General features: G+C 41.9%; 2 protein-coding genes and 2 pseudogenes across 2 annotated transcripts; 3 read left to right on the forward strand and 1 right to left on the reverse strand.

Annotated features, from left to right (window-relative positions):
* The first annotated feature begins 16,895 nt into the window (after positions 1-16,895).
* On the forward strand, positions 16,896-17,903 carry LOC147004480 (melanoma-associated antigen 10-like). The gene has a single exon (XM_085837543.1). It carries the CDS (start codon positions 16,941-16,943, stop codon positions 17,901-17,903), a length of 963 nt encoding a protein of 320 aa, XP_085693669.1. The 5' UTR covers positions 16,896-16,940.
* A 20,344-nt stretch (positions 17,904-38,247) lies between these two features.
* Positions 38,248-39,217, forward strand: LOC147004481 (melanoma-associated antigen 10-like; annotated as a pseudogene).
* A 5,565-nt stretch (positions 39,218-44,782) lies between these two features.
* LOC147004482 (high mobility group protein HMGI-C pseudogene) lies at positions 44,783-45,108 on the reverse strand (annotated as a pseudogene).
* Positions 45,109-70,434: 25,326 nt separating this feature from the next.
* Positions 70,435-71,450, forward strand: LOC147004483 (melanoma-associated antigen 10-like). Its single transcript, XM_085837544.1, has one exon. It carries the CDS (start codon positions 70,480-70,482, stop codon positions 71,440-71,442), a length of 963 nt encoding a protein of 320 aa, XP_085693670.1. The 5' UTR covers positions 70,435-70,479; the 3' UTR covers positions 71,443-71,450.
* Positions 71,451-72,089: the final 639 nt, after the last annotated feature.

Consider the following 72,089-nt stretch of genomic DNA (forward strand, 5'->3'; position numbering starts at 1 on the left):
ATTGTTCCTATGGCAAGGGCATAAAGCCCTTTTCCCTGTCTTCTAAAAATAAGCTGTCCTTAGGTGGGTCTGCTTTATATCCCAGTTGTCAACACTGATTTTTATCCCAGTTGAAATCCATGGCTGGATCCTGTCAGCTTTTATGTATGCATTTCTCTGTTTTGTGTAAAGGGTCATTTTGCATCGGGTAACATCAATGTACCTTGGATAACCTTAATGTATCACTTAACTTCCTTGTTTTCTTCTGTAATATAAGTCTGATGCTTGCTTTGAGAAATTACATTCTGACCCAACACTCTCTCTGGTGTTTGTGTCTGTTTGTGAAGTTTTTGCTGACTCCTTGCCCACCTGAGTACCTGAACCTTGATTCTCTAGTGTGTTGAGGGACCAAATCATTCCAGTCCACTGCACTATCCTATCTCTCACTCAGTCTTTCCAATGTTTTTATGATTTGTTATTTTTTCTGCCCTCAAGTCAACTTTACTTTCATAGTTGGCTACTTCCTTCTACAAATAACTTTACCTTCATTGTGTGAGATTAAAGGTGTGTAATAATTGGGTCTGCATTATATCTAGTGGGAATAAATGTATGTAATTCCAGCCAGAACACAGTGCCCTCGAAGTACTTTGGGTATGATCTCTTGGGAGAACAGCCATGTTGCTTGATTCAAATTCTCTACACGTTATGGATGTTGGCTTGGTGGTTTTGTTGGACTCCTTACAACGGGAGAGGATGTGAGATGCCATTTTTCTAATTCATTGGATCTTTTCTTATTTTATATTACAAATGTTATCCCCTTTCCAGGTCTCCCGTCTGGAAAGCCCTATCCCCTCTTCGGTCTAACTGCCTCAATGAGGGTGCTCCTCCTCTCATCTACCCACTTGTACCTACCATCTCTGAGATTCTCATAAACTGGGGCATCAACCCCCCACAGGCCCAATGGCCTATCCTCCCACTGATGTCCATCAAGGCCATCCTTTACCTCATATGCCATTAGTCCCTTCATATATACTATTTGCTTGGGAGTCCAGTCTCCAGGAACTCTTGGGGATCTGGAATTTGATACTGTGGCTCCAATCATAGGGCTGCAAACTGCTCCATCTGCCCATTTCTTACTATTTCATCTGGGACCTTACACTTAGTCCAATGGTTTGCTGTGAGAATCCTTCTCTATATTTGTCAAGCTCTGCCAGAGCCTCTCAGTAGACAGTCATATCAGGCTCCTGTCAATAAGCACTTCCCAGCAAACACAATAGATTCTGGGTTTGGGGACTGTATATGGAATGGATTCTAAGTCTCCTTCATGATAAAAGTTTTAGAAAGATTAGAAATTCCATGCCCATACCTAGACATAGCAAAAGCAACATACTGTAAGGCAGTAGCCTACATCAAGCTAAAGAGAGTGGAACTTGAAGCAATCCCACTAGAATCAAGGAATAGACAAGGCTGTTGACTCTCTCCCTACCTGTTTTAATATAGCACTGGAAGAGTTTGATTGGAACAAACCAAAACAAAACGAGATAAAAAATCATGTGACAGCAGATGCTTGATAGGATGTGGAGAAAGAGGAACACTCCTCCATTGCTGGTGGGATTGCAAACTGATAGAACCCCTCTGGAAATCAGTTTGGTTTTTCTTCAGAAGTGTGTCTCTGAATCTTTGTCCTGTGCTTGTTACTCCTCTCATCCTATTGGTTTGTCTTGTAGAGCCTTGACATTTGAGAAGTTTGCCTTGTCATACTGACATGCCTTTTGTAGTGTTTGGTTGCTGTTGTCCTTGGAGATTTCCACTTTTTGAAAGAAGAATCATATGGGGAGTGGAGCATAGAGAGGGGAGGTGTGAGTAGAGCTGTATGGGGTATATGGAGTAGAAAGTGTAGTCAGGATGTTTTGTCTAAGAAAATAACCTATTTTGTATTAAAATATTAGTCCATATAAATTGCAAATAATATTTAGAGTAAGAATAAAACCTCAAAGAGATTTTCCAAGGTTAAACAACTTTATAAATCTATGATTTATATACTGAGTAATTGATAAGACAGCAATCTTGATCTTATAGAAACTAAACTTATTATTATTTAACATTTTTCTCAAAATATGTTATTTAAACTAACAATAATTTTTTAAAAGCTTACTGCATTAGTCCAAAATAATTTAGGGATTCTGTGGCTGTGTCCTGGAAAGCTGAGAACATAGATGTCAATCGAGGCTTTTGTCCAAGTCCCAGTCGTTTTCCTCATAAAGGCCCCTGTTCACAAACATGTCTTTTGTACCCACCCACCTGTCTGTCCCTGCTGCATTTTCTTTTCTGACCTTCCTTCTGCCTCTGGAAACCAGAAAGGTTTCACTGCTGTCCTTGTAACAGGGTCCATTGCAGAAGTCTTGTCCCTACCAAACAGCACAGCCTTGTCCCCTGAAGGCAGTGCACATTGGTCGGAGAGGCTCAAACTGGGCTGGGATTTAGGTACTTAGAAAGCTACACATTTTACCTTTCCAGTGTGCTAGGCATTCACTCTGTCTTTTTGGATAATTTGTTGTGCTTGGGTCTATTACCCTGAAATATGGAAACTGATTTTGTTATCTGGAAAAGGAGTTTATTCCCATGGACAGATTTAAAATCAAGCAGATGTCTTTGAAAGAGAGACTGGAACTGATACAATGGTAGTTTGAGGAACCAAACTGTGCTGGATAATTTTATGTAGTGAGATACAAGCTAAAGTCATTTGAGAGGAAGGGACCTAAATTGAGAAAAGAGCTATAAAAGATTGGATAGTAGTCATGGGTTTGAACATTTTCTTAATTAATGATTGTTAGGAGAGGGGTAGGGCTTTGTAAGTGATACCACCATGGGCTGGTCATATTGGGTTCTATATGAAATCACATTGTGCAACCCAGGTGGTCAAGGTAATAAGCAGCACTCCTTCATGGCCTTTGCATTATCTATGGAGTCCAGGTTCCTGGCCTAATTAAGGACCAAATGCATGCATCTCACTCTTCCCTCACCCTCACCCATTTCCTTGGAATCTAGGGCCCCTTTCTTTATACATGAACCCTGCTTTATATAAAATATAATCTAAGACATGTTGCAGAAATTTTCTGTCAAAAATCACAATAGTGTAAATATATTTTCCTTTAAATTCAATATTGCAATACGTGGAAAAACAAAAGGCTAGGGAAAACATAATCCTACAATGTGGAAAAAGGAAGAAGAAGAAGGGGAAATTGCAAATACTGAATTAAACTTTAAGGCATATTTCAACCCTGATGTTGAAACAGTGACATAATTTAACTGTGCTGATGGGTCAGACATAAATATATTTAAGAATTGTGTCCAGATATTGTCTTTGCAGCTGCTCCCACCTTCCCCTCATGCTCTGTCCAGGCGTAATTAATTTTGTCTGGAATGTGTGATTATTAGGAGTTCATTATTTCCAAAGACTTTCCTGGATCCATCACCCTGGATAGTGCAGGTAGGAATGGGAGCAGCACACTGTGTGGTTCTTCATGCATCTGAAGACACTGTCAACATGAGCTGGCAGAGCGCAGAGGGGCCCCTGTAGGACTTCCAGGTATCCAATAAACCCCAGCAGAAACTTTTCCAGTCCTCCCAGTAACATTATTGACCATGTGGAAATTACACTTGCCAGGTTGACCAAATACTGTTCACATGGGAACAAGGATAGGGCCCACAATGAATCAGGGTGCCATCAGGAGAGGGCATTTTTAGCTATGTCCCATGACCCACTGAGAGAGTAAACATTTCCCTGTCCAATGCTCAAACTTCACCATTTATATTGTGTCCTAACTAGATGGAGGAATCTCGCCACAGGACTTAAGCTCTCCACCACAGTTTGGTTTGGGCTATGGTCCTCAATTCCCACCTCCTGATCAATTTGCCCTTCTAGGGCTCCTTTTTCCACCTGCCACCCTAGAGGCTGCCCAGATGGCCTTCCCATCACCCCTATCCCGGCCTATTTGGTTCATGAGGAAATTCCCAACAGCCTCCTGTACTTCATGTAAATTTTGCCACATAATGCAGTTTTCTGACCTATCATTTTTTCTTTCCTGTTCTCCCTTATGTTCCTCACCTCAAAATTCAGAAAAGAAACATTTTTAAGTTTTGGATCATCCTCCGTCTTTATGTGTTTTTGAAGCTATGTCTCATGTAAACAAAGGGGTTTGTTTCCTCATGTCTATTTACTCTTGTCTTTCTGCCTTGGGTAAGTTCAACCTTAGGGAGATGCCTCAAAGTCTATTGTGTATCTTATAACCCTAACAGAGGACACATAATTATTACAATTACTAGAGACACAACAGTCCATACCGCAGAAGATTGATGGCCATTTCTTTATGTCATGTTATTTTTCTGCTAGTCACTAATTGGTCCTTTGTGTCACATGTGATTTCTCAAGAAGATTTCAAGAAAGGATTTCATTCCAGACACAGAGAACACTTGCAGAGCAAAGTAATGTTTCCACTTGCCCAAGACTTTTATGCAATGAGTTTATTGAGAGTAAATTAGTTGACAAAAAGTCAGCTATACTCCTGGAAAGAACCCTGATAAAAGCAGCAGGCACACCTCTGAAGCATATCACTCAAGCCTGGAAGAGCCCCAGAATCTAAAGAAAGAAGTGTGTAACCCATAACTTTGAAAACAGTAAAACCACACCACTGAAGGGCATTGTTGGGCTGAATTTGACCTTATTTATGCTGTCAGGAAGACATGCAAGCAGTCAGGCAGTCAGGCAGTCAGGCAGTCAGGCAGTCAGGCAGTCAGGCAGTCAGGGAGTCAGGCAGGTAGGCAGGCAGGCAGGCAGGCAGGCAAGCAGGCAGGAAGGCAGGTTCTTAGAAGCCAGTTCAGACAACTTGATCTATAAGTCATTGCTCTTTAGAGATGGCGTGCTGCAACAAATGTCACCACTAGACAGAAATGTGAGCCATTTTTCTCCATCTCCCAAAAGAGAAGGAAAATGTGAGTAAGGTTTGCTGCATCGTACCTGGCTAACTTAGTACATTTGTTTTAAATCTATGAGAACTCCAGCTTCCTGAGGGACAAGACAGAGCTCCTTGGAATATTGATAGGAGCAAAGGAGAAAATGAGCTCAGGCATGCCAGTCACAATCTCAACTCAGAAGGGCTGAGGAGCTCTGGACTAGTACAAGTAAGATGAAGCTTTTACCTAATATACATTTCCAGTGCTGCCTAAGGCCAAGGAAAGTTGTATATAGTGACTGCAGCAGTTTAACAAGAAAAAGACACATGCAGGCAGCCTTTCTTAGGGGCCTTCTAATGCCATTAAAAAGTGCAAAATCCCTGTAAGTGACACAGACTTTTGTCCTTCTCAGGAGACCAGAGTCCCATTAAAGGGGACACATCTGAAAATGATGTAGATTTCCCATCAGCTACTGTTGAGATAGACATGGCTGTGCATGTGCCCAACATCTCCTCATGGTACCAGAGATATGGGTACCTGTTGTCTGTGTACAGCACTTGCAGTTCCAAACTGAAATCTGCCCTATCAGCCATATCTCTAAGCGAGTCAGTTGAGGAAGAAGGGGAGGAAGAATGGGATGATGGGGAAGAGGAACAATTCTGTGAAAACAACTGAATGATCCTTGTGATTTTTCAAAACAAAACAACATCCTGAACCCAGTGGGCAGTATAGACTTAGAAAAAAAAATCAATATATTTTCAGAGAGGTAGAAATTTTAGTTTAGTTTGTTTTTCTGGATTTATTTTCTGAGCATGCTATTTTAAGATATTAATTATACATTCAATTTTTACATTATTATTTTATATCTTATGCAGGTAACAGAGCTTATTCCTGGGAATGAGACTATCATGGGGATAAAAAAGAAAACAAGAAATAATAAAAAAAAAAGTAGACACACAGACACAGGTACAGCAAATCCTGGATACATTGAACATGTTCATTCTGATGAATCAGAAACGTATTTCACACATTATCCTGGAAGGTATTTGGGGATCAATCTCAGGTTGCAGTCATCTCTGAAGAATTAGCTTTGGTCGTGTGTTTTTAGATACCTGACCAAATTTCCAGTAGACCCAGTGGAAATCTTTTTCTCTTCTCATGAGTCTGTGTATCTGAGGAACTAGCGTCCTTGGAATGATTCTGACCCCTTCAAACTAAACACATTCACTCAGAATTTAATCCAGTCTATACTTTCACCCAGGATTCGTTGACTTTTCACACTCATTTATAGTAATTTCTCAACTAGAAAATCAGCTCAATTCAAGATGTGTGTGTGTGTGTGTGTGGGTGTGTGTTATGAGTGTGTGTATTAGATGAATTCCTATTTTGATTTCAGTGGAAAACTAAAGGTGTACTGAAATGGCACACTAGAAAGAACTGTCTTAACTAATCTAATTCTGCTCCACATGTGCTGGGGTCAAATAACATAAATGAGCATCATTTACACATTCTTAAAGAAGTTATTAGGGAAGCCTACAATTCTTTACTAATATTCCCAAAGCCTATTTTCATAGTCAAAGGAGCTCTGATCCAGAGGGAAGAATCCCAAAAGATACAGTGGATCTCCTGAGGTCAGTTAATCACAAAACCTGGTGTGGTTATTTGTATTTGTTCTTATCTAAGACCTCTCTCCCTAGACTGCACTCGTGGAACGATTTCTAGGATTTCCAGAGACACTGAAAGTAAGACCTAAAGGTTCACATGTGAAGTACCAGAGAGGGTCCCCAAACACTATAACTATACTCCTGTGAGAATCAGTGGACCCAAACTGTCTGCTTCTATGAATTGGCCTGTGAGTCTTTACTCCTCCAATTCTAGGGCCCAAATACAAGAGACCCTCCCCATTTTCTTCATCAGTTCAGAACAGGTTAAAAGCTGCACAGTTTGTACAGTGATGGAAGAACTTGGAACAGAGTTTGGATGTTCTCATATGCAACTAGGGACCATAGACATCACAGGACAGGGTAAGGACAAGTATTGTGGCAACGAGCCACCATTGTTCCTTCTCAGGAAACTATGTCTTTAGGCACAACTTCCGGGGTTCTGGGAAATGCAGACTCATGTGATCTTCTTAGTGTGCATGCAATGCGGGGTGTGTGTTTTTGGAAGGGATAACAGGATCCACAGACTCAGACACATAAACTAGACATGTATCCTTTTGTTGTCCTGAGGCAAATGCAAGTCCACTCAGTGTAATGAGCCTGAGCTCTATTTTCCATATGGTAGGAGAAGGGAGACTTAGGTTTGGTTAATGAATTTCCTTGTGTTTAGCAAATCCCTCAGTGTTAAACTGGGCATATGAGTCCCTGCCAAGTCATTTATGCCTCATGACATGGTGGCCTAAGGTATGTTTTGTGAGGTTCCTGAGATTAAAGCAGCCTGTGCTCTGAATTGTTGTGTCTTTGTATCTTGTATCTGTATTGTTGTATCTGGCATCTTTGTGTACTGGACACCATTTTATGTGACTCTTAGAAGGGATGTTTCCTTGTCCTGCCAGTTGAGGTAAGAATTTGGGGCTCACTCTAAATTTTTTTAGGACAGATGATCCCCATCCTTTGGCCTGCCAAGCTCTCTGTAGGTCAACGTTGTGGGAATAAGTTCCTTGCTTCTTAATTCTGGAGACTATCTAATTTTCTTATCATTTCAAACTTTGCTTGAGGCAAGGCAATGGAGTAGTTGGCTGTGACAAAAAACTGCTAAAAGTGGATTGGGGAAGCATTCCTTAGGTCTGAGAACAACAAAAACAACAACAACAACAAAATACTATAATTAAAATGATGTAACCAGCACCAAAGAGGAGCACCCTCCTGGGATTCAGCTCCTACCCCTCTTGATCTAAGACTCAGTCCTAAGGGAACATTTCCCACGTTTTCAGAAATGCAGAAGCATGTGAGATTTTTATTCTGGTTGAAAGTTGAGGAGTGGGTATTCTAAGCTGAATCCAGGATCCAGAGGCTCAGACAATTAAGCGAGTTTTGTATCATTTTGGGATCCTGAATGAAACGGTAGTCCCATTACTGGAAAGTTCTTGGTTTCTAGTGTTCATATTGGCAGACAGGGGAGTGAAGGGACTGTTGTTTGCGGTTCCCTGACTTTAAGGGATGCCTCAGTGAGAACTTGGGCATATGATTCCCTCCCTATCATATATCTGGTGACATGGAGGTCTCCGGAACCTTTTGTGAGCGTCCTGAGTTTCACAGAACCTCTGTGCTGACCTGTGGTACAGAGCACTTCGCCAGCCACTCACATCCGGTGTCCTTTGGACTCTGCGCCATTTTGTTCTGGAGCGTCCTGGAAGGGAGTTCTCCGCGCTGTGCCAGTTGAGGTAAGAATTTCGGGCTCACTATAAAACCTTTCAGGACTGGAAAGTCACCCTTTAGCCCACCTAGCACCCAGTTCACTAACCTTGTGGGTTGTAGCTCCTTATCCCTCGAAGGTAGGGATTGTCTAAAGGTGCGGTCTTCAAGCATTCCTGAGGAAAAGGGTTGGAAAAATTGGCCGTTTAAAATGAGTGGCTAAGGGTAGACTGTGGAAGCATTTGTTGAGTCAGAGTGACCCCGATAACGTGGTATTAATGATATACCCTCATAAACAGTGGTAATGTGTCCCTACCCCCACTTTATCCTGGGATTCTGTCCTTAGGGACCAATTCTGAGGTTCTCAGAAATGCAGGAGCGCGTGATATTTTTATTCTGATTGAAAAATGAAAAGTGGGTTGTTTGAGCTGGATCGGGATCCACGGGCCCAGACAATTATGATAGGCTTGAACCTCTGTCCATCCTGAAGCATAAGCGAGCCCACTTACTGGGAAGAGCCTGATCGGCAGTTTCCATATCTGAGGACTAGCGAGGCTGAGGACCTTTCTGAGGTTCGCTGAGTTTAGTAGAGGCCTTAGGACTGAGCTCATGGACTGAGACCACTCAGCCATCTATGTGTGGTGATATGGGGGACTCAGGAACCTTTTGTGAGGTACCTTCAATTTAAGGAACTCTCTGTGCTGACTTGTGATACAGAGATCACCTTGCCAGCCAATCACATTTGGAGAATTTGTGGACTTGAACTCAGTGCCAGTTTGGGAGAAGCCGAGGTGGGAGAGCGCCCTGCAGTGCCAGTTTAGGTGAGAATTTCGGGCTAACTCTGAAACCTTTCAGGATAGATGATCCTCCAAATAATGCAGCTTCATCCCTTTGGCCTTGGTAGCTGCCAGTGGGCTAACCTTGTGGGAATGAGCCCTTACTCCTAGATTCTGAAGTGTTTCTAAAGATGCCTTTTCAAATGTTCCAGGAGAGACAATAGATGCAATATTTGACTCAAACAATATTTGAGTCAAACCAGTATGTGAGGTTGTACTGTAGAAGAGCTGCTGGAGCCAGAGAGCCCCACATACTATAGTTGTATTAATTTGACCTGCACTGAACCTGCTCGGGGATTGTGGGAATGAGCCCCTGTTATTTCCTGTCTGGGGAAACTGTCTTTCAGCACCATGTCAGAGGTTCCCAGAAAGGTGGGATGTATGAGATTTTGGTCTGGATGGAGGCTGGGGAGTAGGTTGTTTGTGGTGGATCCAGGATCCCCAGGCCCAGACAATTAAGTTAGATTTTTTTTTCCTTTTGGGTTCGCTGAAGCATAAGGGGGTTGCTTAATCTAATCCTGGTTCCCAGTTTTCATTTCAGAGGACTTGTAGTCTGGGGCACTTTTTGTGGTTCCTTGATATTAAACGATGCTTCAGAGCTTACTTAGTGGAATGAGACCCTCTCCAGAAATCTATAGCTAGTGACAGTGAGGTCTGTGGACCTTTTTGGAAGTTCCTTAAATTTACCAAAATCTGTGTGCTTACTCCAGATATAGAGGGCTCTACCATCCACTCAGATCCAGAGACATTGTGGACTCAGCAACATTTTGAGAGACTCCTGGAAAGGAGGTCGCCTTGCCTTGCCATTTGAGGCAAGAATTTATGGCTCACTTTGAAACCTTTTTAGGATTGATGGCTCCTCAAATAATACAGTCTTGTCCCTTTGCTCTCCCTTGCTCCCAGTGGGGTACCTTGTAGGAATGAGTTCCTTATTCCTTGATTTTGTAGGGTAAATTATTATGTGGTTTTCAAACATTCTGTGAGGAGTAGCTATGGAATAACTGGCTATGTCTAAGAGTATCTAAGGGTGTGCTATGGAATCTCTGGTTGGGCCAGGAGAGCACCACACACTATAGCTTTAATGATCTTACCTACACCAAATGCACAGCTGTGTGGGAATAAGTTCCTTCTAATCTCACTCAGAAGACTCTGTCCACAGGCTCCATTTGCCAGGTTCCTAGAAATGTAGGACCATGTCATATTTTCACTCTGTATAAAAATGGAGAAATTGATTGTTGAAACTGTTACTAGGATCCACAGACACAGACAATTCGCTAGATATATTTTGTTTTGTGGTCATGAAGCATAAGAGAGCACACTTACTGAAAAGAGCCTGGTACCCAATTGCCATATCTGAGAACTAGGGAGGCAGAGGACTGTTTTTTGAGGTTCTTTGAGTTTAACAGATGTCTTAGGACTGACTTGGTGGAAGGAGTCTACCCACCAACAGCCATCTATATCTGGTTACAAGTAGGTTTCAGGACTGTTTTGTGGAGTCCCTGAGTTAAATGAAAGATTTGTGATGACTTGTGATACAGAGCACCTTGCAAGCCTTTTGTCTCCTGTACCTTTGTGGATTTGGCACAATTTTGTGACACCCCAGCAAGGGAGATTACCTAGCTGTGCTTCATGAGGTAAGTACTTCAGGCTGAATCCAAACCTTTTCACACATATGGTTCCCCTGAGAAAATATTACTTCCTGCCCAGGATTTTTTTTTGTTGGAATAGAGACACCCCCACCCATTGTTAGCATAGCTCCAAGTAGAGCTCACCTGTAGGATTGAGTCCCTTGCTCCATAATATCTGAGGACCAACGACAGTCACTATTTTATGATGTTCTGTGAGAGAAGGAGTTCGAGTAATGCCCTGGGTGAAATGAGCTCCCAGGAAATATACTGGGAAAACTCTGCTTGAGAATAAATGACCCCACCATCTGTAGGATGGCAAATGTGAACTGTATCAAACAGGGGCCACCTATTGAAATAAGCCCCTTCCCACTTGCTCTCTGGGGACTCTGGCCTTAGGCACCATTTCAGAAATGAGGGTTCATCAGTCATTTTAATATAAAGATGGGAGATGAGAGTGGGTTTTGGGAAGCTGGCTTCTAGATGGTTCTTCTGTATCTGTTACCTTGTATCATTTTCAGAGTCTTGAACCAAGTGGGAGCAGATTTGTGGGGATTAAGCCTGTATCCAAGCTTCCAGATCTTTATATAGAGAGTTCCAAGACTTGGCACCATCTTGTGAGAAACCTTGTAGAAAGAATGCCATACCATGCTTTCTGAGTCTAGGTTAGATCTTAGGGCAGAAAAAAGGTCTCCATCAGGATTTAAGGACCAATAGTAATGCTGATTTCACCCTTCAGTTAGCATTGCATTGAGTAGAACATGCTTGTTGGCATGAGGTTCTTGCTGGTTCCCCCTTTGTGCACCATGAACAGCAGCATTTTTCTGAACTTCTTAGAAGGAGGCTTACATCACGTTCAGGGTGGAATCTAGATCTGAGAGGAGACTATAAAAGCTCCAATGCAGAGAAAGGGTCACATATCATTATAATTTTGCACTAAAAATGTCCTCAGATGCAGGAATCAACCTGTGGACACTGTCAAAGACACAGAGGAGCAAATTTTAATAGTTACATCAGCCCACTTGGTAACTTCACATGCAGGCTGTGTATCCTGCCTATACTAAGCCCCCTGGCAAGCTAGAACCTGTGTTCTCAACTTTGGGGTCATAATCCCTTTGGGGTTACATATCAGATACCCTGCTTATCACATATATTCTTTATGATTCATATAGTTGCAAAATGACAGTTATGGAGTAGCCGTCAAGGCAACTTTTAGTTTGGGTTCACCACCACATGAGGAATTCTGTTAAAGATCTCAGCATTAGGAAAGTTAATAAATACTGATCAACAGGGTATGCAGATGGTAATTTAGTGGGCCCATTTGTAGGAATGAGGCTTTCTCCTTCCCTCCCCTGGGAATCATTGTCTTGGAGCATTTTGAGAAGATTACAGAAAGGAGTATGTTTGTCAGTCAAGCAGTTATCTGTCAGTTGATTGCAGAAGACTCATCCAGGAGAGAAAGTGCCAGATTACATTGTATCCTTTTGAGAGACTTTCAGCTAAACCAGGTTGGTTTGCAGGAGTGAGTTTCTATATCTGCAAGAGGTTACTTGGAGGACTCCAAACAATTTCCTGACATACCTTGCAGTTAGAGAACACTTAAGTCCTCAAATAGGGGGAAGAGTCCCTCCTTATACTACTGCATTCATATCCAGGTGCTCAGGGAGTGTTATAACAAAGTTTTCAAGTTCTGGGGGGCATGATACAAGCTTTCAGAGTTCAGATGATTATATAGTAGACTGTAAAGTCCCTTTCTTAATAGAGGGTCCCCACTTATAGCAGCTTCAGCTCCGCTGTCTAGGAGACACCAAAGTGTGGGCCCTTGTAGTTATTACATTGTTCCCCCATCTGGTTCCCAGGATTTCTCACAATATAGATGCAATTTTTAGAGCTTCCTGGTTGAGGAAGGATTTGGTCCATTCTGACTCAAGTGTAATCTGTTGGTGGACTGCAGATACCCTAGAGCGTAGGAAATCCTCCATTTAATCTAGTTGGACTAACATGAAGCAAGCAGGAATCTTTATGTGTGGTCCTGTTCACCTTCTCCACTATTCCATCTATATCTAAGGAGTTGCAGGACTCAGAACATGTTCTTTCTGCAGCATGAAGGTTTCGTTATTGTCAGAGTTTATGGTGTTCTGGATGGCCTAAATAGCATCCTCTCTGGATAAGCTTTCCACAAGTAATGTGGAAAGAGTCCTGTCACTTTAACAAAAATAGGAAAGTGGGAATTCATGTGTCCTTATAGGTAGTACTTCTAATCTGTGTGAGAAGTAAGGGTGAATTCTAGATGAATTCATCTTCATAGTTATGGGATCCATGTGCTACAAATGGGGAGATATGTTGTAGGGATTAGCCATTTTTGTTTTTTTCTATTTAATATAGTGTATTGAGATAGAGAGAAAGTTCAGTGGTTATCAGTGCTTGCAGTTCCTGTAGGTTCAATAACCAGCCACAAATGGTGCTTCACAACTCCAGTTCCAGGGCATCTGGCTTCATTTACTGACTTGTGTGTACACCAGGAATGTATATGTTGTGCTTAAAGAAGCATTCAGTCAAAACATCCATGTGCATTAAGTAAAAAGAATTCTGGTGGACATCTGAATACAGAGGATAAGCTGAGCCATGCAGGATGCAAAGGTGACAGCTATGGTTTGACTTCCGAGGACCTGCTCCAGATTTAGTCAACCCAAATTAAACCAGTTCTACCTATTTAGCCCCAAGTTCATTAAGCGAGAGCAATCAAGAATACTGGGCTCCAAGTTAGACAACATCCTCAGCATAAAATTGGGTATGTAAGTCCCACCCCTAGCTGAGTAGCTATAGATAATTTATAGCTCCATAGGAGCGACCTTGCATTCCTTACATGGGCAGTGACTGGTCAGTTTATCATGCTTCACTGGATGGCCACACACCCAAGTGTATTCAGGCATTATCAATTTGACAAACTCATGAGAGTACAAGTATTGGTAAGAATGGAAGTGTGTGGGACTTGGAGGATTTGGGAGAGTTTGGGACATAAAACCATGCCAGGAATGTTGGTAAGGTAGAGCATTTCATGATCCAGAGACTCAGTGGGCACACCTGACACTTAGGTGACTCCTAGCTCCCTGCCTTACTCCAGAAATGGAAATTGTGCCCTGCTTCTCACATCAAAGAGACCTGACCTGTGGTCACATAGGCTTCAAACAGAGTTCTCCATGCTAATGAGGTACTTAGAGTCCTAGAAGACTCAGACAATAAGCTTCCCTTCACAGACATTCCACCCTGAAAAAATATTTATTTACAGGCACACACTGAGATGGGGAGTATTGTTTTGAGCATCCATTTTCCAACATGACAATAAGCAGTTTGGAACCACAGACTGTTTCTTTTCACCATGATATGCTGTGGGGAGCCATTAAGGCCTTAGTCTACAGAGTCACATCTTAATCTCCCTTAGATGGTTTCTCTGTTCTCCAAGCTACAATCACCACCAAGCCAAGTACAATCCAGGCAAGACCTATGATCCCTGCCTGTTCAAGCCACAACTCCTCAATTTCCCCAGCCCTTGGCTAATGCAGCCCCAGTCTGTGGGACTCTGACTCCATTCTCTGCCCTCATGCACTGCCCAGGTTGCCTGGATGTCTAAGAGACTGAGAAACCCTAAGCACTGACCTCTTCCCAGGCTGGGAACCCCTGAGGCAACTCTGGTTTTCCCACATCTCAGACTTTTCTTTCTCACCTAAAGAACAGTGCTCAATGCTTCAGTACTACGCAGTACTTGCCCTGCTGGCAGCATGGGATAAGCACAATAAAACTCCCCATAATTCACCTCCATAAGCAGCCATGCCTAGTTGTGGATCAGAAGCAGGCCCACAACCTAACTGGAGGGATGTTGAATATAAGTAAAACGCAATGTATGAAATGATCCAAATTTTAAGAAAACATTCTTAAAAGATCATGTGGCTCTTTGAACAGTCCACACAGACTCTTGGAATCAAGGTGAGAGTTTATGATTAGTCTAAGGAATCTCAAATCAGTGCTTCTCCATTGTCCACTCTGCACCTAACAGGGTGAGGTGCATCCTTAGGGGTAAGGATCTATTCTTCAGTGGGTCTCTGTTTTACATACATTTTTGGAGCAATTGAAGTAGATAGGGTCCAGGATCCATGAACTCCCAGGGTAAGAGACTGTAGGTCAACTAAAGTGATGCCACACTAGATAATTCAGCTGGATCACAATAATTGGGATTGTAATACAGGCGTCCAGGATAGATACAGTATTGGCCTACTGTGACCTCAGTAGATAGAACTACAGAAGTTTTTCGTTTGTTTGTTTGTTTGTTTTGTTTCTGATGTCCATGTTAAAGAAGTCTAGGATACATCCCTAGTCAAGGCAAAAATCTAGGGTTCACTGTGGTGTGCTCACTTCAAATAATCCATAAATAAAATTTTTCTTGAGATCCCTAAGTTATGTGGGTGTGTGACTGCCTCTTTGTTATGATTAAAGATTTTTCTGAGATTTATATAGTAGGTGAAGACATTGATTCTAGGTGTGATGTCAAGTTAGCAGAGGGAACCACTTAGGAGGACAGAGAGCAGAGTCCCATGATTTCTGTGTCTTATACATGTACTTCTGGGGACTGTATGTGTCCAAGGCTGAGAAAGAAGGGACTGTGCTGCCTGGTTATATTCTGAGTCTAACACTCAGAGGCATTAAGTGGCAAGCTTAGTTGTACCTTGGACAGGAAAGCAGCAGTCTTTGGAGAGACAAGGTCTTTTTGTCATCTGCACATAAAGAAAGGTATAAGGAAAAAGTCAGATGAATAAATCCCAGTTGGTCTTAGGAAATCCCATATCAGACTAGTGCAGGTCATGTGAACAATCCACATTAACACATCCAGATGGACATGGATTTGGCACTTTCTCAGATGTCATGAGACCAGAGTGGGTAGCCATATTTGAAAACAAGGGTTCCAGGATCATGAGAGTTCAGGTAGTATCCTCAAATGTATGTGTTAAGGAAAACTCTTTTACGGGCCCAACAAACACTTGTCCCTTCCCTGATCCACACAGTGCTGGGTGGGGATGTCTTGCTAACCACCCTATCTTGTATACAGGTCCCTGATATCAAGGAGCTGAAATCCCGGTAAAGTAGAGTTTGACTAGAGTCTTCAGAGGAAAGAAGATCTCAGGAGTGTCAGGACTGAAGGTGAGGACTGAAGATGTCCTGCATTTAAACAAATGGGAAATGTCCCATACCTGGCCTGCTACAGGCTGTGAAGAAACCAAGGGCTATAGATAACTTCCCTCACCTCTTACCTCTTTATAACAGAAATAGGCTCCTGACTAAAAGAAACTAGCCTCAGATCATCAGGTGAAGCAGTACAGTACTTGTCTTTGATGAAGGAGAGTGTTCGGCAGGTCTGACAATTCAGGACACATGAAAACCATTAAATTTTCTCATTTCATGTAATTTAGTTTGAACATGTATAGCCATGTATGAATCTATCTTAATACCCTTTATTAATTTGTAGAGGGTTGGATATGTAAGAGTTTGCTACAGGCCATCAAGAGGGCACTGTCCAGTCAATGACAGAAAACATAAGGGCCCAAAATGATCAGTGAAGACACCATTCACTTCAAGTAGTGTTATCCCATGCCCCCCCCCCCCAACCCAGGTCATCTCTGCCTTTGTTTTACAAATAGGGTCTAAGTTAGCAACTAGCTCTTTGCAGCTATGGGATGGTTGCCGCATCTCTTATAATGAGTGTAACCTGGAACACATGAAAATCATCCTCTGTGTTAGTGCCCGCACTCTTTTACAAAGTCAAAGCTGTGTAGTCTCAGAACTTAGAGGGATGCCTAAACTGATATTATATATCAATGGTCCCAACAACTGAGAATACTGACTCTCCACAATACCTCAAATATTCCCATGGTACACTGTGATTATCTGTTGTGATACCTGCCTGCACTCCATATGGCAGGGGGGCCTCCTGTTTCAGGCTTTCAGATTCCAGGATTGCTTAGAGCCCTGTGACCTTAAAACACTCCTCCGGAGCTCTCAAGTATCATGACATTTTGAATTTTGTGGGACATGATCTGCCTTAAGAATCCACTCACCCTCTTCTTTCTCCATCAGACCTGTGGATCCTGCCTGCTGGGATTGGAACACTATCCTGCCTACTGTTACCTAGGATAGTCAAAATGGCTGATTCCTATAAGACCCAATACTGCTACCTCCAAGAGAGTGCTCAGGCCCAACAGGAATTAAACAACGACCAGGAGACCATGGAGACATCAGAGGAGGAGGAAGGACCCACCACCTCAAATAAGGTGTGTGGTAGTGGAATACCAAGTCCTCCCCAGAGTCCTCAGAAAGCCTACTCTCCCTGTGTGGCACTGGCCTCCATCCCTGATAGCCCATCTGAGGAAGCTTCCATCAAAGGATCAGAGGCCCTGGAAGACCCACTGTATTTGTTGCACAATGCACAGAACACAAAGGTGTATGACTTGGTGGACTTTCTGGTTTTAAATTATCAAATGAAGGCAATCACTACCAAAGCAGAAATGTTGGAAAGTATTGGTAGAGAGTATGAGGAGTACTACCCTCTGATCTTTAGTGAGGCCTCTGAGTGCTTGAAGCTGGTCTTTGGCCTTGACATGGTAGAAGTGGACCCCTCTGTCCACTCCTATATCCTTGTCACTGCCCTGGGGATCACCTATGATGGGATGATGACTGATGTCCAGGGTATGCCCAAGACAGGTATCCTCATAGCTGTACTGAGTGTCATTTTCATGAAGGGAAACTATGTCAGTGAGGAGATTATCTGGGAAATGCTGAATAACATAGGGTTGTGTGGTGGGAGGGATCCTTACATACATAAAGACCCCAGGAAGCTCATCTCTGAGGACTTTGTGCAGGAAGGGTACCTGGAATACAGGCAGGTGCCCAATAGTGATCCTCCTAGCTATGGGTTCCTGTGGGGCCCAAGGGCTTTAGCAGAAACCAGCAAAATGAAAGTCTTACAGTTTTTTGCCAGCATTAATAAGACTCATCCCAGAGCCTTCCCTGAAAAGTATGCAGAGGCTTTGCAAGATGAGATAGACAGGACCAAGGCCTGGATCTTGAGCAGATGCTCTAATTTCTCTGATCTGCACACATTCTAGTGTACTGGCATTTCCCTTCTAACCCCACGTCAGATAGTGTCATTGATAAAATTCCTGTATCCTCATTTGAGAGGTGGCTGGAGGAGAGCATTAAGCATTTTTTATCACTCTGTTTGGGTGACTTTAGGATTCTTAGTAGTCCAAAATTTTAATAATCATAGTTTAAGGTCCAATACTTTTAGTTTTAAGTGCATGCAGTGTTGTTTTTCCAGGTTTGCAGAATGTTATTATTTTGAAAAGAAGTGGGAATGACTTCTGTATTAATTTGTTAAATGTCTCAAGAAACTAGTGACATTGTAACTTTAATTTTCTGGGCAATGGAAAATATGTGAAAGTTAAAAAAAACAAGAATAAAAGATTTTTCATCATCTCAAACTGTTTAGTATGTTGTGGTTAACAAATTAAAATTAAAAGTAAAATTATTAAATTGAATTCATAACACTATAATCTTCACTGGTTCCCTGTGCATACTAAAGTCCTCTGTTTGCAGTGGACCATTGGATGTATTAAGAATGCTACTCATTCAGCCGAAATGCCTCCAGTGTTGGTAGAGAAAGAAATCAGGTCTATATTTTCCTCTAGATAATTGGGGTAGAACTGAAGCCAGAGTCAATAAATTGTCTATATAAGATTAGAGCGTGAGCCTCAGATCTTTCAAAAATTTAGAGGTTTTTTTTTTTTTTTTTTTTTTTTTTAATGATGATTAGAACTGGTTCAGAGTTTTGCAGAGGGTCTTCCTAAGGCAAGCACCTCAATTTGTATGCTGTATACCATAGCATTTTGTGATTTCTGGCCAAGTAACAACTCAAAAGATCTGTATGTCATGATCCAGGGTATCTTATTCTAGACCACACGTTCCAGTAATTCATGAGGTACACATGTTGGAAAAGAATTCTTCACTTATAAATTGGCATTAGAGTTAAGTAAATCATAATCAAGCTAAAATCCATAGGCCAAGAGGGATTCTGTAAAGAAGAGGTCTGTAGGGGGAGCATGAATGAATATACCTGAGAAGGGAAAATAGAATAAAAATTGCAGCATATAAGTGGTTGGATGTGGATGCGAATGGGACAGATGGGCTGATGGAATTAGACAGTACAAGGAAAGGCATTTGGAATTGGGGAACTTTTAAGTATGTTCAGGTGGATACGCCTTGTAATGGAAACTTCTTGGAATCCATGAAGTTTATTTTGGTGACTGAATGTATCTGGCTTTGTTTTGAGGGTGACATGGTGGGGGCTGTCGTTGATACCTTCCCCTCCAGCTACGTGGGTTTCCCAGTCTTCTCCTCTTTGCCTTAGGGGCAAGATGTACAATTTTTAGCTCCTTTTCCAGTGCCGAGTTTCACAGGATATTGCCTTGTTTCTGGCTTTGATGTGAATAGACTGAACCTCTGAACCTGTAGGCCAACCACAATGAAATGTTGTTGTTTATAAGATTTGTTTGGTCATGCTGCCTCTTCATACCCAGGGTCCCTTACTAATCCATTAATATAATTAGGATTTCTGGTAATGGAGGATATGTAGTCTGAACAGGCCATCTTTGGAACACAAGTAATGTTCCAGTGGTGGGAATACATTGGAGTTGCTTAAGATTTTAGCAGAAGGGTTCCATAGAGATTCCCAAACAACACATGCTGATGCCAGGACTAGGGTTTGTCCTCTGCAAACTGACACTGTGGCCATATTGCCAGGGAAAATGTCACATAGTTCATTGGGTATAAAGAAGACTAGCTGGTACATGCATGGTGACTCAACTCCAACATTCTAGGAACTTTTGTGTGGGAAGGTACTGGGCAGTCTAAAAACAGTGTAAGATGGACATCAAATCTGCCACAAATCCTTCAACGTACAATCTGTCATACCTATATAAAGTTCGGGGGCACTGCAAGAGGGCTAGTGGTATGAACTTGAAGGAGTAGGCAACCAATGTTTTGTTTAACCAGAGGTCCATGCTATGAGACAGATACATTGCCTAGACATGGAAACAGGGGAACCCAGAGACCTAGGGTTGAACCAAGTATGAATGGCCTATTGCAGAGTGTTATACTCATAGGTCAGTGCTTTTTTTCAGATAAGAGAGACTTCCTCCAGCATTGGATATGAGCAGGTGCAGAGACCCACAAGCATACATTATGTAAAGTTAGTGTTTAAATTTGAGGTCTCTGGACCTTCAGAGAAGAGATGGGGAAGCCTGGGGAATTTTTTTTTGAGGGGGGGTGGTCTGGGGAAAATTATAGAAATCAGAAAGGATGTGGGACATCAAGAGAACAAGGCCAACAAAATTAAATAGGAAGAGTTTGCACGGTGTCACATAAACTAAAGCAGAAAGCACAGGACCTGCATGGGTCTCCATCTCTAAGGATTACTGCTGAATAACATTACTGATTCCTGTTTATCATTATCATTATTATTATTATTATTTTAAATATTATTTTGATTTGTTTTCTACAATCCTATCATTATTTCCCTCTTGGTCATTCCTCGTTAGTTCCTAATCTCCCAGTATAAACTAAACAGAGACAGAGTGAAACTAACTGAGGTTACAACCAAATAGAACTATTATTATATCAGCATAATATATAAATATATCAGTTTCTTGTTTTACCTATTGTGACTTTGTGGCTCATCTCAGCTATTCTGGTATAAATTTCTCTCCAATCTTAATGATTCAGACCAGTTTCCCTTGGGTTCTAGATGAGTTCATCTGCTTTACCTCAAACTGTCTCTGGCAATCTTTTCTAATCACCTGCCTTTTTCTCACTCCATGGTATTTTATTCTCCACCTCCAAACTGTCCTTGTAAAACTCCCTCCCACACTCATCTCTTTTAAGTAGCCTCCCATTTTTTGTTTGAGAGTTGGGCCTATTCTGCCACACACACACCAGTGGAGACTGCATGACTGGCCCCAAAGCTTGGACATAGTTCTGAGGCAAAAAGCTTTATGGAAACTTAGTCTCTTGGAACCCTGGCATCTCATAGCAGGAATGCTCCAAATTTGCCCTTGTGTCAGTTGTTGAACAGGTCTGTGTGCTTCCCTTCAGTAATGTTTTATTATAAGCGCCCCCAAGAAATGATTTGACATATAGCTATGTTAGATTGGCCTCCACAAGTGTTCCAATATCTTAGGAAATCATTGAGCCAACCTTGGGCTTTGGATGTATTAAGAATGCTACTCATTCAGCCGAAATGCCTCCAGTGTAGGTAGAGAAAGAAATCAGGCATTTCAATTTACTGGAAAAGAGCTGGAAATCTCAGGGCTAGTTCTGCAAAGTAAACTTAGAATAACAGCTGAGCCACTTCCATGTGCAGGAATTTAAATATCCTAGGGAGATGTTGGATAATACAATAGACTAGAATTGTTCCTATGGCAAGGGCATAAAGCCCTTTTCCCTGTCTTCTAAAAATAAGCTGTCCTTAGGTGGGTCTGCTTTATATCCCAGTTGTCAACACTGATTTTTATCCCAGTTGAAATCCATGGCTGGATCCTGTCAGCTTTTATGTATGCATTTCTCTGTTTTGTGTAAAGGGTCATTTTGCATCGGGTAACATCAATGTACCTTGGATAACCTTAATGTATCACTTAACTTCCTTGTTTTCTTCTGTAATATAAGTCTGATGCTTGCTTTGAGAAATTACATTCTGACCCAACACTCTCTCTGGTGTTTGTGTCTGTTTGTGAAGTTTTTGCTGACTCCTTGCCCACCTGAGTACCTGAACCTTGATTCTCTAGTGTGTTGAGGGACCAAATCATTCCAGTCCACTGCACTATCCTATCTCTCACTCAGTCTTTCCAATGTTTTTATGATTTGTTATTTTTTCTGCCCTCAAGTCAACTTTACTTTCATAGTTGGCTACTTCCTTCTACAAATAACTTTACCTTCATTGTGTGAGATTAAAGGTGTGTAATAATTGGGTCTGCATTATATCTAGTGGGAATAAATGTATGTAATTCCAGCCAGAACACAGTGCCCTCGAAGTACTTTGGGTATGATCTCTTGGGAGAACAGCCATGTTGCTTGATTCAAATTCTCTACACGTTATGGATGTTGGCTTGGTGGTTTTGTTGGACTCCTTACAACGGGAGAGGATGTGAGATGCCATTTTTCTAATTCATTGGATCTTTTCTTATTTTATATTACAAATGTTATCCCCTTTCCAGGTCTCCCGTCTGGAAAGCCCTATCCCCTCTTCTGTCTAACTGCCTCAATGAGGGTGCTCCTCCTCTCATCTACCCACTTGTACCTACCATCTCTGAGATTCTCATAAACTGGGGCATCAACCCCCCACAGGCCCAATGGCCTATCCTCCCACTGATGTCCATCAAGGCCATCCTTTACCTCATATGCCATTAGTCCCTTCATATATACTATTTGCTTGGGAGTCCAGTCTCCAGGAACTCTTGGGGATCTGGAATTTGATACTGTGGCTCCAATCATGGGGCTGCAAACTGCTCCATCTGCCCATTTCTTACTATTTCATCTGGGACCTTACACTTAGTCCAATGGTTTGCTGTGAGAATCCTTCTCTATATTTGTCAAGCTCTGCCAGAGCCTCTCAGTAGACAGTCATATCAGGCTCCTGTCAGTAAGCACTTCCCAGCATCCACAATAGATTCTGGGTTTGGGGACTGTATATGGAATGGATTCTAAGTCTCCTTCATGATAAAAGTTTTAGAAAGATTAGAAATTCCATGCCCATACCTAGACATAGCAAAAGCAACATACTGTAAGGCAGTAGCCTACATCAAGCTAAAGAGAGTGGAACTTGAAGCAATCCCACTAGAATCAAGGAATAGACAAGGCTGTTGACTCTCTCCCTACCTGTTTTAATATAGCACTGGAAGAGTTTGATTGGAACAAACCAAAACAAAACAAGATAAAAAATCATGTGACAGCAGATGCTTGATAGGATGTGGAGAAAGAGGAACACTCCTCCATTGCTGGTGGGATTGCAAACTGATAGAACCCCTCTGGAAATCAGTTTGGTTGTTCTTCAGAAATGTGTGTGTCTCTGAATCTTTGTCCTGTGCTTATACTCCTCTCATCCTATTGGTTTGTCTTGTAAAGCCTTGACATTTGAGAAGTTTGCCTTGTCATACTGACATGCCTTTTGTAGGGTTTGGTTGCTGTTGTCCTTGGAGATTTCCACTTTTTGAAAGAAGAATCATATGGGGAGTGGAGCATAGAGAGGGAAGGTGTGAGTAGAGCTGTATGGGGTATATGGAGTAGAAAGTGTAGTCAGGATGTTTTGTCTAAGAAAATAACCTATTTTGTAATAAAATATTAGTCCATATAAATTGCAAATAATATTTAGAGTAAGAATAAAACCTCAAAGAGATTTTCCAAGGTTAAACAACTTTATAAATCTATGATTTATATACTGAGTAATTGATAAGACAGCAATCTTGATCTTATAGAAACTAAACTTATTATTATTTAACTTTCTTCTCAAAATATGTTATTTAAACTAAAAATAATTTTTTAAAAGCTTACTGCATTAGTCCAAAATAATTTAGGGATTCTGTGGCTGTGTCCTGGAAAGCTGAGAACATAGATGTCAATCGAGGCTTTTGTCCAAGTCCCAGTCGTTTTCCTCATAAAGGCCCCTGTTCACAAACATGTCTTTTGTACCCACCCACCTGTCTGTCCCTGCTGCATTTTCTTTTCTGACCTTCCTTCTGCCTCTGGAAACCAGAAAGGTTTCACTGCTGTCCTTTTAACAGGGTCCATTGCAGAAGTCTTGTCCCTACCAAACAGCACAGCCTTGTCCCCTGAAGGCAGTGCACCTTGGTCGGAGAGGCTCAAACTGGGCTGGGATTTAGGTACTTAGAAAGCTACACATTTTACCTTTCCAGTGTGCTAGGCATTCACTCTGTCTTTTTGGATAATTTGTTGTGCTTGGGTCTATTACCCTGAAATATGGAAACTGATTTTGTTATCTGGAAAAGGAGTTTATTCCCATGGACAGATTTATAATCAAGCAGATGTCTTTGAAAGAGAGACTGGAACTGATACAATGGTAGTTTGAGGAACCAAACTGTGCTGGATAATTTTATGTAGTGAGATACAAGCTAAAGTCATTTGAGAGGAAGGGACCTAAATTGAGAAAAGAGCTATAAAAGATTGGATAGTAGTCATGGGTTTGAACATTTTCTTAATTAATGATTGTTAGGAGAGGGGTAGGGCTTTGTAAGTGATACCACCATGGGCTGGTCATATTGGGTTCTATATGAAATCACATTGTGCAACCCAGGTGGTCAAGGTAGTAAGCAGCACTCCTTCATGGCCTTTGCATTATCTATGGACTCCAGGTTCCTGGCCTAATTAAGGACCAAATGCATGCATCTCACTCTTCCCTCACCCTCACCCATTTCTTTGGAATCTAGGGCCCCTTTCTTTTATACATGAACCCTGCTTTATATAAAATATAATCTAAGACATGTTGCAGAAATTTTCTGTCAAAAATCACAATAGTGTAAATATATTTTCCTTTAAATTCAATATTGGAATACGTGGAAAAACAAAAGGCTAGGGAAAACATAATCATACAATGTTGTAAAAGGAAGAAGAAGAAGAAGGGGAAATTGCAAATACTGAATTAAACTTTAAGGCATATTTCAACCCTGATGTTGAAACAGTGACATAATTTAACTGTGCTGATGTGTCAGACATAAATATATTTAAGAATTGTGTTCAGATATTGTCTTTGCAGCTGCTCCCACCTTCCCCTCATGCTCTGTCCAGGCGTAATTAATTTTGTCTGGAATGTGTGATTATCAGGAGTTCATTATTTCCAAAGACTTTCCTGGATCCATCACCCTGGATAGTGCAGGTAGGAATGGGAGCAGCACACTGTGTGGTTCTTCATGCATCTGAAGACACTGTCAACATGAGCTGGCAGAGCGCAGAGGGGCCCCTGTAGGAGTTCCAGGTATCCAATAAACCCCAGCAGAAACTTTTCCAGTCCTCCCAGTAACATTATTGACCATGTGGAAATTACACTTGCCAGGTTGACCAAATACTGTTCACATGGGAACAAGGATAGGGCCCACAATGAATCAGGGTGCCAGCAGGAGAGGGCATTTTTAGCTATGTCCCATGACCCACTGAGAGAGTAAACATTTCCCTGTCCAATGCTCAAACTTCACCATTTATATTGTGTCCTAACTAGATGGAGGAATCTCCCCACAGGACTTAAGCTCTCCACCACAGTTTGGTTTGGGCTATGGTCCTCAATTCCCACCTCCTGATCAATTTGCCCTTCTAGGGCTCCTTTTTCCACCTGCCACCCTAGAGGCTGCCCAGATGGCCTTCCCATCACCCCTATCCCGGCCTATTTGGTTCATGAGGAAATTCCCAACAGCCTCCTGTACTTCATGTAAATTTTGCCACATAATGCAGTTTTCTGACCTATCATTTTTTCTTTCCTGTTCTCCCTTATGTTCCTCACCTCAAAATTCAGAAAAGAAACATTTTTAAGTTTTGGATCATCCTCCGTCTTTATGTGTTTTTGAAGCTATGTCTCATGTAAACAAAGGGGTTTGTTTCCTCATGTCTATTTACTCCTGTCTTTCTGCCTTGGGTCAGTTCAACCTTAGGGAGATGCCTCAAAGTCTATTGTGTATCTTATAACCCTAACAGAGGACACATAATTATTACAATTACTAGAGACACAACAGTCCATACCGCAGAAGATTGATGGCCATTTCTTTATGTCATGTTATTTTTCTGCTAGTCACTAATTGGTCCTTTGTGTCACATGTGATTTCTCAAGAAGATTTCAAGAAAGGATTTCATTCCAGACACAGAGAACACTTGCAGAGCAAAGTAATGTTTCCACTTGCCGAAGACTTTTATGCAATGAGTTTATTGAGAGTAAATTAGTTGACAAAAAGTCAGCTATACTCCTGGAAAGAACCCTGATAAAAGCAGCAGGCACACCTCTGAAGCATATCACTCAAGCCTGGAAGAGCCCCAGAATCTAAAGAAAGAAGTGTGTAACCCATAACTTTGAAAACAGTAAAACCACACCACTGAAGGGCATTGTTGGGCTGAATTTGACCTTATTTATGCTGTCAGGAAGACATGCAAGCAGTCAGGCAGTCAGGCAGTAAGGCAGTCAGGCAGTCAGGCAGTCAGGCAGTCAGGCAGTCAGGCAGTCAGGCAGTCAGGCAGTCAGGGAGTCAGGCAGGTAGGCAGGCAGGCAGGCAGGCAGGCAAGCAGGCAGGAAGGCAGGTTCTTAGAAGCCAGTTCAGACAACTTGATCTATAAGTCATTGCTCTTTAGAGATGGCGTGCTGCAACAAATGTCACCACTAGACAGAAATGTGAGCCATTTTTCTCCATCTCCCAAAAGAGAAGGAAAATGTGAGTAAGGTTTGCTGCATCGTACCTGGCTAACTTAGTACATTTGTTTTAAATCTATGAGAACTCCAGCTTCCTGAGGGACAAGACAGAGCTCCTTGGAATATTGATAGGAGCAAAGGAGAAAATAGCTCAGGCATGCCAGTCACAATCTCAACTCAGAAGGGCTGAGGAGTTCTGGACTAGTACAAGTAAGATGAAGCTTTTACCTAATATACATTTCCAGTGCTGCCTAAGGCCAAGGAAAGTTGTATATAGTGACTGCAGCAGTTTAACAAGAAAAAGACACATGCAGGCAGCCTTTCTTAGGGGCCTTCTAATGCCATTAAAAAGTGCAAAATCCCTGTAAGTGACACAGACTTTTGTCCTTCTCAGGAGACCAGAGTCCCATTAAAGGGGACACATCTGAAAATGATGTAGATTTCCCATCAGCTACTGTTGAGATAGACATGGCTGTGCATGTGCCCAACATCTCCTCATGGTACCAGAGATATGGGTACCTGTTGTCTGTGTACAGCACTTGCAGTTCCAAACTGAAATCTGCCCTATCAGCCATATCTCTAAGCGAGTCAGTTGAGGAAGAAGGGGAGGAAGAATGGGATGATGGGGAAGAGGAACAATTCTGTGAAAACAACTGAATGATCCTTGTGATTTTTCAAAACAAAACAACATCCTGAACCCAGTGGGCAGTATAGACTTAGAAAAAAAAATCAATATATTTTCAGAGAGGTAGAAATTTTAGTTTAGTTTGTTTTTCTGGATTTATTTTCTGAGCATGCTATTTTAAGATATTAATTATACATTCAATTTTTACATTATTATTCTATATCTTATGCAGGTAACAGAGCTTATTCCTGGGAATGAGACTATCATGGGGATAAAAAAGAAAACAAGAAATAATAAAAAAAAAAGTAGACACACAGACACAGGTACAGCAAATCCTGGATACATTGAACATGTTCATTCTGATGAATCAGAAACGTATTTCACACATTATCCTGGAAGGTATTTGGGGATCAATCTCAGGTTGCAGTCATCTCTGAAGAATTAGCTTTGGTCGTGTGTTTTTAGATACCTGACCAAATTTCCAGTAGACCCAGTGGAAATCTTTTTCTCTTCTCATGAGTCTGTGTATCTGAGGAACTAGCGTCCTTGGAATGATTCTGACCCCTTCAAACTAAACACATTCACTCAGAATTTAATCCAGTCTATACTTTCACCCAGGATTCGTTGACTTTTCACACTCATTTATAGTAATTTCTCAACTAGAAAATCAGCTCAATTCAAGATGTGTGTGTGTGTGTGTGGGTGTGTGTTATGAGTGTGTGTATTAGATGAATTCCTATTTTGATTTCAGTGGAAAACTAAAGGTGTACTGAAATGGCACACTAGAAAGAACTGTCTTAACTAATCTAATTCTGCTCCACATGTGCTGGGGTCAAATAACATAAATGAGCATCATTTACACATTCTTAAAGAAGTTATTAGGGAAGCCTACAATTCTTTACTAATATTCCCAAAGCCTATTTTCAAGTCAAAGGAGCTCTGATCCAGAGGGAAGAATCCCAAAAGATACAGTGGATCTCCTGAGGTCAGTTAATCACAAAACCTGGTGTGGTTATTTGTATTTGTTCTGATCTAAGACCTCTCTCCCTAGACTGCACTCGTGGAACGATTTCTAGGATTTCCAGAGACACTGAAAGTAAGACCTAAAGGTTCACATGTGAAGTACCAGAGAGGGTCCCCAAACACTATAACTATACTCCGGTGAGAATCAGTGGACCCAAACTGTCTGCTTCTATGAATTGGCCTGTGAGTCTTTACTCCTCCAATTCTAGGGCCCAAATACAAGAGACCCTCCCCATTTTCTTCATCAGTTCAGAACAGGTTAAAAGCTGCACAGTTTGTACGGTGATGGAAGAACTTGGAACAGAGTTTGGATGCTCTCATATGCAACGAGGGACCATAGACATCACAGGACAGGGTAAGGACAAGTATTGTGGCAACGAGCCACCATTGTTCCTTCTCAGGAAACTATGTCTTTAGGCACAACTTCCGGGGTTCTGGGAAATGCAGACTCATGTGATCTTCTTAGTGTGCATGCAATGCGGGGTGTGTGTTTTTGGAAGGGATAACAGGATCCACAGACTCAGACACATAAACTAGACATGTATCCTTTTGTTGTCCTGAGGCAAATGCAAGTCCACTCAGTGTAATGAGCCTGAGCTCTATTTTCCATATGGTAGGAGAAGGGAGACTTAGGTTTGGTTAATGAATTTCCTTGTGTTTAGCAAATCCCTCAGTGTTAAACTGGGCATATGAGTCCCTGCCAAGTCATTTATGCCTCATGACATGGTGGCCTAAGGTATGTTTTGTGAGGTTCCTGAGATTAAAGCAGCCTGTGCTCTTAATTGTTGTGTCTTTGTATCTTGTATCTGTATTGTTGTATCTGGCATCTTTGTGTACTGGACACCATTTTATGTGACTCTTAGAAGGGATGTTTCCTTGTCCTGCCAGTTGAGGTAAGAATTTGGGGCTCACTCTAAATTTTTTTAGGACAGATGATCCCCATCCTTTGGCCTGCCAAGCTCTCTGTAGGTCAACGTTGTGGGAATAAGTTCCTTGCTTCTTAATTCTGGAGACTATCTAATTTTCTTATCATTTCAAACTTTGCTTGAGGCAAGGCAATGGAGTAGTTGGCTGTGACAAAAAACTGCTAAAAGTGGATTGGGGAAGCATTCCTTAGGTCTGAGAACAACAACAACAACAACAACAACAAAATACTATAATTAAAATGATGTAACCAGCACCAAAGAGGAGCACCCTCCTGGGATTCAGCTCCTACCCCTCTTGATCTAAGACTCAGTCCTAAGGGAACATTTCCCACGTTTTCAGAAATGCAGAAGCATGTGAGATTTTTATTCTGGTTGAAAGTTGAGGAGTGGGTATTCTAAGCTGAATCCAGGATCCAGAGGCTCAGACAATTAAGCGAGTTTTGTATCATTTTGGGATCCTGAATGAAACGGTAGTCCCATTACTGGAAAGTTCTTGGTTTCTAGTGTCCATATTGGCAGACAGGGGAGTGAAGGGACTGTTGTTTGCGGTTCCCTGACTTTAAGGGATGCCTCAGTGAGAACTTGGGCATATGATTCCCTCCCTATCATATATCTGGTGACATGGAGGTCTCCGGAACCTTTTGTGAGCGTCCTGAGTTTCACAGAACCTCTGTGCTGACCTGTGGTACAGAGCACTTCGCCAGCCACTCACATCCGGTGTCCTTTGGACTCTGCGCCATTTTGTTCTGGAGCGTCCTGGAAGGGAGTTCTCCGCGCTGTGCCAGTTGAGGTAAGAATTTCGGGCTCACTATAAAACCTTTCAGGACTGGAAAGTCACCCTTTAGCCCGCCTAGCACCCAGTTCACTAACCTTGTGGGTTGTAGCTCCTTATCCCTCGAAGGTAGGGATTGTCTAAAGGTGCGGTCTTCAAGCATTCCTGAGGAAAAGGGTTGGAAAAATTGGCCGTTTAAAATGAGTGGCTAAGGGTAGACTGTGGAAGCATTTGTTGAGTCAGAGTGACCCCGATAACGTGGTATTAATGATATACCCTCATAAACAGTGGTAATGTGTCCCTACCCCCACTTTATCCTGGGATTCTGTCCTTAGGGACCAATTCTGAGGTTCTCAGAAATGCAGGAGCGCGTGATATTTTTATTCTGATTGAAAAATGAAAAGTGGGTTGTTTGAGCTGGATCGGGATCCACGGGCCCAGACAATTATGATAGGCTTGAACCTCTGTCCATCCTGAAGCATAAGCGAGCCCACTTACTGGGAAGAGCCTGATTGGCAGTTTCCATATCTGAGGACTAGCGAGGCTGAGGACCTTTCTGAGGTTCGCTGAGTTTAGTAGAGGCCTTAGGACTGAGCTCATGGACTGAGACCACTCAGCCATCTATGTGTGGTGATATGGGGGACTCAGGAACCTTTTGTGAGGTACCTTCAATTTAAGGAACTCTCTGTGCTGACTTGTGATACAGAGATCACCTCGCCAGCCAATCACATTTGGAGAATTTGTGGACTTGAACTCAGTGCCAGTTTGGGAGAAGCCGAGGTGGGAGAGCGCCCTGCAGTGCCAGTTTAGGTGAGAATTTCGGGCTAACTCTGAAACCTTTCAGGATAGATGATCCTCCAAATAATGCAGCTTCATCCCTTTGGCCTTGGTAGCTGCCAGTGGGCTAACCTTGTGGGAATGAGCCCTTACTCCTAGATTCTGAAGTGTTTCTAAAGATGCCTTTTCAAATGTTCCAGGAGAGACAATAGATGCAATATTTGACTCAAACAATATTTGAGTCAAACCAGTATGTGAGGTTGTACTGTAGAAGAGCTGCTGGAGCCAGAGAGCCCCACATACTATAGTTGTATTAATTTGACCTGCACTGAACCTGCTCGGGGATTGTGGAAATGAGCCCCTGTTATTTCCTGTCTGGGGAAACTGTCTTTCAGCACCATGTCAGAGATTCCCAGAAAGGTGGGATGTATGAGATTTTGGTCTGGATGGAGGCTGGGGAGTAGGTTGTTTGTGGTGGATCCAGGATCCCCAGGCCCAGACAATTAAGTTAGATTTTTTTTTCCTTTTGGGTTCGCTGAAGCATAAGGGGGTTGCTTAATCTAATCCTGGTTCCCAGTTTTCATTTCAGAGGACTTGTAGTCTGGGGCACTTTTTGTGGTTCCTTGATATTAAACGATGCTTCAGAGCTTACTTAGTGGAATGAGACCCTCTCCAGAAATTTATAGCTAGTGACAGTGAGGTCTGTGGACCTTTTTGGAAGTTCCTTAAATTTACCAAAATCTGTGTGCTTACTCCAGATATAGAGGGCTCTACCATCCACTCAGATCCAGAGACATTGTGGACTCAGCAACATTTTGAGAGACTCCTGGAAAGGAGGTCGCCTTGCCTTGCCATTTGAGGCAAGAATTTATGGCTCACTTTGAAACCTTTTTAGGATTGATGGCTCCTCAAATAATACAGTCTTGTCCCTTTGCTCTCCCTTGCTCCCAGTGGGGTACCTTGTAGGAATGAGTTCCTTATTCCTTGATTTTGTAGGGTAAATTATTATGTGGTTTTCAAACATTCTGTGAGGAGTAGCTATGGAATAACTGGCTATGTCTAAGAGTATCTAAGGGTGTGCTATGGAATCTCTGGTTAGGCCAGGAGAGCACCACACACTATAGCTTTAATGATCTTACCTACACCAAATGCACAGCTGTGTGGGAATAAGTTCCTTCTAATCTCACTCAGAAGACTCTGTCCACAGGCTCCATTTGCCAGGTTCCTAGAAATGTAGGACCATGTCATATTTTCACTCTGTATAAAAATGGAGAAATTGATTGTTGAAACTGTTACTAGGATCCTCACACACAGACAATTTGCTAGATATATTTTGTTTTGTGGTCATGAAGCATAAGAGAGCACACTTACTGAAAAGAGCCTGGTACCCAATTGCCATATCTGAGAACTAGGGAGGCAGAGGACTGTTTTTTGAGGTTCTTTGAGTTTAACAGATGTCTTAGGACTGACTTGGTGGAAGGAGTCTACCCACCAACAGCCATCTATATCTGGTTACAAGTAGGTTTCAGGACTGTTTTGTGGAGTCCCTGAGTTAAATGAAAGATTTGTGATGACTTGTGATACAGAGCACCTTGCAAGCCTTTTGTCTCCTGTACCTTTGTGGATTTGGCACAATTTTGTGACACCCCAGCAAGGGAGATTACCTAGCTGTGCTTCATGAGGTAAGTACTTCAGGCTGAATCCAAACCTTTTCACACATATGGTTCCCCTGAGAAAATATTACTTCCTGCCCAGGATTTTTTTTTTTTTTGGAATAGAGACACCCCCACCCATTGTTAGCATAGCTCCAAGTAGAGCTCACCTGTAGGATTGAGTCCCTTGCTCCATAATATCTGAGGACCAACGACAGTCACTATTTTATGATGTTCTGTGAGAGAAGGAGTTCGAGTAATGCCCTGGGTGAAATGAGCTCCCAAGAAATATACTGGGAAAACTCTGCTTGAGAATAAATGACCCCACCATCTGTAGGATGGCAAATGTGAACTGTATCAAACAGGGGCCATCTATTGAAATAAGCCCCTTCCCACTTGCTCTCTGGGGACTCTGGCCTTAGGCACCATTTCAGAAATGAGGGTTCATCAGTCATTTTAATATAAAGATGGGAGATGAGAGTGGGTTTTGGGAAGCTTGCTTCTAGATGGTTCTTCTGCAACTGTTAACTTGTATCATTTTCAGAGTCTTGAACCAAGTGGGAGCAGATTTGTGGGGATTAAGCCTGTATCCAAGCTTCCAGATCTTTATATAGAGAGTTCCAAGACTTGGCACCATCTTGTGAGAAACCTTGTAGAAAGAAAGCCATACCATGCTTTCTGAGTCTAGGTTAGATCTTAGGGCAGAAAAAAGGTCTCCATCAGGATTTAAGGACCAATAGTAATGCTGATTTCACCCTTCAGTTAGCATTGCATTGAGTAGAACATGCTTGTTGGCATGAGGTTCTTGCTGGTTCCCCTTTTGTGCACCATGAAAAGCAGCATTTTTCTGAACTTCTTAGAAGGAGGCTTACATCACGTTCAGGGTGGAAGCTAGATCTGAGAGGAGACTATAAAAGCTCCAATGCAGAGAAAGGGTCACATATCATTATAATTTTGCACTAAAAATGTCCTCAGATGCAGGAATCAACCTGTGGACACTGTCAAAGACACAGAGGAGCAAATTTTAATAGTTACATCAGCCCACTTGGTAACTTCACATGCAGGCTGTGTATCCTGCCTATACTAAGCCCCCTGGCAAGCTAGAACCTGTGTTCTCAACTTTGGGGTCATAATCCCTTTGGGGTTACATATCAGATACCCTGCTTATCACATATATTCTTTATGATTCATATAGTTGCAAAATGACAGTTATGGAGTAGCCGTCAAGGCAACTTTTAGTTTGGGTTCACCACCACATGAGGAATTCTGTTAAAGATCTCAGCATTAGGAAAGTTAATAAATACTGATCAACAGGGTATGCAGATGGTAATTTAGTGGGCCCATTTGTAGGAATGAGGCTTTCTCCTTCCCTCCCCTGGGAATCATTGTCTTGGAGCATTTTGAGAAGATTACAGAAAGGAGTATGCTTGTCAGTCAAGCAGTTATCTGTCAGTTGATTGCAGAAGACTCATCCAGGAGAGAAAGTGCCAGATTATATTGTATCCTTTTGAGAGACTTTCAGCTAAACCAGGTTGGTTTGCAGGAGTGAGTTTCTATATCTGCAAGAGGTAACTTGGAGGACTCCAAACAATTTCCTGACATACCTTGAAGTTAGAGAACACTTAAGTCCTCAAATAGGGGGAAGAGTCCCTCCTTATACTGCCACATTCACATGCAGTTGCTCAGGGGTGTTATAACAACGTTTTCAAGTTCTGGAGTGTTGATACAAGATTTCAGAGTCCAGATGATTATATGGTAGACTGTAAAGTCCCTTTCTTAATAAAGGGCCCCAAGTTATAGCAGCTTCAGCTCTGCTGTCTAGGAGATACCCAAGAGTATGCCCTTGTAGTTATTACATTGTTCCCCCGTCTGGTTCCCAGGATTTCTGACAATAGAGATGCAATTTTTAGATCTTCCTGGTTGAGGAAGGACTTGGTCCATTTCTGACTCAAGTGTAATCTGTTGGTGGACTGCAGATACCCTAGAGCGTAGGAAATCCTCCATTTAATCTAGTTGGACTAACATGAAGCAAGTTGGAATCTTTATGTGTGGTCCTGTTTACCTTCTCCACTATTCCATCTATATCTAAGGAGTTGCAGGACTCAGAACATGTTCTTTCTGCAGCATGAATCAGGTTGCCTTATTTTCAGAGTTTATGGTGTTCTGGATGGCCTAAATAGCATCCTTTCTGGATAAGCTTTCCACAAGTAATGTGGAAAGAGTCCTGTCACTTTAACAAAAATAGGAAAGTGGGAGTTCATGTGTCCTAATAGGTCTTGCTTCTAATCTGTGTGAGATGCAAGGGTGAATTGTAGATGAATTCATCTTCATATTTATGGGATGCATGTGCCACACATGGGGAGATATGTTGTAGGGATTAGACAGTTTTGCTTTTTTCTACTTTAATGTAGTGTATTAAGATAGAGAGATAGTTCAGTGGTTATCAGTACTTGCTGTTCCTGTAGGTTCAATTCCCAGCCACAAATGGTGCTTCACAACTCCAGTTCCAGGGCATCTGGCCTCATTTACTGACTTGTTTGTACACCAGGAATGTATGTGTTGTCCTTAAAGAGACATTCAGTCAAAACATCCATGTGCATTAAGTAAAAAGAATTCTGGTGGACATCTGGAGACAGAGGACAAGCTGAGCCATGCTTGATGCCAAGGTGATAGCTATGATTTGACTTCTGAAGACCTGCTCCAGATTTAGTCAACCCAAATTAAACCAGTTCTACCTATTTAGCCCCAAGGTCATTAAGCGAGAGCAATCAAGAATACTGGACTCCAAGTTAGACAACATCCTCAGCATAAAATTGGGTATGTAAGTCCAACCCCTAGCTGAGGAGCTATAGATAATTTATAGCTCCATAGGAGCGACTTTGCATTCCTTACATGGGCAGTGACTGGTCAGTTTATCATGCTTCACTGGATGGCCACACGCCCAAGTGTATTCAGGCATTATCAATTTGACTCCATGGGTTAAAACTCATGAGAGTGCAAATATTGGTAAGAATTGAAGTGTGTGGGATTTGGAGGATCTGGGAGAGTTTGGGACATAAAACCATGCCTGGAATGTTGGTAAGGTAGAGCATTTCATGATCCAGAGACTCAGTGGGCACACCTGACACTTAGGTGACTCCTAGCTCCCGGCCTTACTCCAGAAATGGAAATTGTGCCCTGCTTCTCACATCAAAGAGACCTGACCTGTGGTCACATAGGCTTCAAACAGAGTTCTCCATGCTAATGAGGTACTTAGAGTCCTAGAAGACTCAGACAATAAGCTTCCCTTCACAGACATTCCACCCTGAAAAAATATTTATTTACAGGCACACACTGAGATGGGGAGTATTGTTTTGAGCATCCATTTTCCAACATGACAATAAGCAGTTTGGAACCACAGACTGTTTCTTTTCACCATGATATGCTGTGTGGAGTCATCAAGGCCTTAGCCTACAGAGTCACATCTTAATCTCCCTTAGATGGTTTCTCTGTTCTCCAAGCCAAAATCACCACCAAGCCAAGTACAATCCAGGCAAGACCTATGATCCCTGCCTGTTCAAGCCACAACTCCTCAATTTCTCCAGCCCTTGGCTAATGCAGCCCCAGTCTGTGGGACTCTGACTCCATTCTCTGCCCTCATGCATTGCCCAGGTTGCCTGGATGTCTAAGAGACTGAGAAACCCTAAGCACTGACCTCTTCCCAGGCTGGGAACCCCTGAGGCAACTCTGGTTTTCCCAAATCTCAGACTTTTCTTTCTCACCTAAAGAACAGTGCTCAATGCTTCAGTACTATGCAGTACTTGCCCTGCTGGCAGCATGGGATAAGCACAATAAAACTCCCCATAATTCACCTCCATAAGCAGCCATGCCTAGTTGTGGATCAGAAGCAGGCCCACAACCTAACTGGAGGGATGTTGAATATAAGTAAAACGCAATGTATGAAATGATCCAAATTTTAAGAAAACATTCTTAAAAGATCATGTGGCTCTTTGAACAGTCCACACAGACTCTTGGAATCAAGGTGAGAGTTTATGATTAGTCTAAGGAATCTCAAATCAGTGCTTCTCCATTGTCCACTCTGCACCTAACAGGGTGAGGTGCATCCTTAGGGGTAAGGATCTATTCTTCAGTGGGTCTCTGTTTTACATACATTTTTGGAGCAATTGAAGTAGATAGGGTCCAGGATCCATGAACTCCCAGGGTAAGAGACTGTAGGTCAACTAAAGTGATGCCACACTAGATAATTCAGCTGGATCACAATAATTGGGATTGTAATACAGGCGTCCAGGATAGATACAGTATTGGCCTACTGTGACCTCAGTAGATAGAACTACAGAAGATTTTCGTTTGTTTGTTTGTTTGTTTTGTTTCTGATGTCCATGTTAAAGAAGTCTTGGATACATCCCTAGTCAAGGCAAAAATCTAGGGTTCACTGTGGTGTGCTCACTTCAAATAATCCATAAATAAAATTTTTCTCGAGATCCCTGAGTTATGTGGGTGTGTGACTGCCTCTTTGTTATGATTAAAGATTTTTTCTGAGATTTATATAGTAGGTGAAGACATTGATTCTAGGTGTGATGTCAAGTTGGCAGAGGGAACCACTTAGGAGGACAGAGAGCAGAGTCCCATGATTTCTGTGTCTTATACATGTACTTCTGGGGACTATATGTGTCCAAGGCTGAGAAAGAAGGGACTGTGCTGCCTGGTTATATTCTGAGTCTAACACTCAGAGGCATTAAGTGGCAAGCTTAGTTGTACCTTGGACAGGAAAGCAGCAGTCTTTGGAGAGAAGAGGTCTTTTTGTCATCTGCACATAAAGAAAGGTATAAGGAAAAAGTCAGATGAATAAATCCCAGTTGGTCTTAGGAAATCCCATATCAGACTAGTGCAGGTCATGTGAACAATCCACATTAACACATCCAGATGGACATGGATTTGGCACTTTCTCAGATGTCATGAGACCAGAGTGGGTAGCCATATTTAAAACAAGGGTCCCAGGATCATGAGAGTTCAGGTAGTATCCTCAAATGTATGTGTTAAGGAAAACTCTTTTACGGGCCCAACAAACACTTGTCCCTTCCCTGATCCACACAGTGCTGGGTGGGGATGTCTTGCTAACCACCCTATCTTGTATACAGGTCCCTGATATCAAGGAGCTGAAATCCCGGTAAAGTAGAGTTTGACTAGAGTCTTCAGAGGAAAGAAGATCTCAGGAGTGTCAGGACTGAAGGTGAGGACTGAAGATGTCCTGCATTTAAACAAATGGGAAATGTCCCATACCTGGCCTGCTACAGGCTGTGAAGAAACCAAGGGCTATAGATAACTTCCCTCACCTCTTACCTCTTTATAACAGAAATAGGCTCCTGACTAAAAGAAACTAGCCTCAGATCATCAGGTGAAGCAGTACAGTACTTGTCTTTGATGAAGGAGAGTGTTCGGCAGGTCTGACAATTCAGGACACATGAAAACCATTAAATTTTCTCATTTCATGTAATTTAGTTTGAACATGTATAGCCATGTATGAATCTATCTTAATACCCTTTATTAATTTGTAGAGGGTTGGATATGTAAGAGTTTGCTACAGGCCATCTAGAGGGCACTGTCCAGTCAATGACAGAAAACATAAGGGCCCAAAATGATCAGTGAAGACACCATTCACTTTAAGTAGTGTTACCCCATGCCCCCCCCAACCCAGGTCATCTCTGCCTTTGTTTTACAAATAGGGTCTAAGTTAGCAACTAGCTCTTTGCAGCTATGGGATGGTTGCCGCATCTCTTATAATGATTGTAACCTTGAACACATGAAAATCATCCTCTGTGTTAGTGCCCGCACTCTTTTACAAAGTCAAAGCTGTGTAGTCTCAGAACTTAGAGGGATGCCTAAACTGATATTATATATCAATGGTCCCAACAACTGAGAATACTGACTCTCCACAATACCTCAAATATTCCCATGGTACACTGTGATTATCTGTTGTGATATCTGCCTGCACTCCATATGGCAGGGGGACCTCCTGTTTCAGGCTTTCAGATTCCAGAATTGCTTAGAGCCCTGTGACCCTAAAACACTCCTCCGGAGCTCTCAAGTATCATGACAGATTGAATTTTGTGTTACATGATCTGCCTTAAGAATCCACTCACCCTCTTCTTTCTCCATCAGACCTGTGGATCCTGCCTGCTGGGATTGGAACACTATCCTGCCTACTGTCACCTAGGATAGTCAAAATGGCTGATTCCTATAAGACCCAATACTGCTACCTCCAAGAGAGTGCTCAGGCCCAACAGGAATTAAACAACGACCAGGAGACCATGGAGACATCAGAGGAGGAGGAAGGACCCACCACCTCAAATAAGGTGTGTGGTAGTGGAATACCAAGTCCTCCCCAGAGTCCTCAGAAAGCCTACTCTCCCTGTGTGGCACTGGCCTCCATCCCTGATAGCCCATCTGAGGAAGCTTCCATCAAAGGATCAGAGGCCCTGGAAGACCCACTGTATTTGTTGCACAATGCACAGAACACAAAGGTGTATGACTTGGTGGACTTTCTGGTTTTAAATTATCAAATGAAGGCAATCACTACCAAAGCAGAAATGTTGGAAAGTATTGGTAGAGAGTATGAGGAGTACTACCCTCTGATCTTTAGTGAGGCCTCTGAGTGCTTGAAGCTGGTCTTTGGCCTTGACATGGTAGAAGTGGACCCCTCTGTCCACTCCTATATCCTTGTCACTGCCCTGGGGATCACCTATGATGGGATGATGACTGGGTATGCCAGTCCAGGGTATGCCCAAGACAGGTATCCTCATAGCTGTACTGAGTGTCATTTTCATGAAGGGAAACTATGTCAGTGAGGAGATTATCTGGGAAATGCTGAATAACATAGGGTTGTGTGGTGGGAGGGATCCTTACATACATAAAGACCCCAGGAAGCTCATCTCTGAGGACTTTGTGCAGGAAGGGTACCTGGAATACAGGCAGGTGCCCAATAGTGATCCTCCTAGCTATGGGTTCCTGTGGGGCCCAAGGGCTTTAGCAGAAACCAGCAAAATGAAAGTCTTACAGTTTTTTGCCAGCATTAATAAGACTCACCCCAGAGCCTTCCCTGAAAAGTATGCAGAGGCTTTGCAAGATGAGATAGACAGGACCAAGGCCTGGATCTTGAGCAGATGCTCTAATTTCTCTGATCTGCACACATTCTAGTGTACTGGCATTTCCCTTCTAACCCCAGGTCAGATAGTGTCATTGATAAAATTCCTGTATCCTCATTTGAGAGGTGGCTGGAGGAGAGCATTAAGCATTTTTTATCACTCTGTTTGGGTGACTTTAGGATTCTTAGTAGTCCAAAATTTTAATAATCATAGTTTAAGGTCCAATACTTTTAGTTTTAAGTGCATGCAGTGTTGTTTTTCCAGGTTTGCAGAATGTTATTATTTTGAAAAGAAGTGGGAATGACTTCTGTATTAATTTGTTAAATGTCTCAAGAAACTAGTGACATTGTAACTTTAATTTTCTGGGCAATGGAAAATATGTGAAAGTTAAAAAAAACAAGAATAAAAGATTTTTCATCATCTCAAACTGTTTAGTATGTTGTGGTTAACAAATTAAAATTAAAAGTAAAATTATTAAATTGAATTCATAACACTATAATCTTCACTGGTTCCCTGTGCATACTAAAGTCCTCTGTTTGCAGTGGACCATTGGCTGAAGCTAGGTCTATATTTTCCTCTAGGTAATTGGGGTCGAACTGAAGCCAGAGTCAATAAATTTTCTATATAAAATTAGAGCGTGAGCCTCAGATCTTTCAAAAATTTAGAGGTTTTTTTTTTTTTTTTTTTTTTTTTAATGATGATTAGAACTGGTTCAGAGTTTTGCAGAGGGTCTTGCTAAGGAAAGCACCTCAATTTGAATGCTGTATACCATAGCATTTTGTGATTTCTGGCCAAGTAACAACTCAAAAGATCTGTATGTCATGATCCAGGGTATCTTATTCTAGACCACACGTTCCAGTAATTCATGAGGTACACATGTTGGAAAAGAATTCTTCACTTATAAATTGGCATTAGAGTTAAGTAAATCATAATCGAGCTAAAATCCATAGGCTGAGAGGGATTCTGTAAAGAAGAGGTCTGTAGGGGGAGCATGAATGAATATACCTGAGAAGGGAAAATAGAATAAAAATTGCAGCATATAAGTGGTTGGATGTGGATGCTAATGGGACAGATGGGATGATGGAATGAGACAGTACAAGGAAAGGCATTTGGAATTGGGGAACTTTTAAGTATGTTCAGGTGGATGCCTCTTGTAATGGAAACTTCTTGGAATCCATGAAGTTTATTTTGGTGACTGAATGTATCTGGCTTTGTTTTGAGGGTGACATGGTGGGGGCTGTCTTTGATACCTTCCCCTCCATCTGCGTGGTTTCCCAGTCTTCTCCTCTTTGCCTTAGGGGCAAGATGTACAATTTTTAGCTCCTTTTCCAGTGCCGAGTTTCACAGGATATTGCCTTGTTTCTGGCTTTGATATGAATAGAGTGAACCTCTGAACCTGTAGGCTAACCACAATGAAATGTTGTTGTTTATAAGATTTGTTTGGTCATGCTGCCTCTTCATACCCAGGGTCCCTTACTAATCCATTAATATAATTAGGATTTCTGGTAATGGAGGATATGTAGTCTGAACAGGCCATCTTTGGAACACAAGTAATGTTCCAGTGGTGGGAATACATTGGAGTTGCTTAAGATTTTAGCAGAAGGGTTCCATAGAGATTCCCAAACAACACATGCTGATGCCAGGACTAGGGTTTGTTCTCTGCAAACTGACACTGTGGCCCTATTGCCAGGGAAAATGTCACATAGTTCATTGGGCATAAAGAAGACTAGCTGGTACATGCATGGTGACTCAACTCCAACATTCTAGGAACTTTTGTGTGGGAAGGTACTGGGCAGTCTAAAAACAGTGTAAGATGGACATCAAATCTGCCACAAATCCTTCAACATTCAATCTGTCATACCTATATAAAGTTCGGGGGCACTGCAAGAGGGCTAGTGGTATGAACTTGAAGGAGTAGGCAACCAATGTTTTGTTTAACCAGAGGTCTATGCTATGAGACAGATACATTGTGTAGACATGGAAACAGGGGAACCCAGAGACCTAGGGTTGAACCAAGTATGAATGGCCTATTGCAGAGTGTTATACTCATAGGTCAGTGCTTTTTTTCAGATAAGAGAGACTTCCTCCAGCATTGGATATGAGCAGGTGCAGAGACCCACAAGCATACATTATGTAAAGTTAGTGTTTAAATTTGAGGTCTCTGGGCCTTCAGAGAAGAGATGGGGAAGTGTGGGGAAGTTTTTTTTGGGGGTGGGCTGGGAAAATTATAGAAATCAGAAAGGATGTGAGACATCAAGAGAACAAGGCCAACAAAATTAAATAGGAAGAGTTTGCATGGTGTCCCATAAACTAAAGCAGAAAGCACAGGATCTGCATGGTTCTCCATCTCTAAGGCTTACTGCTGAATAACATTATTGTTTCCTGTTTATCATTATCATTATTATTATTATTATTTTAAATATTATTTTGATTTGTTTTTTAAAATCCTATCATTATTTCCCTCTTGGTCATCCCTTGTTAATTCCTAATCTCCCAGTATAAACTAAACAGAGACAGAGTGAAACTAATCGAAGTTACAACCGAATAGAACTATTATTATATTAGCATAATATGTAAATATATCAGTTTCTTTTTTTTGAGGGTGTTATGTTTATTGTGCAGACAGTGATAATCCACTAGAGAAGGTATTGCCACAAGCAAGCCGTCCAAGTACAATCACAGACAGCGACTCTACACAAGGAACAGAGAACGAAGTCAGAGGGCGCACAAAGGAATGGGGAGAAAGTTGGATGCAGTTAATCGTCTTGATAAGTTTCTCCTGCAAACATATTTAGCTTGCAGAAATGGTAGAGAAGTTAGATGTCCAGTCTTACTTAGCTGTGACCAACAACAGTAAAAAACATTCTTATAAAATTTATCTCCCACAAAAATAAACTATATATATAAAAATTTTATGATGTTCTCACTGTTCCATTGGACACAAGCCTTTTTTTTTCTCTTTTTTTTCTTTTTTTTCATTATGAGAAATGAGGTATACTGGGACTTAAGAGCTAGTAGTGTGTTTTGATTGTACAACATACAGGAAATAAGGAATAACTTCATCAGAGATGGAAATTGCTCGGTGTGCCGAGTCTGGCCAACGTGAGAAACTGTTTTAGTTTTTAGGAGCTGGCAAAAATGAGGTTTCTGTAAGGCCCATCCGAAGACCCGGAATGAGAATCTGATATTTATAAACCACTGTTTATTTGATTATTTAATGCATTGTTAACAGTCACGTTGAGTTTTAATCTCTCCATAGCTCCTTTGGCGACTCACGACAGTGAGTCATCTGCCAGTCTCAGAGTAGCGCATGGCCTTTGAAATGACCTCCCTGAAAACAGCTGGAAGAGACACGGTTGTTTGTTTGTTTCATTTGGCTTCAGTATTAAAAGTCATACTGACACAAGCCACTATGAGAAACTACCTCCTTTCCCAGTGGGTAACACTCTGGAAAGTCAGCACACTTAATAGGAGAGAAAGGCATAGAAACTCTACACAAGAAGCGTCCAAAACAAATCTGCTTGAGACATTTTTTTATAAATCACATTGTGTAAAATACATGAAAAAAATATCGGTCAAGCATATTCTTCTAGGCAACTAACCTTAAAAATCTATTATTTTTTCCTTTTTCATTGCATCAGGCAAAAGGCTGAGCTGGTTGTAGCAAAATTTCAAGTTTCTTTGAAGGTTGGCTTGATTTTAATTCATTTATTTTTGCAAAAGTATGTAAAAAAATTGTGTTTCTATCAAGGGTCTTTTACAAAAAAATAGTTTCGATGAGGGAGAGGTGAGGTTTGAGCTCCTTCAAACATGGGGGAAGGAAATCAATGAGTGATATAGGCTGCAAGTTCGTTCCTTTGGAAGGGTGGAGGTAGTTCCTTGCAAATCAGGAAGTCCATTTGTTTCAATAATTCATTTGAGGTACAAACTTGGAGACTTATATTTGAACACTACAGATGTGTGTGTGTGTGTGTGTGTGTGTGTGTGTGTGTGTATGTGTGTATGATACAAAGTAGTGTCACTGAAAAAAAATTCTCCTTAAGAACCTAGGAGCAATTTGACTCAAAAATGTTTCAAATTAATGTAACAATCTAGCAGGAAAGCTACCACAAGCATTTGTAACATTTTAATTAAAAAAAAAGTCATAGAAATATGCATAGCCTGCTGAGACGGAGTAAGAGTACAGACAAGAATGGTCAAGAACTGGGGATGGCTGAGATGCCGATCCAGTAAGGTTTGGTTTTGTTTTGGTGGTTTTTTTTTTGTTTTGTTTTTTTTTTCCTTTCTCTTGCAGGGCTTGTGTCTAGCAGTGTGTAACAAATGCAGGGCTGTAAATTCACTGTAGCATTCAGAGGTAGTATTGAGTAGTGGGGATTATTGCATCTCTGGCTAAAAGTGCAGCGTGAATGCAGAGATGGCAGTCCGAACCAAGATAATGCACCCTGGCTAGCCATCTTATGTCAAAATGAAAGGTGTTACAGGACGTAACACGAAGGCTTCATCTGAGGTAAGTGGTACTGCGGTCTTTCACGGACACTGGTACACAATGAAGAACAGAGAATATAGAGAGGAGAGAGAGGCGAGGGAGAGAAGGGAGGGAGAGAGGACAGTGAGCGGGAGCTGTTTTTATTATTTTTTTTAAAAATAGTGTCTTTTATACAGCAAAAGAGATTTCGGTTTCGCTCCTCCCACGTCATCACTTGGGTGAGTTCATTGGGTACTGTTAACCTTTTCATTAAATTCCAAAATAAGGATCATTTTACTCAGCTAGTTATCTCAGATGCTTCAAGGCTGACAAGTGTCATATATGGCTAAGTGGCTTTCTGCTGTGTAGATCTCCCGAGGCAGGAAAGAGAGCTTGTGGGCTTATCACTCCTGCTGCTGTGTGTGAGTCCATAAACGGAGGAGTTAACGTTTCTCGTTTACTTCCCTTTTTTGAAAAAACAAAACAAAACAAAACAAAAAACGAGCATAACCTATTCTGGTTTGCTAGCTGTATGAAAAGATACACCAGCATTTTGTCTCATTCAGAATTGAAAAGTAAAGAAAAAAAATCAAGTAAGTGTCTACAAGATTATACACAAAGGAGAGTAGTGTCTTGTTCTCATCTTTGGTGTCCTAAGCAGATTTTCTATGATCATGGTGGGGGTGGCATCTGAGTGGACACAGAGTCACACACAATGCTTTTCTTATACGAATGCCCCCGGTCACCAGGGTGCCGGTTTAGGGTTTGCATGTAGTGACTGATTAAGCCCACCACAGAGGTTTTCCTCAACCACACACCCTTGCTTATCAGATCCACAAACTATTAGTAAGTTAAGGGAAAAGAAAACAGTCATTAAAAGTTGCATTGTTAAACTGTGCCCCCCGTGTTTACAGCAGTTTTTCACTAAACCTGGGACTGTGAAGGGATTACAAAGTGATTAATATAGTCCTTCTCAAGGTTATGTGATTTCTCCCGCCCCGCCCCCGCCCCTCGCCCAGCCCAGCCCCGCCCCTGCCCCACCCCGCAGAAAGTAGAAAGACAGAGGCAGTTAAGAATAAGTGGTCACTGCAGTGTCTTCTCCCTTCAAAAGATCCAACTGATGCTGAGGTAAAAATTGAATGTCGGCGCCCCCTAATCCTCCTCTGCCGACTCTTGTGAGGATGTCTCTTCAGTCTCCTGAGCAGGTTTCTTCTGAACAACTTGTTGTGGCCATTTCCTAGGTCTGCCTCTTGGACCTTTTTCTCCAATGGTTTCTGCTTTCTTCTGGGCTGCTTTAGAGGGGCTCTTGTTTTTGCTGCCTTTGGGTCTTCGTCTGGGTCTCTTAGGAGAGGGCTCACAGGTTGTCTCTTGCAGCTGCTTCCTGGGTCGGCCTCGTCCTCACTTCTGTGGCACCCAGCGGCAGGTTGTCCCTGGGATGATGTGGATGGCTGCCCAGCGCCCTCACCACGTGCGCTCATCCTGCCTCCAGCTGCCACTACCACTGCCTCCACCGGTACCGCCGCTACAGCTGCTCTGTCTCCGCCTCACCTCCCCGGATCCGCCCAGCACCTTTCCAGAGACGGGATGGAGAGAGCTGGAGAGGGCAAGAGCTGCAAGAGCAGGCGAGCTGGCCTGTGCACCGGGGACTGCTGCTGCTTAGGCTGCCACCTCTGCCACCATCCAATATATCAGTTTCTTGTTTTATCTATTGTGACTTTGTGGTTCATCTCAGCTATTTTGGTATAAAATTCTCTCCAATCTTAATGATTCAGACTAGTTTCCCTTGGGTTCTAGATGAGTTCATCTGCTTTACCTCAAACTGTCTCTGGCAATCTTTTCTAATCATCTGCCTTTTTCTCACTCCATGGTATTTTATTCTCCACCTCCAAACTGTCCTTGTAAAACTCCCTCCCACACTCATCTCTTTTAAGTAGCCTCCCATTTTTTGTTTGAGAGTTGGGCCTATTCTGCCACACACACACCAGTGGAAACTGCATGACTGGCCCCAAAGCTTGGACATAGTTCTGAGGCAAAAAGCTTTATGGAAACTTAGTCTCTTGGAACCCTGGCATCTCATAGCAGGAATGCTCCAAATTTGCCCTTGTGTCAGTTGAACAGGTCTGTGTGCTTCCCTTCAGTAATGTTTTATTATAAGCGCCCTCAATGAATGATTTGACATATAGCTAAGTTAGATTGGCCTCCACAAGTGTTCCAATATCTTAGGAAATCATTGAGCCAACCTTGGGCTTTGGATGTATTAAGAATGCTACTCATTCAGCCGAAATGCCTCCAGTGTAGGTAGAGAAAGAAATCAGGCATTTCAATTTACTGGAAAAGAGCTGGAAATCTCAGGGCTAGTTCTGCAAAGTAAACTTAGAATAACAGCTGAGCCACTTCCATGTGCAGGAATTTAAATATCCTAGGGAGATGGTGGATTATACAATAGAGTAGAATTGTACCTATGGCAAGGGCATAAAGCCCTTTCCCCTGTCTTCTAAAAATAAGCTGAACTTAGGTGGGTCTGTTTTATATCCCAGTTGTCAACACTGATTTTTATCCCAGTTGTAATCCATGGCTGGATCCTGTCAGCTTTTATGTATGCATTTCTCTGTTTTGTGTAAAGGGTCATTTTGCATCGGGTAACATCAGTGTACCTTGGATAACCTTAATGTATCACTTAACTTCCTTGTTTTCTTCTGTAATATAAGTCTGATGCTTGCTTTGAGAAATTACATTCTGACCCAACACTCTCTCTGGTGTTTGTGTCTGTTTGTGAAGTTTTTGATGACTCCTTGCCCACCTGAGTACCTGAACCTTGATTCTCTAGTGTGTTGAGGGACCAAATCATTCCAGTCCACTGCACTATCCTATCTCTCACTCAGTCTTTCCAATGTTTTTATGATTTGTTATTTTTTCTGCCCTCAAGTCAACTTTACTTTCATAGTTGGCTACTTCCTTCTACAAATAACTTTACCTTCATTATGTGAGATTAAAGGTGTGTAATAATTGGGTCTGCATTATAACTAGTGGGAATAAATGTATGTAATTCCAGCCAGAACACAGTGCCCTCGAAGTACTTTGGGTATGATCTCTTGGGAGAACAGCCATGTTGCTTGATTCAAATTCTCTACACGTTATGGATGTTGGCTTGGTGGTTTTGTTGGACTCCTTACAATGGGAGAGGATGTGAGATGCCATTTTTTCCATTCATTGGATCTTTTCTTATTTTATATTACAAATGTTATCCCCTTTCCAGGTCTCCCGTCTGGAAAGCCCTATCAACTCATCCCTCCACCTGTTTCAATGAGGGTGCTCCTCCTCTCATCTACCCACTTGTACCTTCCATCTCTGAGATTCTCATAAACTGGGGCATCAACCCCCCAGAGGCCCAATGGCCTATCCTCCCACTGATGTCCATCAAGCCTATCCTTTACCTCATATGCCATTAGTCCCTTCATATATACTATTTGCTTGGGAGTCCAGTCTCCAGGAACTCTTGGGGATCTGGAATTTGATACTGTGGCTCCAATCATGGGGCTGCAAACTGCTCCATCTGCCCATTTCTTACTATTTCATCTGGGACCTTACATTAGTCCAATGGTTCACTGTGAGAATCCTTCTCTATATTTGTCAAGCTCTGCCAGAGCCTCTCAGTAGACAGTCATATCAGGCTCCTGTCAGTAAGCACTTCCCAGCAACCACAATTGATTCTGGGTTTGGGGACTGTATATGGAATGGATTCTAAGTCTCCTTCATGATAAAAGTTTTAGAAAGATTAGAAATTCAATGCCCATACCTAGACATAGCAAAAGCAACATACTATAAGCCAGTAGTCTACATCAAGCTAAAGAGAGTGGAATTTGAAGCATTTCCACTAGAATCAAGGAATAGACAAGGCTGTTGACTCTCTCACTACCTGTTTAAATATAGCACTGGAAGAGTTTGATTGGAACAAACAAAATAAAACGAGATAAAAAATCATGTGACAGCAGATGCTTGATAGGATGTGGAGAAAGAGGAACACTCCTCCATTGCTGGTGGGATTGCAAACTGATAGAACCCCTCTGGAAATCAGTTTGGTTGTTCTTCAGAAATATGTGTCTGAATCTTTGTCCTGTGCTTGTTACTCCTCTCATCCTATTGGTTTGTCTTGTAAAGCCTTGACATTTGAGAAGTTTGCCTTGTCACACTGACATGCCTTTTGTAGGGTTTGGTTGCTGTTGTCCTTGGAGATTTCCACTTTTTGAAAGAAGAATCATATGGGGAGTGGAGCATAGAGAGGGGAGGTGTGAGTGGAGCTGTATGGGGTATATGGAGTAGAAAGTGTAGTCTGGATGTTTTGTCTAAGAAAATAACCTATTTTGTAATAAAATATTAGTCCATATAGATTGCTAATAATATTTAGAGTAAGAATAAAACCTCAAAGAGATATTCCAAGGTTAAACAACTTTATAAATCTATGATTTATATACTGAGTAATTGATAAGACAGCAATCTTGATCTTATAGAAACTAAACTTATTATTATTTAACATTCTTCTCAAAATATGTTATTTAAACTAAAAATAATTTTTTAAAAGCTTAGTGCATTAGTCCAAAATAATTTGTGGATTCTGTGGCTGTGTCCTGGAAAGCTGAGAACATAGATGTCAATCGAGGCTTTTGTCCAAGTACCAGTCGTTTTCCTCATTACTGCCCCTGTTCCCAAACATGTCTTTTGTACCCACCCACCTGTTCGTCCCTGCTGCTTTTTCTTTTCTGACCTTCCTTCTGCCTCTGGAAACCAGAAAGGTTTCACTGCTGTCCTTGTAACAGGGTCCATTGCAGAAGTCTTGTCCCTACCAAACAGCACAGCCTTGTCCCCTGAAGGCAGTGCACCTTGGTCGGAGAGGCTCAAACTGGGCTGGGATTTAGGTACTTAGAAAGCTACACATTTTACCTTTCCAGTGTGCTAGGCATTCACTCTGTCTTTTTGGATAATTTGTTGTGCTTGGGTCTATTACCCTGAAATATGGAAACTGATTTTGTTATCTGGAAAAGGAGTTTATTCCCATGGACAGATTTATAATCAAGCAGATGTCTTTGAAAGAGAGACTGGAACTGATACAATGGTAGTTTGAGGAACCAAACTGTGCTGGATAATTTTATGTAGTGAGATACAAGCTAAAGTCATTTGAGAGGAAGGGACCTAAATTGAGAAAAGAGCTATAAAAGATTGGATAGTAGTCATGGGTTTGAACATTTTCTTAATTAATGATTGTTAGGAGAGGGGTAGGGCTTTCTAAGTGATACCACCATGGGCTGGTCATATTGGGTTCTATATGAAATCACATTGTGCAACCCAGGTGGTCAAGGTAGTAAGCAGCACTCCTTCATGGCCTTTGCATTATCTATGGACTCCAGGTTCCTGGCCTAATTAAGGACCAAATGCATGCATCTCACTCTTCCCTCACCCTCACCCATTTCCTTGGAATCTAGGGCCCCTTTCTTTTATACATGAACCCTGCTTTATATAAAATATAATCTAAGACATGTTGCAGAAATTTTCTGTCAAAAATCACAATAGTGTAAATATATTTTCCTTTAAATTCAATATTGGAATACGTGGAAAAACAAAAGGCTAGGGAAAACATAATCATACAATGTGGAAAAAGGAAGAAGAAGGGGAAATTTCAAATACCGAATTAAACTTTAAGGCATATTTCAACCCTGATGTTGAAACAGTGACATAATTTAACTGTGCTGATGGGTCAGACATAAATATATTTAAGAATTGTGTCCAGATATTGTCTTTGCAGCTGCTCCCACCTTCCCCTCATGCTCTGTCCAGGCGTAATTAATTTTGTCTGGAATGTGTGATTATTAGGAGTTCATTATTTCCAAAGACTTTCCTGGATCCATCACCCTGGATAGTGCAGGTAGGAATGGGAGCAGCACACTGTGTGGTTCTTCATGCATCTGAAGACACTGTCAACATGAGCTGGCAGAGCGCAGAGGGGCCCCTGTAGGAGGGCAGCAGGTTCCAGGTATCCAATAAACCCTAGCAGAAACTTTTCCAGTTCTCCCAGTAACATTATTGACCATGTGGAAATTACACTTGCCAGGTTGACCAAATACTGTTCACATGGGAACAAGGATAGGGCCCACAATGAATCAGGGTGCCAGCAGGAGAGGGCATTTTTAGCTATGTCCATGACCCCCTGAGAGAGTAAACATTTCCCTGTCCAATGCTCAAACTTCACCATTTATATTGTGTCCTAACTAGATGGAGGAATCTCCCCACAGGACTTAAGCTCTCCACCAGAGTTTGGTTTGGGCTATGGTCCTCAATTCCCACCTCCTGATCAATTTGCCCTTCTAGGGCTCCTTTTTCCACCTGCCACCCTAGAGGCTGCCCAGATGGCCTTCCCATCACCCCTATCCCGGGCTATTTGGTTCATGAGGAAATTCCCAACAGCCTCCTGTACTTCATGTAAATTTTGCCACATAATGCAGTTTTCTGACCTATCATTTTTTCTTTCCTGTTCTCCCTTATGTTCCTCACCTCAAAATTCAGAAAAGAAACATTTTTAAGTTTTGGATCATCCTCCGTCTTTATGTGTTTTTGAAGCTATGTCTCATGTAAACAAAGGGGTTTGTTTCCTCATGTCTATTTACTCCTGTCTTTCTGCCTTGGGTAAGTTCAACCTTAGGGAGATGCCTCAAAGTCTATTGTGTATCTTATAACCCTAACAGAGGACACATAATTATTACAATTACTAGAGACACAACAGTCCATACCGCAGAAGATTGATGGCCATTTCTTTATGTCATGTTATTTTTCTGCTAGTCACTAATTGGTCCTTTGTGTCACATGTGATTTCTCAAGAAGATTTCAAGAAAGGATTTCATTCCAGACACAGAGAACACTTGCAGAGCAAAGTAATGTTTCCACTTGCCGAAGACTTTTATGCAATGAGTTTATTGAGAGTAAATTAGTTGACAAAAAGTCAGCTGTACTCCAGGAAAGAACCCTGATAAAAGCAGCAGGCACACCTCTGAAGCATATCACTCAAGCCTGGAAGAGCCCCAGAATCTAAAGAAAGAAGTGTGTAACCCATAACTTTGAAAACAGTAAAACCACACCACTGAAGGGCATTGTTGGGCGGAAGTTGACCTTATTTATGCTGTCAGGAAGGCATGGAAGCAGTCAGGCAGTCAGGCAGTCAGGCAGTCAGGCAGTCAGGCAGTCAGGCAGCCAGGCAGTCAGGCAGTCAGGCAGTCAATCAGGCAGTCAGGCAGTCAGGCAGTCAGGAATTCAGGCAGTCAGGCAGTCAGGCAGTCAGGCAGTCAGGCAGTCAGGCAGTCAGGCAGTCAGGCAGTCAGGCAGTCAGGCAGTCAGGCAGTCAGGCAGTCAGGCAGTCAGGCAGTCAGGCAGTCAGGCAGTCAGGCAGTCAGGCAGTCAATCAGGCAGTCAGGCAGTCAGGGAGTCAGGGAGTCAGGCAGTCAGTCAGGCAGGCAGGCAGGCAGGCAGGCAAGCAGGCAGGAAGGCAGGTTCTTAGAAGCCAGTTCAGACAACTTGATCTATAAGTCATTGCTCTTTAGAGATGGCGTGCTGCAACAAATATCACCACTAAACAGAAATGTGAGCCATTTTTCTCCATCTCCCAAAAGAGAAGGAAAATATGAGTAAGGTTTGCTGCATTGTACCTGGATAACTTAGTACATTTGTTTTAAATCTATGAGAACTCCAGCTTCCTGAGGGACAAGACAGAGCTCCTTGGAATATTGATAGGAGCAAAGGAGAAAATGAGCTCAGGCATGCAAGTCACAATCTCAACTCAGAAGGGCTGAGGAGCTCTGGACTAGTACAAGTAAGATGAAGCTTTTACCTAATATACATTTCCAGTGCTGCCTAAGGCCAAGGAAAGTTGTATATAGTGACTGCAGCAGTTTAACAAGAAAAAGACACATGCAGGCAGCCTTTCTTAGGGGCCTTCTAATGCCTTTAAAAAGTGCAAAATCCCTGTAAGTGACACAGACTTTTGTCCTTCTCAGGAGACCAGAGTCCCATTACTGGGGACACATCTGAAAAAGATGTAGATTTCCCATCAGCTACTGTTGAGAAAGACATGGCTGTGCATGTGCCCAACATATCCTCATGGTACCAGAGATATGGGTACCTGTTGTCTGTGTATAACACTTGCAGTTCCAAACTGAAATCTGCCCTATCAGCCATATCTCTAAGCGAGTCAGTTGAGGAAGAAGGGGAGGAAGAATGGGATGAAGGGGAAGAGGAACAATTCTGTGAAAACAACTGAATGATCTTTGTGATTTTTCAAAACAAAACAATATCCTGAACCCAGTGGGCAGTATAGACTTAGAAAAAAATCAATATATTTTCAGAGAGGTAGAAATTTTAGTTTAGTTTGTTTTTCTGGATTTAATTTCTGAGCATGCTATTTTAAGATATTTTTTATACATTCAATTTTTACATTATTATTTTATATCTTATGCAGGTAACAGAGCTTATTCCTGGGAATGAGACTATCATGGGGATAAAAAAGAAAACAAGAAATAATAAAAAAAAATAGACACACAGACACAGGTACAACAAATCCTGGATACATTGAACATGTTCATTCTGATGAATCAGAAACGTATTTCACACATTATCCTGGAAGGTATTTGGGGATCAATCTTAGGTTGCAGTCAGCTCTGAAGAATTAGCTTTGGTCGTGTGTTTTTAGATACCTGACCAAATTTCCAGTAGACCCAGTGGAAATCTTTTTCTCTTCTCATGAGTCTGTGTATCTGAGGAACTAGCGTCCTTGGAATGATTCTGACCCCTTCAAACTAAACACATTCACTCAGAATTTAATCCAGTCTATACTTTCACCCAGGATTCATTGACTTTTCACACTCATTTATAGTAATTTCTCAACTAGAAAATCAGCTCAATTCAAGATGTGTGTGTGTGTGTGTGTGTGTGTGTGTGTGTGTGTGTGTGGGTGTGTGTTGTGAGTGTGTGTATTAGATGAATTCCTATTTTGATTTCAGTGGAAAACTAAAGGTGTACTGAAATGGCACACTAGAAAGAACTGTCTTAACTAATCTAATTCTGCTCCACATGTGCTGGGGTCAAATAACATAAATGAGCATCATTTACACATTCTTACACAAGTTATTAGGGAAGCCTACAATTATTTACTAATATTCCCAAAGCCTATTTTCATAGTCAAAGGAGTTCTGATCCAGAGGGAAGAATCCCAAAAGATACAGTGGCTTTCCTGAGGTCAGTTAATCTCAAAACCCGGTGTGGTTATTTGTATTTGTTCTTATCTAAGAACTCTCTCCCTAGACTGCACTCGTGGAACAATTTCTAGGATTTCCAGAGACACTGAAAGTAAGATCTAAAGGTTCACATGTGAAGTACCAGAGAGGGTCCCCAAACACTATAACTATACTCCTGTGAGAATCAGTGGACCCAAAATGTCTGCTTCTATGAATTGGCCTGTGAGTCTTTACTCCTCCAATTCTAGGGCCCAAATACAAGAGACCCTCCCCATTTTCTTCATTAGTTCAGAACAGGTTAAAAGCTGCACAGTTTGTACGGTGATGGAAGAACTTGGAACAGAGTTTGGATGCTCTCATATGCAACGAGGGACCATAGACATCACAGGACAGGTTAAGGACAAGTATTGTGGCAACGAGCCACCATTGTTCCTTCTCAGGATACTATGTCTTTAGGCACAAATTCCAGGGTTCTGGGAAATGCAGACTCATGTGATCTTCTAAGTGTGCATGCAATGCGGGGTGTGTGTTTTTGGAAGGGATAACAGGATCCACAGACTCAGACACATAAACTAGACAGGTATCCTTTTGTTGTCCTGAGGCAAATGCAAGTCCACTCAGTGTAATGAGCCTGAGCTCTATTTTCCATATGGTAGGAGAAGGGAGACTTAGGTTTGGTTAATGAATTTCCTTGTGTTTAGCAAATCCCTCAGTGTTAAACTGGGCATATGAGTCCCTGCCAAGTCATTTATGCCTCATGACATGGTGGCCTAAGGTATGTTTTGTGAGGTTCCTGAGATTAAAGCAGCCTGTGCTCTGAATTGTTGTGTCTTTGTATCTTGTATCTGTATTGTTGTATCTGGCATCTTTGTGTACTGGACACCATTTTATGTGACTCTTAGAAGGGATGTTGCCTTGTCCTGCCAGTTGAGGTAAGAATTTGGGGCTCACTCTAAATTGTTTTAGGACAGATGATCCCCATGTAATACAGCTCCATCCTTTGGCCTGCCAAGCTCTCTGTAGGTCAACGTTGTGGGAATAAGTTCCTTGCTTCTTAATTCTGGAGACTGTCTAATTTTCTTATCATTTCAAACTTTGCTAGAGGCAAGGCAATGGAGTAGTTGGCTGTGACAAAAAACTGCTAAAAGTGGATTGGGGAAGCATTCCTTAGGTCTTAGAACAACAACAACAACAACAACAACAAAATACTATAATTAAAATGATGTAACCAGCACCAAAGAGGAGCACCCTCCTGGGATTCAGCTCCTACCCCTCTTGATCTAAGACTCAGTCCTAAGGGAACATTTCCCACGTTTTCAGAAATGCAGAAGCATGTGAGATTTTTATTCTGGTTGAAAGTTGAGGAGTGGGTATTCTAAGCTGAATCCAGGATCCAGAAGCTCAGACAATTAAGCGAGTTTTGTATCATTTTGGGATCCTGAATGAAACGGTAGTCCCATTACTGGAAAGTTCTTGGTTTCTAGTGTCCATATTGGCAGACAGGGGAGTGAAGGGACTGTTGTTTGCGGTTCCCTGACTTTAAGGGATGCCTCAGTGAGAACTTGGGCATATGATTCCCTCCCTATCATATATCTGGTGACATGGAGGTCTCCGGAACGTTTTGTGAGCGTCCTGAGTTTCACGGAACCTCTGTGCTGACCTGTGGTACAGAGCACTTCGCCAGCCACTCACATCCGGTGTCCTTTGGACTCTGCGCCATTTTGTTCTGGAGCGTCCTGGAAGGGAGTTCTCCGCGCTGTGCCAGTTGAGGTAAGAATTTGGGGCTCACTATAAAACCTTTCAGGACTGGAAAGTCACCCTTTAGCCCGCCTAGCACCCAGTCACTAACCTTGTGGGTTGTAGCTCCTTATCCCTCGAAGGTAGGGATTGTCTAAAGGTGCGGTCTTCAAGCATTCCTGAGGAAAAGGGTTGGAAAAATTGGCCGTTTAAAATGAGTGGCTAAGGGTAGACTGTGGAAGCATTTGTTGAGTCAGAGTGACCCCGATAACGTGGTATTAATGATATACCCTCATAAACAGTGGTAATGTGTCCCTACCCCCACTTTATCCTGGGATTCTGTCCTTAGGGACCAATTCTGAGGTTCTCAGAAATGCAGGAGCGCGTGATATTTTTATTCTGATTGAAAAATGAAAAGTGGGTTGTTTGAGCTGGATCGGGATCCACGGGCCCAGACAATTATGATAGGCTTGAACCTCTGTCCATCCTGAAGCATAAGCGAGCCCACTTACTGGGAAGAGCCTGATCGGCAGTTTCCATATCTGAGGACTAGCGAGGCTGAGGACCTTTCTGAGGTTCGCTGAGTTTAGTAGAGGCCTTAGGACTGAGCTCATGGACTGAGACCACTCAGCCATCTATGTGTGGTGATATGGGGGACTCAGGAACCTTTTGTGAGGTACCTTCAATTTAAGGAACTCTCTGTGCTGACTGGTGATACAGAGATCACCTCGCCAGCCAATCACATTTGGAGAATTTGTGGACTTGAACTCAGTGCCAGTTTGGGAGAAGCCGAGGTGGGAGAGCGCCCTGCAGTGCCAGTTTAGGTGAGAATTTCGGGCTAACTCTGAAACCTTTCAGGATAGATGATCCTCCAAATAATGCAGCTTCATCCCTTTGGCCTTGGTAGCTGCCAGTGGGCTAACCTTGTGGGAATGAGCCCTTACTCCTAGATTCTGAAGTGTTTCTAAAGATGCCTTTTCAAATGTTCCAGGAGAGACAATAGATGCAATATTTGACTCAAACAATATTTGAGTCAAACCAGTATGTGAGGTTGTACTGTAGAAGAGCTGCTGGAGCCAGAGAGCCCCACATACTATAGTTGTATTAATTTGACCTGCACTGAACCTGCTCGGGGATTGTGGGAATGAGCCCCTGTTATTTCCTGTCTGGGGAAACTGTCTTTCAGCACCATGTCAGAGGTTCCCAGAAAGGTGGGATGTATGAGATTTTGGTCTGGATGGAGGCTTTGGAGTAGGTTGTTTGTGGTGGATCCAGGATCCCCAGGCCCAGACAATTAAGTTAGATTTTTTTCCTTTTGGGTTCGCTGAAGCATAAGGGGGTTGCTTAATCTAATCCTGGGCCCCAGTTTCCATTTCAGAGGTCTTGGGAATCTGGGGGCAGTTTTCAGGTTCCTTGATATTAAAGGGTGCTTCAGAGCTGACTTGGTGGAATGAGACCCTCTCCAGAAATCTATAGCTAGTGACAGTGAGGTCTCTGGACCTTTTTGGAAAGTTCCTTAAGTTTACCAAAATCTCTGTGCTTACTCCAGATATAGAGGGCTCTACCATCCACTCAGATCCAGGGACATTGTGGACTCAGCACCATTTTGAGAGACTCCTGGAAAGGAGGTCGCCTTGCCTTGACATTTGAGGTAAGAATTTTTGGTTCACTTTGAAACCTTTTTAGGATTGATGGTTCCTCAAATAATACAGTCTTGTCCCTTTGCTCTCCCTTGCTCCCAGTGGGGTACCTTGTAGGAATGAGTTCCTTATTCCTTGATTTTGGAGAGTAAATTATTATGTGGTTTTCAAACATTCTGTGAGGGGTAGCTATGGAAAAACTGGCTATGCCTAAGAGTATCTAAAGGTGTGCTATAGAATCTCTGGTTAGGCTAGGAGAGCACCATACACTATAGCTTTAATGAGCTTACCTAAACCAAATGGGCAGCTGTGTGGGAATAAGCTCCTTCTAATCTCACTCAGAGGACTCTGTCCTCAGGCTCCATTTGCCAGGTTCCTAGAAATCTAGGACCATGTTATATTTAAACTCTGTATAAAGATGGAGAAATTGATTGTTGAAACTGATACTAGGATCCACAGGCACAGACATTTGCTAGATATATTTTCTTTTGTGGTCCTGAATAATAAGAGAGCACACTTACTGAAAAGAGCCTGGTCCCCAATTGCCATATCTGAGAACTAGGGTGGCAGAGGACTGGATTTTTTTAAAATATATTTTATTAGGTATTTTCCTCAATTACATTTCCAATGCTTTCCCAAAAGTCCCCCATACCCTCCCCCCCACTCCCCTACCCACTCACTCCCACTTTTTGGCCCTGGTGTTCCCTTGTACTGGGGCATATAAAGTTTCCAAGTCCAATGGGCCTCTTTTTCCTGTGATGGCCGACTAGCCCATCTTTTGATACATATGCAGCTAGAGTCACGAGCCCCGGGATACTGGAAGTTCATAATGTTGTTCCGCCTATAGGGTTGCAGATCCCTTAGCTCCTTGGGGACTTTGTTTAGCTCCTCGATTGGGGAACCTGTGATCCATCCAATAGCTGACTGTGAGCATCCACTTATGTGTTTGCTAGGCCCTGCCATAGTCTCACAAGAGACAGCTATATCTTGGTCCTTTCAGCAAAATCTTGCTAGTGTATGCAATGGTGTCAGCGTTTGGAAGGTGACTATAGGATGGATCCCCAGATATGACAGTCTTTAGGAAAGTCTCTAGATGGTCCATCCTTTCATCACACTTCCACACTGTGTCTCTGTAACTCCTTCCATGGGTGTTTGGTTCCCAGTTCTAAGAAGGGGCACAGTGTCCACACATTGGTCTTCATTCTTCTTGAGTTTCATGCGTTTAGGAAATTGTATCTTATATCTTGGGTATCCTAAGTTTCTGGGCTAATATCCACTTATCAGTGAGTACATATTGTGTGAGTTCCTTTGTGATTGTGTTACCTCACTCAGGATGATGCCCTTCAGGTCCATCCATTTGCCTAGGAATTTCATAAATTCATTCTTTTTAATAGCTGAGTAGTACTCCATTGTGTAGATGTACCACATTTTCTGTATCCATTCCTCTGTTGAGGGGCATCTGGGTTCTTTCCAGCTTCTGCCTATTATAAATAAGGCTGCTGTGAACATATTGGAGCATGTGTCCTTCGTACCGGTTGGGACATCTTCTGGATATATGCCCAGGAGAAGTGTTGTGGGATCCTCTGGTAGTACTATGTCCAACTTCATGACGAACTGCCAGACTGATTTCCAGAGTGGTTGCACAAGCTTGCAATCCCACCAACAATGGAGGAGTGTTCCCTTTCTCCACATTCTTTCCAGCATCTGCTCTCACCTGAATTTATGATCTTTGCAATTCTGACTGGTGTGAGGTGGAATCTCAGGGTTGTTTTGATTTGCATTTCCCTGATGATTAAGGATGTTGAACATTTTTTTTCAGGTGCTTCTCTGCCATTCGGTATTCTTCAGGTGAGAATTCTTTGTTCAGTTCTGAGCCCCATTTTTTAGTGGGGTTATTTGATTTTGTGGAGTCTACCTTCTTGAGTTCTTTATATATATTGGATGTTAGTCCACTATCTGATTTAGGATAGGTAAAGATCATTTCCCAATATGTTGGTGGTCTTTTTGTCTTATTGACCGTGTCTTTTACCTTGCAGAAGCTTTGCAATTTTTTAGGTCCCATTTGTCGATTCTCGATCTTACAGAGCAAGCCATTGCTGTTGTATTCATGAATTTTTCCCCTGTACCCATATCTTTGTGGCTTTTACCTACATTCTCCTCTATAAGTTTCAGTGTCTCTGGTTTTATGTGGAGTTCCTTAATCCACTTAGATTTGACCTTAGTACAAGGATATGGGAATGGATCATTTCGCAATCTTCTACATGATAACAGCCAGTTGTGCCAGCACCATTTGTTGAAACTGCTGTCTTTTTTCCACTGGATGGTTTTAGATCCCTTGTCAAAGATCAAGTGACCATAGGTGTGTGGGTTCATCTCTGGGTCTTCAATTCTGTTCCACTGGTCTACTTGTCTGTTACTAGACCAGTACCATGCAGTTTTTATAACAATTGCTCTGTAGTACAGCTTTAGGTCAGGCATGATGATTCCACCAGAGGTTCTTTTATCCTTGAGAAGAGTTTTTGCTATCCTAGGTTTTTTGTTATTCCAGATGAATTTGCAGATTGCTCTTTCTAATTCGTTGAAGAATTGAGGTGGAATTTTGATGGGGATTGCATTGAATTTGTAGATTTCTTTTGGCAAGATAGCCATTTTTACTATATTGATACTGCCAATCCATGAGCATGGGAGATCTTTCCATCTTCTGAGATCTTCTTTAATTTCTTATTTCAGAGACCTGAAGTCCTTTATTTTTTTTATTTTATTTTTAATATTTTATATTACGTATTTTCCTCAATTACATTTCCAATGCTATCCCAAAAGTCCCCCATACCCCCCCCCCCACTTCCCTACCCACCCATTCCCATTCTTTTGGCCCTGGCAGTCCCCTGTATTGGGGCATATAAAGTTTGCAAGTCCAATGGGCCTCTCTTTCCAGTGATGGCTGACTAGGCCATCTTTCAATACATATGCAGCTAGAGACAAGAGCTCCGGGGTACTGGTTAGTTCATCATGTTGCTCCCCCTATAGGGTTGCAGATCCCTTTAACTTCTTGGGTACTTTCTCTAGCTTCTCCATTGGGAGCCCTGTGATCCATCCAATAGCTGACTGTGAGCATCCACTTCTGTGTTTGCTATGCCCCGGCATAGTCTCACAAGAGACAGGTATATCTGGGTCCTTTCAGCAAAATCTTGCTAGTGTATGCAATGGTGTCAGCGTTTGGAAGCTGATTATGGGATGGATCCCTGTATATGGCAGTCTCTAGATGGTCCATCCTTTCATCACAGCTCCAAACTTTGTCTCTGTAACTCCTTCCATGGGTGTTTTTTTTTCCCCAATTCTAAGAAGGGGCACAGTGTCCACACTTTGGTCTTCATTCTTCTTGAGTTTCATGCGTTTAGCAAATTGTATCTTATATCTTGGGTATCCTAAGTTTTGGACTAATATCCACTTATCAGTGAATACATATTGTGTGAGTTCCTTTGTGATTGTGTTATCTCACTCAAGATGATGCCCTCCAGGTCCATCCATTTGGCTAGGAATTTCATAAATTCATTCCTTTTAATAGCTGAGTAGTACTCCATTGTGTAAATGTACCATAATTTCTGTATCCATTCCTCTGTTGAGGGGCATCTGGGTTCTTTCCAGCTTCTGGCTATTATAAATAAGGCGGCTATGAACATAGTGGAGCATGTGTCCTTCTTACCGGTTGGGACATCTTCTGGATATATGCCCAGGAGAGGTATTGTTGGATCCTACGGTAGTACTATGTCCAATTTTCCGAGGAACCGCCAGACTGATTTCCAGAGTGGTTGTACAAGCTTGCAATCCCACCAACAATGGAGGAGTGTTCCTCTTTCTCCTCATCCTCGCCAGCATCTGCTGTCACCTGAATTTTTGATCTTCGCCATTCTGACTGGTGTGAGGTGGAATCTCAGGGTTGTTTTGATTTGCATTTCCCTGATGATTAAGGATGTTGAACATTTTTTCAGGTGCTTCTCTGCCATTCGGTATTCCTCAGGTGAGAATTCTTTGTTCAGTTCTGAGCCCCATTTTTTCATGGGGTTATTTGATTTTCTGAAGTCCACCTTCTTGAGTTCTTTATATATATTGGATATTAGTCCCTTATCTGATTTAGGATAGGTAAAGATCCTTTCCCACTCTGTTGGTGGCCTTTTTTTTTTATTGACGGTGTCTTTTGCCTTGCAGAAGCTTTGCAGTTTCATGAGGTCCCATTTGTCTATTCTCGATCTTACAGAACAAGCCATTGCTGTTCTATTCAGGAATTATTCCCCTGTACCCATATCTTCGAGGCTTTTCCCTACATTCTCCTCTATAAGTTTCAGTGTCTCTGGTTTTATGTGGAGTTCCTTAATCCACGTAGCTTTGACCTTAGTACAAGGAGATAGGAATGGATCGATTCGCAGTCTTCTACATGATAACAACCAGTTGTGCCAGCACCATTTATTGAAAATGCTGTCTTTATTCCACAGGATGGTTTTAGTTCCCTTGTCGAAGATCAAGTGACCATAGGTGTGTGGGTTCATTTCTGGGTCTTCAATTCTATTCCATTGGTCTACTTGTCAGTCACTATACCAGTACTATGCAGTTTTTATCACAATTGCTCTGTAGTAAAGCTTTAGGTCTGGCATGGTGATTCCATCAGAGGTTCTTTTATCCTTGAGAAGAGTTTTTGCTATCCTAGGTTTTTAGTTATTCCAGATGAATTTGCAGATTGCACTTTCTAATTTGTTGAAGAATTGAGTTGGAATTTTGATGGGGATTGCATTGAATCTGTAGATTGCTTTTGGCAAGATAGCCATTTTTACAATGTTGATCCTGCCAATCCATGAGCATGGGAGATCTTTCCATCTTCTGAGAATTTTTATAATTTCTTTCTTCAGAGACTTGAAGTTTTTATTATACAGATCTTTCTCTTCCTTAGTTAGAGTCACACCAAGATATTTTATATTATTTGTGACTATTGAGAAGGGTGTTGTTTCCCTAATTTCTTTCTCAGCCTGTTTATTCTTTGTGTAGAGAAAGGACATTGATTTGTTTGAGTTAATTTTATATCCAGCTACTTCACCGAAGCTGTTTATCAGGTTTAGGAGTTCTCTGGTGGAATTTTTAGGGTCACTTATATATACTATCATATCATCTGCAAAAAGTGATATTTTGACTTCTTCCTTTCCAATTTGTATCCCCTTGATCTCCTTTTGTTGTCGAATTGCTCTGGCTAGGACTTCAAGTACAATGTTCAATATGTAGGGAGAGAGTGGACAGCCTTGTCTAGTCCCTGATTTTAGTGAGATTGCTTCCAGCTTCTCACCATTTACTTTGATGTTGGCTACTGGTTTGCTGTAGATTGCTTTTATCATGTTTAGGTATGGGCCTTGAATTCCTGATCTTTCCAAGACTTTTATCATGAATGGTTGTTGGATTTTGTCAAATGCATTCTCTGCATCTAGGGAGATGATCATGTGGTTTTTGCCTTTGAGTTTGTTTATATACTGGATTACTTTGATGGATTTCCGTATATTGAACCATCCCTGCATCCCTGGGATGAAACCTACTTGGTCAGGATGGATGATTGTTTTGATGTGTTCTTGGATTCGGTTAGCGAAAACTTTATTGAGGATTTTTGCATCAATATTCATAAGGGAAATTGGTCTGAAGTTCTCTATCTATGTTGGGTCTTTTTGTGGTTTAGGTATCAGAGTAATTGTGGCTTCATAGAATGAGTTGGGAAGAGTACCTTCTGTTTCTATTTTGTGGAATAGTTTGTAAAGAACTGGGATTAAATCTTCTTTCAAGGTCTGATAGAACTCTGCACTGAACACATCTGGTCCTGGGCTTTTTTTGGTTGGGAGATTATTAAATACTGCTTTTATTTCTTTAGGGGATATAGGACTGTTTAAAGCTTTGAGCTTTACTAAAGTTTCTTTAATGAATGTGGCTGCCCTTGTATTTGGAGCATAGATATTCAGAATTGATAGTTCCTCTTGGAGGATTTTACCTTGGATGAGTATGAAGTGCCCCTCTTTGTCTTTTTTGATGACTTTGGGTTGGAAGTCGATTTTATTAGATATTAGAATGGCTACTCCAGCTTGTTTCTTCTTAACATTTGCTTGGAAAATTGTTTTCCAGCCTTTCATTCTGAGGTAGTGTCTATCTTTTTCTCTGAGATGAGCTTCCTGTAAGCAGCAAAATGTTGGGTCCTGTTTGTGTAGCCAGTCTGTTAGTCTGTCTTTTTATTGGGGAGTTGAGTCCATTAATAATAAGAGATATTAAGGAAAAGTAATTGTTGCTTCCTATTATTTTTGTTGTTAAAGTTGGCATTCTGTTCTTGTGGCTGTCTTCTTTTAGGTTTGTTGAGGGATTACCTTCTTGCTTTTTTGAGGATGTGTTTTCTGTCCCTGTATTGGTTTTTTTTCTGTTATTATCCTTTGAAGGGCTGGATTCGTGGAAAGATAATGTGTGAATTTGGTTTTGTATTGGAATACTTTGGTTTCTCCATCTAAAGTAATTGAGAGTTTGGCTGGGTATAGTAGCCTGGGCTTGCATTTGTGTTCTCTTAGTGTCTGTATAACATCTGTCCAGGTTCTTCTGGCTTTCATAGTCTCTGGTGAAAAATCTGGTGTAATTCTGATAGGCTTGCCTTTATATGTTACGTGACCTTTTTCCCTTATTGCTTTTAGTATTCTATCTTTATTTAGTGCATTTGTTGTTGTGATTATTATGTGTTGGGAGGAATTTCTTTTCTGGTCCAGTCTATTTGGAGTTCTGTAGGATTCTTGCATGTTCATGGACATCTCTTTCTTTAGGTTTGGGAAGTTTTCTTCTATAATTTTTTGAAGATATTTGCCGATCCTTTGAGTTGAAAATCTTCATTCTCATCTAGTCCTATTATCCGTAGGTTTGGTCTTCTCATTGTGTCCTGGATTTCCTGGATGTTTTGAGTTGGGATCTTTTTGCATTTTCCATTTTCTTTGATTGTTGTGCTGATATAGAATCTTGTGCACCTGAGGTTCTCTCTTTCATCTCTTGTATTCTGTTGCTGATGCTCACATCTATGGTTCCAGATTTCTATGCTAGAATTTCTATCTCCAGCATTGCCTCAATTTGGGTTTTCTTTATTGTGTCTACTTCCCTTTTTAGGTCTTGGATGGTTGTATTCAATTCCATCACCTGTTTGGTCGTGTTTTCCTGCAATTCTTTAAGGGATTTTTGTGCTTCCTCTTTAATGTCTTTTACCTGTTTAGCAGTGTTCTCCTGTATTTCTTTAAGTGAGTTATTGAAGTCCTTCTTGATGTCCTCTACCATCATCATGAGACATGCTTTTAAATCCGGGTCTAGCTTTTCAGGTGTGTTGGAGTGCCCTGCACTGGACGAAGTGGGAGTGCTGGGTTTTGATGATGGTGAGTGGTCTTGGTTTCTGTTAGTAATATTCTGACCTTTACCTTTCGCCATCGGATAATCTCTGGAGTTAGTTGTTATAGTTGAATCTGTTTAGAGATTGTTCCTCTGGTAATTCTGTTACCCTCTATCAGCAGACCTGGGAGACTAGTTCTCTCCTCTGAGTTTCAGTGGTAAGAGCAATCTCTGCAGGCAAGCTCTCCTCTTACAGGGAAGGTGCACAGATATCTGGCATTTGGACCACCTCCTGGCTGAAGATGAAGGCCCAAAAGAGGACCTTTCCCAGAAGCTGTGTTGCTTTGGGCTGTCCCAGAAGCTGTTAGCTTCTGTAGTGCCAGAGGACTGTTTTTTGATGTTCTTTGAGTAAAACAGATGTCTTAGGACTGACTTGGTGGAAAGAATCTACCCACCAACAGCCATCTATATCTGTTTACAAGTAGGTTTCAGGACTGTTTTGTGGAGTCCCTGAGTTAAATAAAAGCTTTGTGATGACTTGTGATACAGAGCACCTTGCAAGCCTTTTGTCTCTTTGTACCTTTGTTGATTTGGCACAATTTTGTGACACCCCAGGAGGGGAGATTACCTAGCTGTACTTCATGAGGTAAGTATTTCAGGCTGAATCCAAAACTATTGACACATATGGTTCCCCTGAGAAAATATTACTTCCTGACCAGGATTTTTTTTTTGTTGGTATAGAGACACACCCACCCATTGTTAGTGAAGCTCCAAGTAGAGCTCACCTGTAGGATTGAGCCCCTTGCTCCATAATATCTGAAGACAAATGACACTATTTTATGATCTTCTGTGAGAGAAGGAGGTCGAATAATACACAGGGTGAAATGAGCTCCCAGGAAATATACTGGGAAAACTCTGTTTGAGAATAAATGACCCGATCATCTGTTAGGATGGCAAATGTGAACTGTATCAAACAGTGGCCACCTATTGAAATAAGCCCCTTCCCACTTGCTCTCTGGGGACTCTGGCCGTAGGCACCATTTCAGAAATCAGGGTTCGTCAGTCATTTTAATAAAAAGATGGTAGATCAGAGTGGGTTTTGGGAAGCTAGCTGTTAGATGGTTCTTTTCTGACTGTTACCTTGTATCATGTTCAGAGGATTGAACCAAGTGGGAGCAGATTTGTGGGGATTGAGCCTGTATCCAAGCTTCGAGATCTTTATATAGAGAGTTCCAAAACTTGGCACAAACTTGAGAGAAACCTTGTAGAAAGAAAGCCATACCATGCTTTCTGAGTCTAGGTTAGGGCAGGAACAAAGGTCTCCATCAGGATTTAAGGACCAATAGTAATGCTGATTTCACCCTTCAGTTAGCATTGCATTGAGTAGAACACGCTTGTTGGCATGAGGTTCTTGCTGGTTCACCATTTGTGCACCATGAACAGCAGCATTTTTCTGAACTTCTTAGCAGGAGCCTTACATCACATTCAGGGTGGATGCTAGATCTGAGAGGAGATTATAAAAGCTCCAATGCAGAGAAAGGGTCACATAACATTAAAACTTTGCACTAAACATGGCCTCAGATGCAGGAATCAACCTGTGGACACTGTCAAAGACACAGAGGAGCAAATTTTAATAGTTACATCAGCTCACTTGATAACTTCACATGCAGGCTGTGTATCCTGCCTATAGGTGGATTACTAAGTCCCCTGGCAGGCTAGAACCTGTGTTCTCAACTTTTGGGCCATAACACCTTTGGGGTTACATATCAGCTACCCTGCTTATCACATATATTCATTATGATTCATATAGTTGCAAAAGTACAGGTATGGAGTAGCAGCCAAGGCAATTTTTGGTATGGTTTCAACACGACATGATGAATTATGTTAAAGATCTCAGCGTTAGGAAAGTTAATAAATACTGATCAACAGGGTATGCAGATGGTAATTTAGTGGGCCCATTTGTAGGAATGAGGCTTTCTCCTTCCCTCCCCTGGGAATCATTGTCTTGGAGCATTTTGAGAAGATTAAAGAGAGGAGTATGCTTGTCAGTCAAGCAGTTATCTGTCAGTTGATTGCAGAAGCCTCATCCAGGAGAGAAAGTGCCAGATTACATTGTATCCTTTTGAGAGTCTTTCAGCTAAGCCAGGTTGGTTTGCAGGAGTGAGTTTCTACATCTGCAAGAGGTAACTTGGAGGACTCCAAACAATTTCCTGATATACCTTGAAGTTAGAGAACACTTAAGTCCTCAATTAGGGGGAAGAGTCCCTCCTTATACTACTGCATTCATATCCAGGTGCTCAGGGAGTGTTATAACAAAGTTTTCAAGTTCTGGGGGGCATGATACAAGCTTTCAGAGTTCAGATCATTATATAGTAGACTGTAAAGTCCCTTTCTTAATAGAGGGTCCCCACTTATAGCAGCTTCAGTTCCACTGTCTAGGAGACACCAAAGAGTGGGCCCTTGTAGTTATTACATTGTTCCCTCGTCTGGTTCCCAGGATTTCTCACAATATAGATGCAATTTTTAGAGCTTCCTGGTTGAGGAAGGATTTGGTCCATTCTGACTCAAGTGTAATCTGTTTGTGGACTACAGATACCCTAGAGCATAGGAAATCCTCCATTTAATCTAGTTGGACTAACATGAAGCAAGCAGGAATCTTTATGTGTGGTCCTGTTCACCTTCTCCACTATTCCATCTATATCTAAGGAGTTACAGGACACAGAACATTTTCTTTCTGTGGAGTATAGGTTGCCTTATTGTCAGATTTTATTGTATTCTAGATGGCCTAAATAGCATCCTTTCTGGATAAGCTTTCCACAAGTAATGTGGAAAGAGTCCTGTTACTTTAACAAAAATAGGAAAGTGGGAGTTCATGTGTCCTTATAGGTCTTACTTCTAATCTGTGTGAGAAGTAAGGGTGAATTGTAGATGAATTCATCTTCATATTTATGGGATCCATGTGCTACACATGGGGAGATATGTTGTAGGGATTAGCCATTTTTTGTTTTTTTTTTCTACTTTAATGTAGTGTATGAGATAGAGAGAAAGTTCAGTGGTTATCAGTGCTTGCTATTCCTGTAGGTTCAAATCCCAGCCACAAATGGTACTTCACAACTCCAGTTCCAGGTCATCTGGCTTCATTTACTGACTTGTTTGTACACCGGGAATATATATGTTGTGCTTAAAGAAACATTTAGTCAAAACATCCATGTGCATTAAGTAAAAAGAATTCTGGTGGACATCTGGAGACAGAGGACAAGCTGAGCCATGCATGATGCCAAGGTAACAGCTATGGTTTGACTTCTGAAGACCTGCTCCAGATTTAGTCAACCCAAATTAAATCAGTTCTACCTATTTAGCCCCAAGTTCATTAAGCGAGAGCAATCAAGAATACTGGGCTCCAAGTTAGACAACATCCTCAGCATAAAATTGGGTATGTAAGTCCCACCCCTAGCTGAGGAGCTATAGATAATTTATAGCTCCATAGGAGCGACCTTGCATTCCTTACATGGGCAGTGTCTGGTCAGTTTATCATGCTTCACAGGATGGCCACACACCCAAGTGTATTCAGGCATTATCAATTTGACAAACTCATGAGAGTGCAAGTATTGGTAAGAATGGAAGTGTGTGGGACTTGGAGGATTTGGGAGAGTTTGGGACATAAAACCATGCCAGGAATGTTGGTAAGGTAGAGCATTTCATGATCCAGAGACTCAGTGGGCACACCTGACACTTAGGTGACTCCTAGCTCCCGGCCTTACTCCAGAAATGGAAATTGTGCCCTGCTTCTCACATCAAAGAGACCTGACCTGTGGTCACATAGGCTTCAAACAGAGTTCTCCATGCTAATGAGGTACTTAGAGTCCTAGAAGACTCAGACAATAAGCTTCCCTTCACAGACATTCCACCCTGAAAAAATATTTATTTACAGGCACACACTGAGATGTGGAGTATTGTTTTGAGTATCCATTTTCCAACATGACAATAAGCAGTTTGGAACCACAGACTGTTTCTTTTCACCATGATATGCTGTGGGGAGCCATTAAGGCCTTAGTCTACAGAGTCACATCTTAATCTCCCTTAGATGGTTTCTCTGTTCTCCAAGCTACAATCACCACCAAGCCAAGTACAATCCAGGCAAGACCTATGATCCCTGCCTGTTAAAGCCACAACTCCTCAATTCCCCCAGCCCTTGGCTAATGCAGCCCCAGTCTGTGGGACTCTGACTCCATTCTCTGCCCTCATGCACTGCCCAGGTTGCCTGGATGTCTATGAGACTGAGAAACCCTAAGCACTGACCTCTTCCCAGGCCTGGAACCCCTGAGGCAACTCTGGTTTTCCCACATCTCAGACTTTTCTTTCTCACCTAAAGAACAGTGCTCAATGCTTCAGTACTACGCAGTACTTGCCCTGTTGGCAGCATGGGATAAGCACAATAAAACTCCCCATAATTCACCTCCATAAGCAGCCATGCCTAGTTGTGGATCAGAAGCAGGCCCACAACCTAACTGGAGGGATGTTGAATATAAGTAAAACGCAATGTATGAAATGATCCAAATTTTAAGAAAATATTCTTAAAAGATCATGTGGCTCTTTGAACAGTCCACACAGACTCTTGGAATCAAGGTGAGAGTTTATGATTAGTCTAAGGAATCTCAAATCAGTGCTTCTCCATTGTCCACTCTGCACCTAACAGGGTGAGGTGCATCCTTAGGGGTAAGGATCTATTCTTCAGTGGGTCTCTGTTTTACATACATTTTTGGAGCAATTGAAGTAGATAGGGTCCAGGATCCATGAACTCCCAGGGTAACAGACTGTAGGTCAACTAAAGTGATGCCACACTAGATAATTCAGCTGGATCACAATAATTGGGATTGTAATACAGGCGTCCAGGATAGATACAGTATTGGCCTACTGTGACCTCAGTAGATAGAACTACAGAAGTTTTTCGTTTGTTTGTTTGTTTGTTTTGTTTCTGATGTCCATGTTAAAGAAGTCTAGGATACATCCCTAGTCAAGGCAAAAATCTAGGGTTCACTGTGGTGTGCTCACTTCAAATAATCCATAAATAAAATTTTTCTCGAGATCCCTAAGTTATGTGGGTGTGTGACTGCCTCTTTGTTATGATTAAAGATTTTTCTGAGATTTATATAGGAGGTGAAGACATTGATTCTAGGTGTGATGTCAAGTTGGCAGAGGGAACCACTTAGGAGGACAGAGAGCAGAGTCCCATGATTTCTGTGTCTTATACATGTACTTCTGGGGACTATATGTGTCCAAGGCTGAGAAAGAAGGGACTGTGCTGCCTGGTTATATTCTGAGTCTAACACTCAGAGGCATTAAGTGGCAAGCTTAGTTGTACCTTGGACAGGAAAGCAGCAGTCTTTGGAGAGACGAGGTCTTTTTGTCATCTGCACATAATGAAAGGTATAAGGAAAAAGTCAGATGAATAAATCCCAGTTGGTCTTAGGAAATCCCATATCAGACTAGTGCAGGTCATGTGAACAATCCACATTAACACATCCAGATGGACATGGATTTGGCACTTTCTCAGATGTCATGAGACCAGAGTGGGTAGCCATATTTGAAAACAAGGGTTCCAGGATCATGAGAGTTCAGGTAGTATCCTCAAATGTATGTGTTAAGGAAAACTCTTTTACAGGCCCAACAAACACTTGTCCCTTCCCTGATCCACACAGTGCTGGGTGGGGATGTCTTGCTAACCACCCTATCTTGTATACAGGTCCCTGATATCAAGGAGCTGAAATCCCGGTAAAGTAGAGTTTGACTAGAGTCTTCAGAGGAAAGAAGATCTCAGGAGTGTCAGGACTGAAGGTGAGGACTGAAGATGTCCTGCATTTAAACAAATGGGAAATGTCCCATACCTGGCCTGCTACAGGCTGTGAAGAAACCAAGGGCTATAGATAACTTCCCTCACCTCTTACCTCTTTATAACAGAAATAGGCTCCTGACTAAAAGAAACTAGCCTCAGATCATCAGGTGAAGCAGTACAGTACTTGTCTTTGATGAAGGAAAGTGTTCGGCAGGTCTGACAATTCAGGACACATGAAAACCATTAAATTTTCTCATTTCATGTAATTTAGTTTGAACATGTATAGCCATGTATGAATCTATCTTAATACCCTTTATTAATTTGTAGAGGGTTGGATATGTAAGAGTTTGCTACAGGCCATCAAGAGGGCACTGTCCAGTCAATGACAGAAAACATAAGGGCCCAAAATGATCAGTGAAGACACCATTCACTTCAAGTAGTGTTATCCCATGCCCCCCCCAACCCAGGTCATCTCTGCCTTTGTTTTACAAATAGGGTCTAAGTTAGCAACTAGCTCTTTGCAGCTATGGGATGGTTGCCGCATCTCTTATAATGATTGTAACCTGGAACACATGAGAATCATGCTCTGTGTTAGTGCCCTCACTCTTTTACAAAGTCAAAACTGTGTAGTCTCAGAACTTAGAGGGATGCCTAAACTGATATTATATATCAATGGTCCCAACAACTGAGAATACTGACTCTCCACAATACCTCAAATATTCCCATGGTACACTGTGATTATCTGTTGTGATACCTGCCTGCACTCCATATGGCAGGGGGGCCTACTGTTTCAGGCTTTCAGATTCCAGGATTGCTTAGAGCCCTGTGACCCTAAAACACTCCTCCGGAGCTCTCAAGTATCATGACATTTTGAATTTTGTGGGACATGATCTGCCTTAAGAATCCACTCACCCTCTTCTTTCTCCATCAGACCTGTGGATCCTGCCTGCTGGGATTGGAACACTATCCTGCCTACTGTTACCTAGGATAGTCAAAATGGCTGATTCCTATAAGACCCAATACTGCTACCTCCAAGAGAGTGCTCAGGCCCAACAGGAATTAAACAATGACCAGGAGACCATGGAGACATCAGAGGAGGAGGAAGGACCCACCACCTCAAATAAGGTGTGTGGTAGTGGAATACCAAGTCCTCCCCAGAGTCCTCAGAGAGCCTACTCTCCCTGTGTGGCACTGGCCTCCATCCCTGATAGCCCATCTGAGGAAGCTTCCATCAAAGGATCAGAGGCCCTGGAAGACCCACTGTATTTGTTGCACAATGCACAGAACACAAAGGTGTATGACTTGGTGGACTTTCTGGTTTTAAATTATCAAATGAAGGCAATCACTACCAAAGCAGAAATGTTGGAAAGTATTGGTAGAGAGTATGAGGAGTACTACCCTCTGATCTTTAGTGAGGCCTCTGAGTGCTTGAAGCTGGTCTTTGGCCTTGACATGGTAGAAGTGGACCCCTCTGTCCACTCCTATATCCTTGTCACTGCCCTGGGGATCACCTATGATGGGATGATGACTGATGTCCAGGGTATGCCCAAGACAGGTATCCTCATAGCTGTACTGAGTGTCATTTTCATGAAGGGAAACTATGTCAGTGAGGAGATTATCTGGGAAATGCTGAATAACATAGGGTTGTGTGGTGGGAGGGATCCTTACATACATAAAGACCCCAGGAAGCTCATCTCTGAGGACTTTGTGCAGGAAGGGTACCTGGAATACAGGCAGGTGCCCAATAGTGATCCTCCTAGCTATGGGTTCCTGTGGGGCCCAAGGGCTTTAGCAGAAACCAGCAAAATGAAAGTCTTACAGTTTTTTGCCAGCATTAATAAGACTCATCCCAGAGCCTTCCCTGAAAAGTATTCAGAGGCTTTGCAAGATGAGATAGACAGGACCAAGGCCTGGATCTTGAGCAGATGCTCCAATTTCTCTGACCTGCACACATTCTAGTGTACTGGCATTTCCCTTCTAACCCCAGGTCAGATAGTGTCATTGATAAAATTCCTGTATCCTCATTTGAGAGGTGGCTGGAGGAGAGCATTAAGCATTTTTTATCACTCTGTTTGGGTGACTTTAGGATTCTTAGTTGTCCAAAATTTTAATAATCATAGTTTAAGGTCCAATAGTTTTACTTTTAAGTGCATGCAGTGTTGTTTTTCCAGGTTTGCAGAATGTTATTATTTTGAAAAGAAGTGGGAATGACTTCTGTATTAATTTGTTAAATGTCTCAAGAAACTAGTGACATTGTAACTTTAATTTTCTGGGCAATGGAAAATATGTGAAAGTTAAAAAAAAACAAGAATAAAAGATTTTTCATCATCTCAAACTGTTTAGTATGTTGTGGTTAACAAATTAAAATTAAAACTAAAATTTTAAATTGAATTCATAATACTATAATCTTCACTGGTTCCCTGTGCATACTAAAGTCCTCTGTTTGCAGTGGACCATTGGCTGAAGCTAGGTCTATATTTTCCTATAGATAATTGGGGTTGAACTGAAGCCAGAGTCAATAAATTGTCTATATAGGATTAGAGCGTGAGCCTCAGATCTTTCAAAAATTTAGAGTTTTTTTTTTTTTTAATGAGTATTAGAACTGG

Source organism: Mus caroli, unplaced genomic scaffold (assembly GCF_978045245.1).
Source record: "Mus caroli unplaced genomic scaffold, Mus_caroli_1 scaffold_5, whole genome shotgun sequence".
NCBI lineage: Eukaryota > Metazoa > Chordata > Mammalia > Rodentia > Muridae > Mus > Mus caroli.

Bases quoted from the DNA above. Each gene is read 5' to 3' on its own strand.
- LOC147004483 (XM_085837544.1), top strand. From the start codon at position 70,480: ATGGCTGATTCCTATAAGACCCAATACTGCTACCTCCAAGAGAGTGCT.
- LOC147004480 (XM_085837543.1), top strand. From the start codon at position 16,941: ATGGCTGATTCCTATAAGACCCAATACTGCTACCTCCAAGAGAGTGCT.